The 69,729-nt window shown below is 34.1% G+C and overlaps 2 protein-coding genes across 3 annotated transcripts; both read left to right on the forward strand.

Annotated features, from left to right (window-relative positions):
• Positions 1–6: 6 nt before the first annotated feature.
• On the forward strand, positions 7–12,102 carry LOC123542778 (uncharacterized). Its single transcript, XM_053536066.1, has 6 exons — positions 7–116; positions 400–450; positions 5,764–6,240; positions 7,729–7,790; positions 8,836–8,963; positions 11,788–12,102. The coding sequence occupies exons 1-6, from the start codon at positions 8–10 to the stop codon at positions 11,909–11,911; spliced, it is 951 nt and encodes a 316-aa protein (XP_053392041.1). The 5' UTR covers position 7; the 3' UTR covers positions 11,912–12,102.
• Positions 12,103–12,154: 52 nt separating this feature from the next.
• Positions 12,155–26,366, forward strand: LOC123541834 (uncharacterized). 2 transcript variants are annotated; one of them, XR_008369686.1, is made up of 4 exons: positions 12,155–14,259; positions 23,505–23,571; positions 23,932–24,182; positions 25,234–26,366. XR_008369686.1 is itself a non-coding variant. In XM_053536067.1 (4 exons), exons 1-4 carry the CDS (start codon positions 18,871–18,873, stop codon positions 25,467–25,469), a joined length of 606 nt encoding a protein of 201 aa, XP_053392042.1. In that variant the 5' UTR covers positions 18,207–18,870; the 3' UTR covers positions 25,470–26,366. The 2 variants fall into 2 exon arrangements, 1 of the variants encoding a protein (XP_053392042.1); XM_053536067.1 differs by lacking the exon at positions 12,155–14,259 and adding an exon at positions 18,207–18,922.
• Positions 26,367–69,729: the final 43,363 nt, after the last annotated feature.

The raw sequence follows: 69,729 nt of genomic DNA on the forward strand, positions 1-69,729 counted from the left end.
GATCATAATGGTAGCAAATCAGAGGATTTTGAGTAACGTAACCAGGCAGTATGAACACCCAATGTTTGATCCGGCATCCACAGTCTATATTGATTCATCACCTAGTGATAAATCAGGTAAGAATGTTTGAAAAATTATTACTACAAAATAACAACTCCAAAAATAACAACTCCAGATGTAGAAACACACATGTAAAAGAGGTTCGATGCATGGAAAGCATCGAATTAATATCTACCTCGTAAGTGTGTCACGTCTTTGTATGTAAATTTGTAAGGTTTTCTCATTAGCCTCTTAAGTCAGCTGAGTAATTTCATGTAGGTGCATAAAACCTTTACTCTGACGAAAATTAATGTATTCTTTACCTTGTCGAGATTATTTAATGAACGCAATACTTTTCAGATCCCTGTGACACTGATGGAATACCTGCTGCACTTCACACAATTCTGCTAAGTATGTCAGTCATAACATAATAGATGCTATTCTAACACGATCCGCAGCAATTGCTATATATACATATACCGAAATCGCCTGTACATGAATCTATGATAAAATATAGTTGGCAGTTACATTTCACCCTCTACGATTGTGACCTAAGAGATTCTACTTCTATTCCAATACATACGAATTATTTCATGGCAAAACGGTGGAAAACGACATTTCAAAAACATAATTATGATAAAAAGTCTTACTGACTTATGTGTAGGACCATAAAACACGTTTTGATCTCTACGAGCGAATTCATTTAGCTCAATTATGATTCAGCGGCGACGTCATAAATGTATGACAAAGTATGACGTCATGATGATGTGACGTCATATAAAAGTTAAGCTTGTCATCTTATTTTTTTAACTTATTTTGATTGTCCTGTTCATAAATAATTTGCGAGCTGTTAGGTAACTAGTTTATGAATACTTCTCAAAATTCTAATAAAAATAGATCAAATATCTATACGTTCCATTGGCTATGCAACACATTCTAACCATGGGGGGTAAATTGTAACTGCATATGAATCGAATGACGCATTTCGCTGAAAATGTAGTACTGTAAAATGCGAATTATTTTCGTTGTTAGAATCGAAATAATAAATATGTTCCAATAATTTTATCAGTTAAGAAAATATGAGCAGTCGTTCGGATGAGATTAACTAAGCCACGAGTGCGCTGCGCCCTCGTGATTTGATTATTACGCATCCAGACTACTGCCCATATTTTATTAACTGATAAAATATAGGAACAGATTTATTATTTCTTAAATATATGTTGCCGAGATATGAAGTATATGGGGGATATATTGGAGTCACAAGTCCTTTCGCTGGTCAATTTGTCCGAAGGCGTATCTCCAAACTTGTTTAATGGATTTTACTAGATATAAATGTTCACAATTATAATAATATAATACAAAATTAGAGCCACATGTGGAAGTCGAATGTCAAATAACTTTATTCCGTTGCTTCACCATGTCATTTGGCTCACTGAATGGTTATTATAAAACTAGCGACAGTTATCATCTTGAAACTAAATTATTAGCGTGTCGATACAACATAAAGTGTGCAAATTCTGTGTCATTAAGTCCACCCGTCTTTATATGAAAGCGGCGTCTGGGCATGTGTTGATTTACTATCCGTTGTCCGCGTTATGTTCATTTAGAGGTATGTCAGTTTTAGTCTTAAAATGTTATACTTGATTAATATCAGCTATTGGTGAAAATACCATGTTTTTGTTTTGGATGACTAATTTAAAAAAAACAACAAACATTTACATTCATTTAAACACGAATTCCAATGCATGCATTTTGGGATGTTTACCAGCCATTTTATATTTTGTAAAGATTTTTGTCACAAATGGCAACATACACTGAGGAAAAATCTAAACCAGCCATATAATGTTGTTTTATTTCTTGAGACAAAACTCCTGATATATTTCAATACAATCAAAGACTCATTTCAGTTGTACATTTCAGTAAAAACTAAATGTTACAACCAGTAAATGATGCCACCCTCGATCTACAGAAAGCAATCGACAAGTAGATCATGGATTTCGTTTAATAAATGTTCGAGCTGATAGACTTTTCTGGTATATTTTCTACAGAAGACAATATTGTTTGTGGTTTGCCCCATGAGTCAATTCCAGGATCTGCTATTTGTTAGATTTAGGTATACGAAATGTAGGTAGTCGTGGAACAAAAGTTACTTCTATATGTTGGTACATAAATGTAATACTGTAGCTAAGGGTTGAATACTGAAAGTGAATGTTATTTTTTGAAATAGGCTTTCTTTGCACCATGGTTAGACTGAGTCTACCTTGTTAGATAAAGTTCAAGCCAAAACGTGATATCGGTTATAACAGGTATTGTATCGTTTCAAAAACTCTAGTAAAATATTTTGATGCATCCCTAGATCAATGTTAGTCCTTTGATGACACAGTATTAATTAAATCCAATTTTAGGCTATCTTCAATTCTTTTCTGTTTTTGTACATTCTTGAATAAAACCTAGATTTTTTTACTGGACCCGCCCATGTATTAACGTGAGAAAAATCGTGTGCAAACAAGGCAGTCCATGTGCTGTTAATAGGCGATTTTCATTTTAGAAACTGGACGTTTATGTTTTTCTGGACAGATTGACATCTGGTATCTGCGTCTTGTTTCTTTTGTAAAAACGACTTCTTGTAACGTAAAAGATGAAATCTAAACCATAGAATGTTTTGCTATATCAGTTACCAACGCCATATGCCTTGCCCCCAACAATGTCACGAGTACTCGCTTCTCCCTCGTTTACTTCCCTTTTAGAAGTCGGCTTCGATTCTGTTTTTATACGTAACCGTGAATAGTTTAGAATCGCGTGTAACTTGTGCGATTGTTTGCGTTTAGGAATGTTTATAATGATTTTGGTAAGTATTAGTCGGTATGTTTGAATCTAATATTTACATAAAAAGCTTGAAAGCTTATCACTACTAAGTGTGTTCGTACTCAAAATAACAGTAATAGAAAGTAATTATTCTTAAAATTGTGCTCATGTTTACCAAATTCTTAAGTAATATGAACAATTATTAGTAATGTCATGTTTGTAATAACAAGAAATAAAATATCGTTAAAAAAACCCCCTTCATTACGTGCTGTTTATAGTGTTGTTGATTTCTGGGCCCTGGTTTTGAATATTCAAAACATGTTTACCGTTTCCAAGAACAACAGAATATTATACTTCCATGGAATCGCAAGCAATCTTATCATTTGTCTATATTTTCTTTATGGTTTCAGACTATGCAAATAGCAATTACTTTACTTAAATTCCATTTTTTTTTTACTTTGTAATCGCTTATTTTCCTCGGAGTACCGAAACCTATTTTTAGAACGTGAAATTGAAAGTACTAGCATTTAATAGTGACCTGTCGCTTTTATTTTTAGATTTGGATTTTCCAGAATGTTCCGTTTATTAAATAAGGGTTTGAAATATATTTGAAGAACACTGATAAATCGGAATCTCCAAAGTCACGCGAGGAACTGAAGTGTGCCATTAGGAATAAGATATACATATACACTCCTAATTCTATTTATCGTTCGTTTGTAGAGAATTTGAGTGCCATTTTCCTTGCAAAACTGAGTATGGCTATTTTCTAAATGTAACAGAGTATGTAATATGCAAACGATAAAACAATGGTATCCTCGTGAAGTTCGTGCACTCTCGTGCAAGTACACACCATGTTGAATAATTCACAATCAAGAAGATATTTGAAAAACCTATGTTATATGCGAAATTGCAAGTAATGCAATTCAAATACATATTTAACATTAGCATCATTTTAAAGTGTATGTAAGCAATTATAAAATGAAAATTTGTTTGATCTTCGTTAAAATCCAACTCACAAAAGTTAGATTGTAGAGCCGTCACGCTTACCACTGCACCACGATGTCTTATTACCGAAGGAGGCAGTCATTTAAATATTCATTATAAAAATAAGTTATAGAAAGGTACGGTACCCCTTTTCTGAAGTGGTTTATTCCAGTAACCTTTCAAATCTATTAATAAAAGCCATAGGTCACTCCTAAATGCTAGTAATTGCTTTGCTATTTTTATAACTGCTAAGTGTTGTCAATGACAGTTTGTAGTTTACCATTGAAATCTTTGAAAGTATGCCGAATTTAACAATATTCAATGTTTCACTATTGAAACCAGAATTATTTGACCTCGTACAAGTAGAATTAATTTTTTCTATAACGAAATTTAATTTCACTGTGGAAAGCAGCTTTAATGTAAAATGTACCGAATCGTAAAGTCATCACATATGAAAACAATACATTTAGTCGCCATGTTAGGTCATTCATGCAAGAATAGTGACAATACACGTTTGTTATTTGTATTAACGTCTGCAGAAGGCCTTAGGATATGTTTGTGACCTCGACCTTCGATTAACACACTAAAACGTGTATTGTTTCTACATAAGACACGTCATACCGAGAAACTGTTGATAATGTATGTTTTTCAATCTTATTCTGTTTTTACATTTGCTGTCTGGTTTCATGGTGTGGCATAAAAACTGAAACAAGTGACAGGTCACTTTAAATAGGCTAATAAGGTTTGCTATTAAGTTACATCACTAGACTCACAGTGAAAGAAAAAACATTTCAATGGTGTTATTCGCTTCCAGTTGAAAATTGACAAGGTAACATGTTTTCGAATCAAATCTTTGGTGATTTTAAGTGGGAGTAGTTTCAATTGCATGGTATTGTTATATTGAAAACTGGCTGGGGTCAAAGATTTTGTGTGATTTTGGGTCAGTAAACTAGTTTGATCTCCCCAATAGTGTTTTTGTCACTGACCGTTCCAACCGTGTTCCTTCTTTATGTCTGTTTGCGTCTGTTTGTTACTTCTATGTTATTGATTTCGTTTGTGTTAATTTCTACATGCACGTGCATAAAAAAAAATTTCCACGTGGACTGCTATTCGGGCGGTTTTGCTCTTGAAATTGTGTCCTTGTTGTTTTATATCATACATGAAAGAGCATACCACCTAGTGCCATCTAAACAATTGAACCAGATAGTGTATCTGTCCGTGTTACCACAATTGTGAGTGATATATAAAGTAACATTTTAAGAACGGTTGTTTTTAATGTCCAAGATTAAAGGATTTAGAAACATTAAAATCGTGAAAGCTTATAAATCCAAAGTCAAAGCATATAACTTAAGTTCTAAAACTTTGCTATAGTTTAAAACAATTTCATCGTGCAGTTTAATATTCCATTGGTTGATATATAGTTAAATTTAGGAACTCCACTTTTGTTTTGTGGTTGTTTTTGTTTCAAGAACTTTTCCGCTTTACTTTTCAATTATTTGTAATAAGCTTTCTGAAGGGTCTTTTAGTTGGTCTGTAACGTTTGTCTGTGTACCCTTCGAAGGATAACTCCAAAAGATTTGAAGGTATTTCAATGAAATTTAAAATATAGGTAGATATAGATTTCAGGGTTTTTACAATAATTTGAAAATATTTGCTATCAAAACAATGACAAGCTATAATAAACGCTGAAGCAAAATGTACAGTTTTTTCAAGGATTGTTTTTCAATAATTATTATAATAGCCTTTCTTAAAATTCTGCATAGGCAAAGCAATTCACTGGAGAGACGATTTAACAGGATTTTTGTGTTTTTCTGTCAATTCGTTTTCATTGATTCAAAGGGCCCGCCGTTAACATCGAATGAAAAAAAATCATTTACATTTTCATCACGTGTGTAAGAGTTATGTAGATTTTTAAGATCTTCTGCTTCGTTTCAGAACATGCATTGCTGTGTCGGCAGCAATATAAGGTGAAACCCATACCGGAGCAAGTCAGACAAAAAGCAGAAACAATATTCACCACCAACTACACGCTTGCTATTGTCGGACCACCACAAAGCGGTAAAACAAGCATAGCATTCCATTTGTTGTCAACCTACGATCTCAGCGAAGGAGAGAAAAACTTTCTGTTGTTGACGGATCCAGGACAAGTGAGTTACGTTGACTTTGATAAAAAGCCGGTGCTGATAATTAAGATGGGATATCCTGGATTTGATAAATTAGAGGCATGCCATTGGTACAAGAAGTTTGACTTATTGTTTGCAGCTGTGAAAGACAACAAAACAGCTGTAATTTTCACCATGGATATCGAGACGTATAAAATCTGGTCTGACGATATGCCAATACACCCAATCCTAAACCATGACTTTGTTGTCCGTGTAGGAAAAAGCTCATTGGAGAAAATTGAAGGAGCAGGTATATTATGTTTGAAAAACTTGTCAAAAACGTCTATGACAGAATCTATGTAACATGAATTTAAGAAAATATCATTTGAATAATTACGAAACCAAACATATTTTTGCGAAATGGATCCACTCCGTCCTGTTCCCATTCTCTAAGTGTCATTGTCATTGTGTGGGTTGTGAAGGTCAGTAATAAGCATATTATCTTGGACCCACTATTTCGTATCACTAAAACTTGATAACTTGTTGTATGCAAGTATTATAAGACATATAAACCATGTCTCACCATAAACCTCATAAACCCCACTCTTGAGTATCAATTCGGCATTAATTATAATGATATTTCTGAAATAGAATGTATACATCTGCACCAAAGGCTTTGAAAAATGATCTATACAAAACAGCAAACTTGAAACTGTTAATGTGGTCTGTCAAAGGTTTTCACAAATTTTTGTGACGGGGTATAAGGAATTTAATGAACGTAATTAATATATCACAAAACTTCAACAAGACAACTTTCCAGTAGTATTTATAAGTTGTGGCCCAACTGTTTTGAGACACACCGCATGTTTAGTGTTCAGCCCTTTTACAGTTGGAAGCTACGCTTCCTCTTTGATTTTGTTTGACAGAACATGTGTGATGTGGAGGACTCTATGATAGGTAGTTCTTAAATCCGATCGGGGCTGAGCTATTTTGATTTCTGTTTTCTTGTCTCTTTTGTCGGGACCTTGAGGATGTTTTCCTTGTTACACTCTCTTCTGCAAAGGCACTGAGAACATGTCTTCTGCAAAGGCACTGAGAACATGTGTTTTAGGTTAAGAAGGATTGTATTTTATATAAATACACAAGAGTATTTTTATATTTTACATTACATGCTTTCTGTTGTCATTTCACCTGGCGGGGATAACTTTTATTTACATTGTCCTGTGACTTTGGAACATGGTAGGTGTAAGAGAGAGGTGAGGTGCACCAGTTAAACCAGCTTAGGCTCCCCACTGGTGGTTTTGCCACTGACTGTTCCAAGGCAATGCCCCGCTGTGTTCCTTTATTTGTTTGTTTTGTCCGAGTGCGTTTGTTGTGTGAGCGTTTGTGCGCATGTGTGTGTTGGTCGTGTGCGAATGCGCGTGCTAGGTTAACGTTTAACGAGGCTGTGTTTTTGGTACGTGTCTTCTCCTGTTTGATTTTTCCCCTTGTTTTTTTTACTGCATAACCCATTTAAAAATAATAGGCAACCACGAATTCAGAAAAAGACCATGCAGCTAGCTCCGTTCTTTGATTCAATATTGTCTATGGTCTTCCGAATCTCGAGAAATGACGCTTTTTTGTATTGAATTAAATTGTAATGAACTTTCAATAACAATTAATAGTGTTGCTGGCTTGTTTTTCTGATACTTTTAGTATCTTACGTAACAAGCAATTGTTACTCTTTGACGAAACAAAATATATTTTTATTGGATTATAAGAGAGGATGAAAATAGCTCATCGAGTAGATTTATTTCAGGCTATTCAACAAAGCAGTGCAGTGTCAGTAAACAGGACGGTTTGATCACGGTACTTAAAATGGTAAGTTTGCTTTTCAATTAGAGAAAATCAGCTGAATGTTATGACTACCCTCATGTCGTATTCTTCTTTACAGACAGTTGATGGTTCCGTTCTCTTACAGAGAAAAGATTTGCAATAATGTTAAAAGTAAGTGCGCTGAAAATATGATAGTCATTTACTGATGGACGTAGTTCAGCAATTCTAATGTTCTAAAGTTGTAAGGTACTTTTCGAGTGTATGTAGTACTTTTTTAAACAAATGAAATTTGAATTCATTCAAAACAATTATAAAGGAGGTGTTAAACTGTGTGAAAGTAAATAATTGTGTGGACATACAACTAAAACAATTATTTGTGACGACATGAACTTCAGATAAAAGATACTAATCCTCTGGATTTAATTTTGTTGATTGACTCAGCTCTGATTTCGTTTGTCTTGAGTCTTACGCTGTTTTTCTTTTTCAACAGTATACCATTTCATTTATTGGCAAATCGGCATTACAAATGCCTTTGACCATTTACAATATGTTTATTCAATATGGTCAAGACATACAAATACATAATTATATAATATACACAAATACACAAAAAATACCAATTATGTAACTGCAGGCAGTTAAACTAATCATTTTTCCTGGATTCTGTACATGTACTAACTTGTTCTCTGGAAGTAACTTACAACATGAAATAACGAAATGGCTTCAAACCATGTCTATCGTCAAATCGTCACAGAGAACATACGCCTCGCAAGAGGTTTGGATTAACGACCCCTCGATTTATAGATCTGCTCTCTCTCCTTATTGAGCTAAGCCGACAGGCTGACAGTTCTTACATCCACAGAATAAGTCTGAAGTCGATAAACATATTCACAGTGACATTTGAATGAGACGGTTTGTGCATTCAGTGTTATATTTTGTTTTTTCCATTCAAGACATTTGTATGATAATAAAATGGGTTTGCTTATAAGCTGATGCTGGCAGGCGTGAGGCATATTTCATTTTTTTTCTCCTGAACAAACAAGATTAAACTTACTAGTTTGCTTGGGCGTATATACGTCATTTATTTTAGGCCGGAAATTCAATGAATCACTCTGAAAATGCATGGAAGGAATATCCTTTGGGGAATTTTAATGAAGACGAAGGCAATTTTAATGAAGACAAAGGCGACTTATATTTCATGGCTACATCAACAGATAAGTATGTTGACATCTGACAGTTTTTTTGTGTGTGCATGTTTTAAAGTATGCCAGAATAATTGATGCAAAAATATAATAAGATGCCGGTATCAATGGCAGATGAAAGTCAGTCAGAATATATGTGCACAGCTCGTATTGTAGACATAACAATTATCATGTTCGTTTACCTATATATTTTTCTTTAAGGTATACTGTGTTGAATTTTATTTTTTTTGTTTCAAGACCACAGCACATAAACAGCCGAGAAGTGTTGGCCAAAATAGTGTTGTTGGTTGCCTCGCTGCTTTTTGATAATTTTGTTGAGACTCGTTTATCATTATCTAACCGCCTGACTTAACATTTCTGTATATTATTTGTTCGCAATATGACCTATAGTTTTGTCGGTTTGACGTACAAAATTACTTTGCTATTCCTGAATGCAAATAAATCTCAGACCTCTATCTCTAAGGTCAAATATTTCAGATCATTTTTTCTTGTGCGGTCAATAAGTATGCTATGCATGTGGTACATAGATATTCAAGTAACCTGACCTAAATTGGCATAAATTGTCGTTTTAACAAAACAATATTACATGCAAGAAAGTGATCATTAGCTCAAAGGTCAATATTTTTATCTAAGAACAAAATTTTAGTGTTTTTTCACAGTTTTGTAACTTTTTATTCATGGATGGATTGTTAAATAACATCGGATACCTATTCACAATTAAACAATGATTGTTTTTATAAGACCCAGACCCCTAACTCGAAGGTCAGGGTCACAGGGATTACTCTTCACTTCACTTCTAAGAATAAAATGTAAGAAAATACTGATTGCATTAGCTGATGTTGCAGTTGAGATATTCTGCGCAGTTTTATTTATTGACATACATTGGTATGTACTTCACTGGTGTGTAGTTTAAACCACGTTTCATTAGATTTCGTTAATTACATTCCAGCAACTTGATAAACTATTCCCTTTCATATTTTTCTTTATTCCACAAATACATGTATAACTATTTGAAGGAAAGCAACTATGAATCAAAGTTTTCCAGGCTTCCTCTGCATCGGTAATCAATACGTATGTTTGTTCGATGATAAAATGTAGATGTTAAAGGTATTAAGTATGCTGTCTCCCTTAACTTGTATATGACATTGTATTGATTAGCAGTTTGGAAAAAATGTGTTATATTCAACATCCATCTATTAGCAGTTGTAAAAGTTCTCATGAATAATAATATGAAAATATTCACGTATAGGCGTGTCACAAGTGTATTCAATTAGTCCGTTTTATGGGTGTTAAAGCTCTCTTAGCTCAACTAGTTAATATTTATATGCATTCTTCTCACGAATAACTGAATGGATCATCACCAAAATTAGTCTGTAGCATCCTTGTAAGATCTTTTCTTCATTCTATCTAAATGGTTAAGCCTGACACGTTTAAGGGACCGCCAGTGCAAAACGTAGGAAGACTTGTTAACGACTTCTTCTCATGCACAACTTATTGGATCATCACTAAACTTTTTGTAGCAACGTTGTAATGTTCTCTCTTGCATTTGTTGATTTAGACCCTCTTATGGGTCGTTAGAACTATGAATAGAAAACCATTTAAACAACTTCTCATAAATTGCATGATGGATCTTTATAAAACTTGGCATGTAGCATCCTTGTATAGCCCACTCCCACCAATGTTTATTCATATGGCTCTGCTTGAACCTTTTATAGGCCACAATAGCTAAAAACAGAAAAGCCCTAAAATATCTTCACTGTGAGAACTACTTGATAGATTATTACCAAACTTGGTCTGTGGATCTGTTAATAGATCTCTCAAAAGGTTGTTTGACTCTTTGTATCATTCATTTAATAAATAAATTCATCTAATGAACCATGTGATGAATCTTCACCAAACTTAGTATGTAGCATTCTTATATTGACCTCTCTCAAGCTGTTTGGAATGGTTCTGCTTAATCCCTTTTTTGGGCTTTCAGAAATAAAAAAATTACAATTGGTTATGCAGCGTAAAGTTTGCAACGACGATATGCCGGATGTACATCGTGCTTCCTACTGATATTATAACTGCGCGTCTATATATGATACCAAATACTTGTGCTTCGCTAAATTATTTGAATCTTCTCTTCGCACTAATTAGCCGGTATTAACTAACACTAATCAACCGGCAACAATATTAAGCCCAGTTGGGGAATTACCAATTCGGGTTGAAGTTCATATGTGCTTACGACACTACCAGAAAAACCCCACAAAGACATACATATGTGAAACTGTTAAATGACGAATACAGAACATTAAATCTAACCTATTAGGAAGATATCCAATTTAAAACTGGTTGAAAAGCACATAGACGAAATTACATGCATGATACCACATAAAATACAATACATAAATACAAGGAAGTAACTTTGAGGTGTGATTTTTATTTCATTTGTAGAAGATCATCATTTATTTAACTTACTTTAGCAATTTATTTTGTATGCATGTTGTATTGATAAGTATATGTCTTGCTGCAATAGTCGGTTTTCTAGAAGCAAAACCCTTACTGTCTGAGTTGTCAATATAAATAACTTATTTATAGTATCCTTGGATGGACTTTCATCTGTTTTTGTCTTATCAGCTAGCTATGCTTAGCCCCTTTAAGTGGCAATCAGAGTTCAAATGGCATATGATTTTTGTGCATCGTTTTCATGTTTAACTTACATGTTTTTGACAGCAGTTGCCATATTGTACTAACATAATGCTTGTTAAATTGTGTTGTGTTTCCATTTATCTTGCATCAGCTGTCCTTTTATGTGAATATATCCATTATTTAACAAATGATTGTTTTTATTTCCGAAGGAAATTGCGTAAACAGATACATAAGCAAGACCTCAAGCGAAAAGCTAGACATCCATTGAAAAGAGACGAAGATGAAGTTTTTGAAAAGGAAAAGAAGAATCGGGTTTATCAAAAGCAATTGTAAAAGTTGCTAAAACATTAACTTTATCCATGTTAACAATATATTAAAACCCAGTTAAACGAAACCAGCAACATATATGCGAAATGCTTAATTATCGGTCGCTCTCCTATTTAAATGTATCGTTCACATAACGCCTGCACATTACAACTTATATGTAGAAATACAGGGACTTCAAGTCGAAAAGATTTAATAGAGTCACTTATTAAGGGCGTGGAGGGGGGGGGGGGGGGGGGAATGTTTCAAAAACGTAATTGGAATGGTGATTTCACTTCAATCTTCTGAATAAAAGTTTCTCTATTATCACGAATAGTAAGAATTATTTGCATCAGGGAAGAAAAACTTTTTGTCTCAAAACGCTAATATTTTGTTCTGTTAATTTAATCAACGTAATCTTTGCGAACACAAAAGTAGCTATACAATAGTTGGAAAGGTAATATGTATTTGGCCTGGCCTATTCGCGCAATAAGTTGGCTTAAGGTAGTTCTGCACGTTTGATAAACCAGAAGTGATGGCGTAACGTCATTTTTCCGGAAAACCTAGAATAAAGCCTGGATTTTGCGTACAGAAATAGAAATCATTTTATGAATTAATGACAACTTGTGTGTAAATTTATTACAATGACACTGTTTCTATATTTCTAAAGTCAAAATAAGATATTGAAACATATGACACGTTAAATAATTCAAATATAGTCTTAAAATTAGCGTGGAATATTCAGTTCAATTTAATCATGGGCAAATAGCTCAAAAATAAGTACACGGACCTATACATTTTATTTCACCATATAATAGGCCGTATGTTTATTTATAACTGTGAGAAGTTTCACCAAAATCTACATTGTAGAAAAAAAATCTGTCTTCGAAAATGATTTGAAAGTAATGATTTTCCCTTAGACTCCCATTATGAAAAATCGCGTGAGGTCGGAATTTTTCAAATCAATCTAGAAAAATCAAGCACACGACCCTATCCTTTTTTTTGCTGAATTATCTAGGTATATTCTGAAGTTTTGAAAAATCGGAGTTTAATCAAATTCTACATTTTAAAAAAATGTTGATCCAAACGTGCAGAACTCAATAAGAAAAAGTTCAGTTGCAACACCAAAAACGTTCTTCCTCTAATCCTCTCTCTTTATCGTGACATCTAAATTTAGAACAGTCGCAATTTGTCAAACATTTATATCTCCTTTTATTCTATTGACTGACATTTACAAAAAACTTTTACCAAAGTTTTACACAGTTGATATGGTTACCGCAATAGATTTAGCCTAGGTTTATTATTAACAGCGACATTTACCATTCTGTTTCGTAATGTCAGAAGTTCAGTTTAAAGGGAATTCCTATAGTTTTTTATGTGCATCTTTCTGCGCAGCCGACACTATCTATGGACAATTGAAGTGAAGTCAACATTTGTTGAAACATATGACAGACAATCTTAAATATGAGGAATCATGAATAAAATAACATTTTTAATAAGTTTTATCAGTAATCAAATGTTGATACTGGTTTATGTTGTATTGACATGTATCATCATGCCTGACATGTGTCTTGCCATTTTTGTGGCTGTGTTTTGACAGCGCATATAGTACAAAGACAGTGTTGTCCATATAATATTAGACAATTGACTTTGTATTGATAAGACAATATCTCCTTTCAGATTATTAAGTATTCAATTATAGAAGAATTAAGAATTTTTAAAACTTTTTTTTAACTTCTAGCAGATATACATGTAATCAGTTTGGTCAGGTCGCGCCATTTTTCGTCCGAACAGGTATGGATTCACGCGGTCTTACATAAAATTTAGCCTGGTGACCCGTACTACCATTATTTATACACAAGAAAATTAAGAAAAAATTCTATGAAACAGTTTTTTCAAAATTTAAAAAAATATTCTTCACTATGGGTATTTTTCATTGAAAAAAGTTCACAAAAGTGAATATGAAACAAGATATTTTTTTTTCATTTGTACCAATTATTGTAATGACATCTTATTACAAATATAACTATGATATAAAATAAGTTTATAATAAAATTTGTAAAAAGAATAAACCTTATTGTGCTGTCTTGATGCATGTTTTGGTTGGTATTTATAATAAAGCAGAAAATTATGAAAATGTTGAAAAATCTCTGGAAGTTTAAGCAACATTGGGTGTTTTTATTTTTTCATTGTTTTCAGCACAAATTTTCCTATCATATATACGAATTTGAAAAAAATCTATGAAAGGGAAAAACCTATAGGAATTCTCTTTAAGCTATGTCGACAGTCTCAGTTCCGCCATTCGACTGATGTATGACGTCACCAAAATGGCGTCAGTTTTGAAATTGAATTGCCGTCATCTTCAAATGATTTATTGGGTATGTTTGTTTTTCTTGCTTAAAGTAAGTTCTATATAGTTTACATCGATCTCATAAACAGTTCTCTTGCATTATGTTATTTTGAACAATAGGAACACCATTGATATATATATGTAGACTTACTATACCGTAGAAGTGGGCAGATATATGTTTGATCTTGAGATTCAATCCGTAAAAGTGGGCAGATACTATAGAAATTGAACCGTATATCTGGGCAGACTAACGGTACTGGAATTCAAAAGGATCTGCCCACATTTACGGAGCCTTCGGCTCTCTCTCTCTCTCTAAATAGTTAAGTCTTATCGTCATTTGACTTAGAACAATCATCAGTAAAGCTAACATACAAAATTTTCATCGTTGATCTATAGATAATATTTAAGTAATAATTTATAGCAAAACAGTGCTTTATCACTATTTATACACGATGGGCGGTTATACGTCGGGCGTAATAATTTCGCGAGGGCGCAGCCCGAGTGAAATTATTTCGGACGACGTATAAACGCCCGAGTGTATAAATAGTGATAAAGCACTGTATTGCTATAAATTATTTCGATTCTAATATGTTCTTTATTGTAATATTTATATCAAATATGATGGAACTGTTTCTTCGCGCAAGCATGGCGCCAATAGTAGGTCTTTGTTTATACACGCCAGGGCCGGAAACGATAATACGTCTTGCGGCAGAGTTCAGTTCGGGCGAAAATTATCGCGAACTATTCAGCAAAGCGAATAACTAACTCAGTATGTGTGTAAATTTATCAACACATTTGCTAAATATCAAGTTTACGTCACGTCAACATCGTTGTGATGATTAAAGCATTGTTAGTCATCATTAGAATGCAAATTATATTTTCATATTTACATCGTTTATGGGTATTTTCTCTATTCTACAGTAGACTTACCGTACGTTTTAATGTCACAATATACTGTCAACACTTCTTTAGAGTTCTATAATTCTATGTCATAGACACCACTCGCGGCATCGCTACCGTTCTCTAAAATCTACTTACAATCAGTTGCTGAAATGGAAAAGATACGGCGATATTTTATTTCGACTGAAGTTTTGCAATCGATGTTATATGTAGATATCTTTTTTTTTTGAAAGTAACTAAAATTATCACAAATGTTCACCTAATAGCGTAAGTATTTAAACAATACTTGATATCAGCAGTTAATAATGCTATGATATAACTTGATAAAAACACTGGTGAGCATTTTCCCTTTCTAACTTTAAACAATATAATAATACTAAACGAAGTGTAAGGTTACAGTTTTCCGGTTGAGACCATTTGTGTTTTAAATATATCTTATAAATAAGAATGATAAGCAGTCAAAAGCAACGACGAATTCGCAGATCTTTGATACAGGATAAACAACTCACATATATCTCTGCAAAGATTTGTATCCCTGGTAAAGATACATTTTTCACTTGCTGCATATGGATGGCTACTGTAACTCCCAACCACTGAAATACGTAGGTGTAGCTATTTAAACGAAACGAAAGCATGAATATTCAACAGAGAATATTACGTCTTACAAACTCAACCTTTGCTGAACAGTAGCTCACAGCACGTAGACGAACACACGGACAGCACACAACAGAACATAGCACAGACTTAACCCAACACACGAGAATAAAAAACGAATAAATAAAGGAACGTAGAGGGAAAAAGTACGAAAAATTGGGTAATGGAGCAAGATATTCTTCAAAACGTTCTTAACACCATGCACCTCACATAACCGATTGCAAGACTAGATTCAAAGCTAAGTTATTTATGCATAAATTTCATGCAAAAAACAGAACATTATTGTGGGCAAACAATATTGTTTAGGATGCAAATAGTAAACTCTTAATAGAAATATCCACAGTGTGAAATTGTGCAACCGCCTTAACTGGCATTTTCATTCAGCAGAAAAATCGTTGAATTCGTTAAGTTTCTCTATATACACATAAGATTATTTATTTACCTAAGTTATATACATTTAATGAGGATATTCTACATTATGAGTTGACATCTTACGATAAAATGGTTTAATGAAATATGCGCTTAGTATATTTTTAAAATTGAAAGCAATAATTTTTTTTATTAGGGCTTCCTGCTTCGATATCTAGTGTGCTTAAATAATTTATCATAAATATCGATACATGCTAGTCGCTGATAACAGAAAAAATGGCGACTGGTTTGGTCGCAAACTGAGATGAGTAGGCAGACATGCTTTTTACATCGTTGAGCTTACACAGGTTCTTACTTTTGTAGTAATCAATGGGTTTACTGACTGGTCATCATATACATTCCCGCATACATTCATGGTGATTAACCTAAGTTGTTTCAGTCACCGCGTGCCAAACCAGATAATTATGTATTAAAGGATTCCTTCTTTAAACTAAATGACGAACAAGACTCCGCGTAAACTGTTCCAAATGAGAAAGTTCAAGATTATCAGATGTTTGAATAAATCATATTGCAAAGGCATCCTGTCAAAGAAATAAAAAAAATCTGTCACCGGATTCTCATTCATACAAGAAGAATGCAGTGTTTGCTTATTCTCATTAATAACCCACTTCTTAAACTGCTAATATCTGATTACTTTTGGTTATTATCCGGAAAGTCAATCTGACTATCGTGCAATTAGTATTTACTAATACGTTAGAAGGAAAATTACTTACAGAACATTCATAGAAAATACTCAGTAAATAACATTACACTGTTTTATTGTATTTTAAAACACTTAATTAATTTATTTGAATTTATTCTTACTAAACGAACATCAGTTCTCGGGATTGTTGTCAATTTATTTTTAATTTATGTGACTTGTATTCATTTTTCATGGTTTACAATGGTTTATTCTCGCTGAAATCATCGTTGAATTGTAATTGTCATAACTTTCCGCGATTCTCTTCAAATATAACATTTCTTCTACAATAACTGCATATCACATTATAGTTTTGGTATTTTACAGGTAACACAACATTGTGTAATAGCAAATATTTCAGCTAGTCCATGTGTATTTAGTTTATACAAATTTGTTTAAGCTCGATTTGATGAAAGCTTCAAACTTTTCGGAACCACTTTTGAGTCCGCTTCTTGGAAAATCCAGTACTGGTGTCATATGAGAAGTCATGGTAGTGACCCCAGTGTGGCTCGAACCCTCGACCCCTGGATTGAGCGGCTGTTTTATCCACTTGACCACCGCTTCCCTTTTGTATTTGCGGGTGTTGCTTCACAGGCAAGGTAATTACGATACTGAATGTTTAATTTGCCGAGCCTATTATGGCGTTCATTTCCCATGAACTCCGCAAAAAGTTCATTTCTTATATGTTCCATTTGTAAACAAAATTGTAATATAAATTGCACATAACGTTAAAATCATTTTGTTCACCAAACGGAACAACTTTGACGTCATCTTAGGAACGTTCTTCCTGACTGTACATGAACGTTGTCAAAACAGTGGCCCAATATCACTAAGCATCTTTAGTGAATTTCAGTTTGCTGTACATACAAGGAAACGTCATATTTTTTCAATGGAAAATATAGGGCGAATGTAAATATACGAACGTAAAAATATACACGCTTCTCCCTTTCATTTACATCAAAAGTAGTTCATGACTTAATTTAGAAATATATTTAAGACATAACTTTTAGCAGAACAGTGTTTTAACACTATTTATACACGATTGACGATTATATATCGGGCGAATAAATTTCACGTGGACGCAGCCCTTGTGAAGTTATTTCGAACGACGCATAACTGCTCGAGGGTATAGTGTTCAAACATCGTCTTGCTATTTTAATTTAATTCTAATATATCTGTAAAATTTACAGCTATTTAATTTTTCTATTTTGTTTAGTTTGCGCAAGCATGGCGCTAAATAATAGGTCGTGACGCTCCTCTATGTCGAATTATTCATCAAAGTCAATAGCCAACTCACTACGTGTGTAAATTAATCGAGAACTTTGTGCGATGTGATATGTCGTTTAAAACATGTCATTAAGTAAAATATTTGATGAAATTTAAAAACGCTATTTCCCGATGTATATATTGTGCAAAATGTCACGTCGACGTGACGTCAACATAACACCGTTGTGATGTTTTATGCATTGCTAGCCATATCATAATGATATTTCTTTAGAACGTGCAGTGAGATATTATATTTTATCTGTCACAAATCCTAAAAGATACCCCAGAGCACCCCCTTGGACAACGATGTAATTATAAATGCAAATAAACGGCGTAAAATTTCAACATTCTTATGTCTTTTCTTATCGATAGATTTAAAAAAACACATCAAATACATCAGAAGAACAGTGTATTGTTTAGAAAGGGTTTTTAAATGTTAAGCAGACTTTGTTTACTTTAGCCATGTGAAACAAATATCATACCATTTATCAAAGTTTAAATCATTGCACACTGATTATAACCATGAAAATACAAAGACTACTTTAAACAACAGACACGTAGATTTTTACAGTTACGGTAGCGGAATACTTGCACTTCCAAAAGGACCACTAGTTACAGCATTACGCCTGGTTATTCATACTTAAGCATTAATTCTTTTAACATAGATTTAAAGATATTGTCCAAAAGAAAGAGTGACACTGGATACTGAATATGGGGAGATTTTCGATTATAGTTTGTCTCATGTGTTTTGTTTTCGTTCATGGTAAGGTATTTTTTTTATATTTTAGGATATTTTAGATCAAATAAAGTTGATGTTTGCGTTAGTCGGTTTAAAACCGGTGTTCACGAATTTTGTAACTACACTGGATATCTGTTCAATGGATTTGCTAAAAAGACTAAATAAAAACTTAATACAACATAAATCGGCTAAATTCTTTCAAGTTATTATGATTGAATAAAGAATAATAATTTGATGATTTTAAGAAACATTTTCTACTAATTATTGTTATAATTATATGCCAAAAAAGCCGTTGGTTATTTCAGAACATTTCATGTTAGATAAACGTAACAAAGGAAGGGGGAGAAAATTGCAGATTTTTGATGGCATTGGAAAAGCTTGTCATATCCTGCAAATTATAGGATTCTCTAAATGATCCCATCCGAGACCGGCTAGTTTGCGGCCTGAAGTCTGAAGTTATCCAGAGGCAATTGTTATTTGAAGAGGTCAAAATGCAACACACTTGAAGATGGCTTACGAGGATGCAGCGAGTTTCAAGTCTTCAGGTGCGGCTACTAGCATTAATTTCATTCGCCACAAAGAGAAGCACAAGGTGCATGAAGGTTTTCAGATAAATGTGCACTAGAATAAAGGCAAAGGTGGTCAAGGTACAAATATACGATGTAAGGACTGTTTCCGGTATGGAAATGTGCACGAACCTGCCAAATACCGTTTTAAAGCACCCATGTGTTAATATTTATAAGCGTAAAGGGCATTTAGCCAAAACGTGTTTGGCAGGCACCGGATCGACGCAATATGTTGATTTCTCTAATAGCAAAGAGCTTAATAGTGTACATCAGTCTCCATCGTCGAAAAAAACTTCCGAGGAAAATTATATTGGAACCAGTTTCGGGGAAAACAATGGTACCAGTGGAGTTAGACACTGGCAGTCCGGTTAGCATTGTCTCAGAAAATGTCTGTAAAAAGGCTCCGGAAGATGAAATAGAGGCGTGAGAAATTGCCCAACACCGACAAATGTGAGTCAGCCGAAATCATATTTAGGACTTATAGGATATAATAGATCATTTCTACAAGATCCAGCAACGGTCCTTTATCATCTACATCAGCTTTTAAAGCAAGGCAAGAGATTGTCATGAACTAGTGACAAAGCATTCAATAAAAGGAAGGATCTGGTAATAAATTTTAAACAGCGCTTTATAAGTTCATTATGAAATTAAAATACCAGTGACACTTGTGTGCGATACTTCACAGTATGGAACATTTGTTTGTTTTTGGGTTTAACGCCGTTTTTCAACAGTATTTCAGTCATGTAACGGCGGGCAGTTAACCTAACCAGTATTCCTGGATTCTGTACCAGTACAAACCTGTTCTCCGCAAGTAACTGCCAACTTCCCCACATGAATCAGAGGTGGAGGACTAATGATTTCAGACACAATGTCGTTTATCAAATAGTCACGGAGAACATACGCCCCGCCCCAGGATCGAACTCGCGACCCCGAGATCCGTAGACCAACGGTATGGAACAAGAGCTGTCATATCACATATCCTGGAAGTTGGCAGTGAAAGTCCGATAGCTTTTTTTCTTCAAGAACGCTCAGTCAGAGTGAACAAAAATACTCGCAGATTGAAAAAGAAACACTGTCAATAATATTTGGAGTGAAAGAAATTCACACTTATTCGGCTGAAAGTTTACTTTCATCACTGACCATATACCGTTGACAACTATATTAGGTCCGAAAAAGGGGATACCGACGATGTCAGCAGCGAGCATGTAGCGTTAGGCTGTGACACTTTCAGCCTATGATTATGACATAGTGTACCGGAAATCTACTGATCACGCGAACTGTGATTTTCTATCGCGATTATCCATGAAGACTAGTAATATAGAATACGATGACTTTGTATCAATTATCACAGATATAACCAATGCTTAGTAAAGTATATGAGTATACACTTAATGGATGGCAAGGTTACGTGAATGATACAGATTTGAAACCATACCTATTAGACGAAATGAGATTTCTGTTGATAATGGAGTGATTTTATGGGAATTACGAATGGTCATACTCGAACTATATAGAGAGCAGTTGCTTACTGAACTAAATGAGCGGCACATGGGAATGTGTAAAATGAAAGCTCTATCTCGTAGTTACTTATGGTGGAATAATATTGACTCAGACATCGAAAGAACGGCCAAAGCATGTTAAACATGCATGTCAGTTCAAAATTCACCAGGCACAGCATCACTACATCAACGGAAATGGACAACAAGGCTATGGCAACGTATCCACATTACCAAATTCAAACAACAAGTATTTCTAGTTGTGACGGACAGTTTTCTAAATGATTACAAATAATTCCGATGATGTCAACAACTAGTAAGAAAACCATTGAAAAATTACGTGTATTGTTTTCTACATGGGGTCTCCTAGAAGAACTTGTGAGTGATAATGATCCTAGGTTTCATTTTGCCAAATTTCAAATGTTCATGAAAAATGATGAAAAAAGGCATACTTTAGTTTCAGCATATTATCCAAGTTCGAATGGAGCACTGTAAGAAACAATTATTTGAGGCAAGAAACAATGGAAAGAAAAATGCTTTGCATTAAAAGTTATCCAATTCTCTTTTTCGGTAGAGTTATACTCCTCATTCTAGAACAAAGGAATCTCCTGATGTGTTATTTTTGATGAAACAATTCAGAAGCAGACTTTCTTTGCTTAAACGGAATTAGGAGCTGGACATTGAAAGAAAACAGGACAAAATGGCATCAAGAATAAATCGCAGTATCATGAGACATTTTGTCGAAGGAGATACTTTGTTGGTTTAAAACAACTTAACCTGGATGGGAAAAGTGGAAATGGTTATCAGAAACGGCTAAAAAGCGAAAGGGACTGGTAACATATTTAGTTAAAGTTGGGCCTAACATCAAATACTGTCACACTGTTCATATGAGGAAAAAGGAAGCAAATTCCCCACAAAAGATGAGAACTTGAACTTTGGATCCCAATTATATATTACCAACATGACTTAATATCTCTGGAAGTAAAAATCGTGAGAATATTTAGATAGTGAACACTCTAATCTAATACCAGAAATTCCTTCGGGAATTGGACCATCAAGTAAATCTTAAGGTCAATCCTCAATTGTCAATGAAACTGAGATTACAAGGAGATATTCAACACGTGAACGAAAACCTCCTGATAGACTGAACTTCTAAGTGGTTTTAGTGGTTCATTTAAGATACTATTAGGTTATTTTCCGTACATTACAGAGCAATTATATATCTGTGTGTGTGTGTGTGTGTTCGGGTTTAACGTCTTTTTCAACAATTTTTCAGTCATATAAACGACGGTGTCTACTTGTAGCAGTGAGCACAATGCCCAACTTTATATAGTGCTGCCTCATTGGAATATCACGCCGTAGACACGTGGCATGATATCCCACACAGTCACACTATACTGACACCGGGCTTACCAGTCCTAGCACTATCCTCTTAATGCTGAGCGTCAAGCGAGGAAGCTACTAGTACCATGTTACGTCTTTGGTATGACGCGGCCAGGGATCGAACCCACGACCTCCCACAGTCGAAGCGGACGCTCTACCACTAGGCTACAGTGGCGGCATCAAATATAGCTCGTATTGTACAGTTCAATGTTAAATAACCTGTTTATTCTAAATATATATTATCTTAGTTCAAATTAAAAATGATTCAAAGAAAATTGTATACATGTATCTGCCTTCCTCATTTCAGAACGCATAATCTAACTCTGTAAATAGAGCGCCTACTTCATCCGATTTACATTCGGAACATTTATGCGCGTTTCGGGGTTTATCGTATGTTTAACATGGGACTTTTTGAACCGTCCAAATACAGAAGTGTTGTACATATGTGAGTTAATACATAATGTACGGTCACGTGTTGCAAATGAACATTCACGATTGGATAGATATAGAATAATGTTAATTACACCACAAGAATATTATGTTTATTTTATCTGCTTAGACCTTGTAATGAAATACCTGAAAAATTGTTAAGTGTTTAAATATTATGCTAAGGGTATGCAATTAATGTGTTTTCTTGTATCGCATTAGGGAAATATTTTCATTAATAGTATCTCTTCTTGTAAAACTCTGAGAAAATATGATGAACATAAACACTTCTTTATGAGAGAGAGAGAGAGAAATGTAGTATATTATAGTATACATTCATGATTCTCCTAAACAGTAACCTGATAAACCTAAGCAGTCTCACTGACAGCAGACGGCTAGATGATCGTTAGTAAACATTAAGAAAGTATATTCATTGCATTTTTATATATTAAAGTGACCATATAACACTGGTGGCTTATTTCATATGTTTCAAAGATATTACATTGTAATAAACCCATGCATATCTTTATGCATCTTAGAGCATACCACCTGACTTAATGGAAATTTTGAGTATTAAGCAGTAATAAAACAACATGCGATTTGTTTCCATACAAACACGATGGATCTTACGAAAAATGATGATGATGCTGTAGACCTTTACATTATGTATTTATGATTTATATTGCTTGTCAAATAATTAAATGGAGCTGACATTGTTTCTGTAATTGAATTTAGGCCAGACAACACAGAAAGTTTGCTGGGATTCAAGGTGGTACAATGACTCTGGTGTCCTAGGAAACAGGTATATGTCAAAATAATTAACTTAGTGAAAAAAAAATAAGATAATTCTGAACAGGTCAAAGATTTCTTGTCACTGCATTTGTTTCAGTTGTAATTTTTGACCTTTAGGTTACTAATTATATTTGCCAGTGTTCTTGAAAATTGTTCCATATTTGATTACACCACGCGAAAAACACATTCAAATTGAGTATGGTAATACTTTGTAAAGTTGGTAAATCACGTTGCTCTCACTGGGACTCGAATCAGTGGATAGCTTACCGCTACACCAATGTCACTTCATATAACAATTTGTATGTCGGTAACGGTTGACTGAATAATTTACACATGAAATATATCTTACAAACATTCATTTTATTTTCAGATCAAGTTATGAACACCAGTCGATAAATGTATTAAATGCAATTTGCTCCAGTGGATCTGTGATTGCTGCGCAGTGTAGGGACGATAAAGGAGAACCATTTCAGTTAATCAAGAACTCTTCTGCAAACCAGTACTACGCAGTATGTAACCACGTGAACGGACTTATATGCCATCCTTACAATAATTCACAAAACGCAACATGTCCCGACTACGCAATACAGTATGGCTGTAACTGCCCAACAACAACCGGAGGTAAGAACATTTGGATAATATCAATAAATTTTTAATAAGCCGGATTTTATTTATGCGAACGTATGCCGGATCCGGACTTACTTCTATATTTTACGGAAACGTGATGTTACAACATTAGTACCTGTCATTCTGTCGCCATTAGCATGAATCGATACCATCCCTTATTTGTCCTTCTAGGAGACCAGAATGCTGTTTGTTTTCCTCCTAGTGTGCATGTTAAATTTACATATTGCAATTTATTTTATACTGGAAAATGTCATAAGTGCGGTTTTCCTATCGAAGCCTATTGTGAAAGTTGACCGGAGGACCAGTCTAACATAAGATCAAGAACACAACCAAACTCCTTTTATAAGCTGAATTTCTTTCTGATATAATGGTGCTTTGAAAAACATATGGTGTAATAAAAGTGTACATTGCAGAACAATATTTGTCTCGAACGTGCATAACTACCTTAAGTTCATGGAGGACCACATGTTATCTGTCTAGCATGAGTAACTTGTGATATTTATACTGAACAAACGGTTAAGATGTGTTTTTGAGGTTGAACATACTTTGCCTCATATCTAAAAGGAGTAAATACTGTCAGTACGCAAGGAGCCGTGAATCGGTCGGCTTTCGTTGGTATCGGAAACACTGCGACTACACAAGGAGTTGTGGTTCTCTCCGCAGTGAAAACAGAACTTAATTCGATTGCTGAAAATTATTCATCACTCTAAAATCATACGAGAAAGGTTTCCAATTAGTCGAGAAAAGGTTTAATTTTTTAAAAAGATATTTACGTTGGACAGAAAATGGAAATATTGTCATAATAAGCCTAAAGCCTGAAAAAGGACGCAGCGAATTGGAAGTATGTCGCCGTAAAACCGGCTTCCAGTAAATTCTTCTATGATATTCGCTATAACAGGTTTAATGACACTAAATGTTAAGTTAGTTTTTACAGTGAAGAGGTTCTTTCGAATTGTTCACTTTCTTTTGAGTAGTGAATAGTTTCTTGATATAAATCTGATTTCTATGAGCTCGCCTTGAAGCTTTGCCTTATTTCATATTACAGGTAATTTTGGAGGTTCTGGTGTTGGAATCACAACTCTGAAAACCGGAGACGGACACGGTGTATCTGGTTACAAAAATGGCGGCGGCGGTAGTTCTGGTTTCCAGACTACCGGAAGTGGAGCAGGACCGAGTGTGTCTGGTCAGCAAAATAGTCATTGCAGAAACGATGGTCAGCATTACGGAGCCAGCCATTTAGTGCAGCTGATATGCACCATTACTTTAAAAGTTCTTTTTTAACTTTACGATTTGCGCTGTTAACATGGCGTCTGTTGGAGCGGTATTACTACATGCTAGAGGTGAAAATAACAGCCGAAATGTATAAAATAAAACATGTATGTCAGAAACAGAATTAAATTTATTTTGAATAATCCAATGGTAATAATAATATTCACTGCTGCTGACGGGCATCATAAATATGTCTCAAAGCAATAAACGGTAATGCGTGAAAACTTTGTTTTTATTGTTTCGTGCATAATGAAGACATTCTGCAATAATATATACTTGACTGAGATCCTATTTGGCAATGATTGGAAGGACATATTACACCCCGGAATTTAAAACGAAATCCTATCCGACATGCAAGAAATTTGAAATATATGGTATATGTTTAAAATAAACTTATAGGCTACTTGTACTCCTCGTCAAGATGGGCCAATAGTGTTGCTGTTCTTATAAATTGGATTGGTCAGGTTTATACTAGAAGGTTGGTCAGGGCTTTGGATATGCGATGTGTATTTTATTTTTTTCATTATTTTTTAGCATGTATCCTCTTCATGGAACCGTCCATGTTAACAAGCAAGTTTGTTTATTTTATGAGGACAATTGTAATAATATTGATAAGAAGTCAATTATGTGACTAGTGTGATAAAACTGCTAAAATATCAATAATGTGAAATTAATGTTTAACCGCTACTTTCGGCCATTACCAACAGACGAGCAATCAAATGTTCTAAAATATTTACGGTAAGACATCAAAGTCAGAAGATAATCAGTAAACATTTAAAATGATCAATTAATTGATGATGCTTCCTGTTTCAGCTAATTGTATTATGGTATACTGTCGTCTCGAGAAACTTGCTGTCACTGTAGGTGAAAGAACACCAATAATTTTCCCATATACAAACAATAAAATATTTTGTCTCATACTGATTTCTTTCAATAGGAACCTGAACATATCATCCTATTTTGATGATGCACTTTAGTTTCTTTATGCATGATGGATTCCATTCAAAACATGTGTTAGAGTTGCATTCAAGGTAGTTCTGCACGTTTGATAAACCGGAAGTGATGGCGTAACGTCATTTATCCGAAAAATGTAGTAAAAACACGGTGGGGAAACCACGTGACTAACTCGGATAACGTGCACGCAAAAGTGCTAAAAATAGACCCGCTTCAGGTATGTTTTTTCACTATAACTTTTTTGATTCGCAATTGTTTTAAACGAGATAACGTGCATAAACCCCGCAATAAAAAGCTCTTTCAGCGGATATATGTAACTTGATGAAACTCCCTCCCGTTTTTACGTAATCCTTGCCCAACATATTCGAAAGATGCAAAATATTTTGGTAACGAACACGTCTGTTCACAAGTTATGCACCTAGCACAGATTCTGCAGAAAAGTTTCGCTGGAATTTAGGTTTAAAAAAAAGCTTGTCATTGTCCAAAGTCCTGTACCAAATATTTAACATGACTATTCAGGAATATTAAAGATATCGTAAGACAAAGGGTGCGGTAACGTACACGTTGCGGTTTTTCAGGAGGTGACGTACACGTCATTTTTCCCCAGATGGTAACGTACACGTCAAAGACTATTCATCATGCATGTAGAACATCTTTGTCTTTAAATGACTGAACTGTAATCATTTTGATATTGTTAAAAAGGTGCAGATGCTGGGAATAGGCTGTTTTTCTTTCGGTAGGTTAGTATATACAGAAATGCTACAGTGAAAATGAGTAGCGTCGGTCCTCATCTTAGCTTGGAAATAATTACACGTTTACTGCTCTTGTATATCTATACATAAATAGGTAAAATGATAAAATTTTGAAATTATTTAGCTCTAAATCCATCATATGCGCAACCGACCCTGTATCTTTGAGTGAAAAAGTTGACAGTTGCTTACGGGGGATGGAAGACTAGTACTTTTTTCTCCAGTAACGATAGTTAGTTTAGTTGTCCGCACCATATGATTCTGACTTTTGAAAGAGGACGTAAATCAAAGACAAACAAAAAGAAGTATTAAATACGCATAAATAGGTATCATTGTTGCACCGAGAGTAACAGCAGTAAAACTATTATCTATTTATAGCACGGAGAATGAATATATGTGCCAGGAGTGCGGAATGTCTTTTCGGAGAAAAAGTAATTTAAAGACGCAAGAGAAGAGACAAAGTGGAGCGTGAACCTACCACTATTGTGGAAAATTTTTTTTTGGACGACCCATTGTCTAAAAATAACAACAGAAAAAACTTGTTACTTTTCTTTTTGACATGTTTATATTTTGTATATCATGTCAAATAAAGTCAGTATAATAGATCTTATAGTCGCAGTGTAAATTTATTGTCCAAAAATTATTGCTCTTCAATATGAATAACAAGATCGCACGTGTCGCCTGCTGGGGACGAATGCTAGAGTAGTACACATAAGAGAAGAAGAATGACCTCTATTAATGTGCAAAGTATCAAATCAGTCCTTCGTATAGTTTTTGGCTTGGGCTTCAGTCAGTCAAGTTTCTTGCTTTTCCTTTTCATGCATATAGGGAGGTGATTAAAAAATGGGGTCAGCTGAAGTAATGGTTCTTTGACACTGCACTTTGCTTCACTGACCGCTATCAATGTATCAAGTATCAAGACAATCCTTTATATGGTTTTGACATTGGCTCCAGACAAGTTTTTTCATACATAAAGGGAGGTTATTCAAAAATAAGGTCCGTTAGAGTTATGGTTCTTTGACACTGTACTTCCTTTCATTGGACCTCTATTTATGTGCAAAGTATCAAGTCAATCCTTTATATAATTTTGGCTTGGGCTTCAGACAAGCTTTCTGTATAACGATAAGGGGAGATTATTTAAAATGTGACCATCACACTGCACTTCCTCTGTCAATGTGTAAAGTATCAAGTCAGTTCTTCAAATAGTTTTTGACTTAGGCTCTGGACAAGTCTTTTTCATAAGGATAAGGGGAGATAATTGAAAAATGGGACCATCTAGAGTTATGGTTCTTTGATACTGCACATCCTCTCACTGTGTTCGATCATTGTGTGAAGTAACAAATTAGCACCTTTATTACTTCTTGAGTTATGCTCCGGACAAGAAGCGTGACGGACGCCAGCCGGTCGCCAGACGGACAGACAGACAGACGACGGAAAAGTGATCCCTATATGTCGCAACTACTTTGTAGTAGGCGACACAAAAACTGTCTAAGTCAACTGTACTTGTTTAAAAAAACTCACATTTTTTTGCGACATTTTCTAACAATGGCAAATGTAAAATCTCAATCCAATATAGCTTAGTTTAGTTTAATAGTTAATTATAATCTCGTTAATGCTTATACCTGTACAATAAATTATATAATAATGAAATCATTATCAAAATATATAAGGTATTTGATTTTGTGAATGAACAACCTAAACTTAACCGAGGCTGTTATTTTAAAGCTTTGGATGTAATTGACGCATTTATAGATCTATATTATCAGAATATGTCAGCATTTATAATTTAATCAACCATGGAATGGCTATAGTCCTTAGATATGCAAAATGTAGGTCAATACTGATATGTAGTTTCAGTAAGGAGGTCTAAATGAATAACTAGCTGACCAACAAACTGTCACTAACCTACAGAAAGAATAACATATTACTCCCGCACGACAACGTGTTTATATTATTGGTTGATTGTTATGGTCCCATGCATGATAGAACTCAAAAAGTTTGTCAATGATATAAATAAAGTGCAAGCTGTCATATTAAACAAAAAGATTTTCTGTATTGTAACGTTTTAATGAAGAAAAATCATGGTTATCAAACATGCTATCGTTCGAATTATCGTTCAGAATTTATACTAATTCCAGCATCTTTTTAACAATATAAAAATGTTTACAGTTCAACGGGTCATCAAGAAGATTTGAACATATGGATTTGATTAAACCCTGCTGACAGACAGAACTACATGGTTTATTCCCAGAAACATAATTAACCTTTGATATTTGGAGAAAAAAAGTTGACATTTAAAATGGCAACTGCTAACAATGTCTACTTGTCAAAATAACAAACACGTTTAGACCATAAAATTCCAACTGCTATTCATTTTCACTGTAGCATTTCTGTATATACTAACCTACCGAAAGAAAAACAGCCTATTCCGAGCATCTGCATCTTTTTTAACAATATCAGAATGTTTACAGTTCAGTCATTTAAAGACAAAGATGTTCTACATGCATGATAAATAGTCTTTGACGTGTACGTTACCCTCTGGGGGAAAATGACGTGTACGTCACCTCCTGAAAATCGGAACGTGTACGTTACCGCACCATTTGTCTTACGATATCTTCAATATTCCTCAATAGTCATGTTAAATATTTGGTACAGGACTTTGGGCAATGACAAGCTTTATTTTTAACCTATATTCCAGCGAAAATTCTCTGCAGAATCTGTGCTAGGTGCATAACTTGTGAACAGACGTGTTCGTTACCAATATATTTTGCATCTTTCGAATCGGTTGGGCAAGGATTACGTAAAAACGTGAGGGAGTTTCATCAAGTTACATATATCCGCTGAAAGAGCTTTTTATTGCGGGGTTTATGCACGTTATCTCGTTTAAAACAATTGCGGATCAAAAAAGTTATAGTGAAAAAACATACCTGAAGCGGGTCTATTTTTAGCACTTTTGCGTGCACGTTATCCGATTTAGTCACGTGGTTTCCCCACCGTGAAAAAGCCTGGATTCGTCGTACAGAAATTAAAATCATTTTATGAATAATTGAACTTTGTAAATAAATTTATAACAATAGCGCTGTAACCATATTTCTGAAGTCAACGTTTTGATATTAAAACATATCACACGTTAAAATAATAAAAGTAATGTCTTAAAATTTGCGTGAAATGTTCTGTTCATTTTAATCATGGTCAATTATCTCAAAAATAAGCACACGGACCTATACATTTTGTTTGTCCAAATTATAGGCTATGTGTTTATATACAACTGTAAGAGGTTTCATCAAAATCTACTTATTAGACAAGTTTCTATTCGCGAAAGTTTTAGGAAAGTTAAATGATTTTACCATAGACTTCCAATATGAAATTTGCGTGAGGTCCAAATTTTTCAAATCAGTCTAGCAAAAAATCAAGCACACGACCCTATCTTTTTTATTTGCTGAATTTTCCATGTATATTCTGAATCAGAGTTTTATCAAATTTTACATTATAGAAAAAAATTCGATCCAAACGTGCAGAACTACCTTAACTAAGCCAGTGTTAGTGGGTGAGGGGGAGGGAGGGAGCGGGGTGACGTTAGGGTTGTTGCACTTTGCATTACCTTTCATGAACAGACTCAATCAAACCAAGTCTGCTACTTTTATGCTTGGTAGCATTCTATGTTTAAAAAGGATCTTCTTACAGATTTCAGGGCTACATGTATATAGACCAACCAAGCAAATCATTTTGGACGTTTTAAGGATTTTATGGACTTTGTAAGGACTGTTTAAGGATTCCCCCTTAAACGTCAGTACTACTTCTCAACTGTTTCAAGGTGATTGATGCTAGGGCTTAACAGTAAAAATGCTGTATTTAAATTATTCAAGCCAACAAAACGCTTCCAACATGTCTTTTACTTTTTTCCATGTGATTTTTTTTCAGTCTCAGCCATGTTTTCGAAGTTGATTGTTCACACATTTTACGCTTGGCTCAACAATATATATACAAATATATACCTGTCAGCCACCTTATGAAATTGACATTCTAGACCGATCATTACGGTTTTACAAATACCTTCGGCAAAGAAAATTCATTCATTGATTTTATTTTGTTGTGTTTTACGTCTCATCAGCAGAATTATAGTTCATAGGTCGACATTCCATCTTTATGGTGGAGGAAGACCCAAGGTGACTCTCCGTGCATTATTTCATCACCAGCGGGTACCTGGGTAGAACTACCGACCTTCCGTAAGGTAGCTGGATAGCTTCCTCAAATAAAAACTTCAAATAGAAAATTGAACGTAGATATAAACAATACATACTAAACATAATCCCATGACCTTCCAGGTCTTTAAGGCGAAACATGCATTTAGAAACGATGTTTATACAGCAAATTTTCCTCCGTCGTAAACAGCATCCGGTATTTTGACTCCTCGGCGCGGTAGACAACATTAAAAAATCCCCTGCGGTACTCATCCGCTAATTGTAACGAATAAGATATTAAAGCGTCAGAAGAATCATTGATGAGTTTGTTGAAGAAATACGAGCATTTAAAACTATTCTTTTGCCAGATTATCAATATGTAACTGTCATGAATTAAATATAAATGTGTAAAACGAATCGTTGATACGCTTGATGAACAAATGGGGACCTCTAAAAATATTGACATATGGCTTAAGACACTCCTTTGGAGAACGTAATGTAATTTCGGTGGTTTGATTACGTTTTCTCGTTTTCCATTTAGTACTCTTAGACATATATCAACGCGCACATAGCCTTCCTTAAAACGTACAATGCCAAATTTGCACAAAGAGAATACAGTGTTCGCTGATTGTCATTAAAATTTAACTTCTTAAACTGCTAGTATCTCATTCCTTTTAGTTATAAACTCAGCGCTTTAAAAATATTTCCGACGGTAAACATGCTCGGATCCAGCCAATTTTCTCAGAGGGGATCCGACCAGCCCCCCTCACTAAGACCAGGTAGGTCTAGCTTATACGTACCAATCGTTCGAGCTATGACAAACATGTGTCTTTATATACTAAATAATTTGACGGTGTGCTTTTTTGTGTGTTTAGATGTTAGCCGTATAAAAGAACAGGAATTGTCTTTGTTGAACAGGCTTAAATAGAAAAATCGCGGTCCAGCTAGTGGGGTCCGTGGGCATGTCCCACCCTCCTGGAAAATTTTAAACCCCGGACCCCCACCCCTCTGGATCCGCGCATGGTAAGTATGAAATTATTTGCTTAGATTATATTTCTTTTCACAACAGTACCTTGGTCAGTGTTTCTGGTCCTTCAGGATCGATGAGTACATAAAAAATTACTAGAAAAGAAATTTGCTCAACCGTTTCTGCTATTATTTGCTAGGTGGCTTTTAGTGCTTCCAAACTATCTTCTTAAATGTTTTATTGGATAGTCTCTCCATCTGACTATCATACAGTAAGTATAGTTAGTATTTAATTATACGTTAGAAGGAAACTTGTTTAGAGAATATATAGTAAATACTCATCTACAAAGATAATGCACTAATGTAATATTGTACTTAAACAAATTTTATCATTTCAATGGAACTTATTCTAAATAATTATAGTTCTCCTGATCTATTTTAAACTTATGTTCTATGGTCAGTATTGATTCCTGTATTGACTTGTATTGATTTATTATGGTTTACATGCTTTTTCAAGTTGAAATCCTTGTTGTTTTGCAATTGTCATAAGTTTACGCGATTCTCTTCAGAACTGCCATTTCTTCTATAAAACAACTGAATATTACATTATAGCTTTAGTATTTTACAGCTAACACACTGTGTAATAGAAACTATTTGAGCTGGACCATGTGTATGTGTGGTTGTTGCTTCTCAAGCAAGGTAAACATAATACTAAATGTTATTACAGATTTTACATGTACAGTACAGCCTCTCCAGAGCAGCTCTCTCTTAAACAAACACCTCTCTATAACAACATCATTAAAAATTCCCTATGCTGAAATATACTATCAAATTACCTCTCTAAAAACAACCTCTACGTAACAGTCAATATTTGTATCTACCAAAGGGTGTTGCTCTACAGAGGTTGCACTGTATTTTCATGTATAGATCAATAGACGAAAGGAACAGAGCCATTTATTTATGTACCATGTGTTTTACTGTGAATTGTTAAATACATGTATGCACAACGTCTGTATTTAACATAATGTAATTTTTATATAAGAAGTGCTAAATGTTTAGGTATATATCAGAGCATTCGTCAACAATAACCTTATATATCGCATAACCCATTTCCAAGGTGATTGAACTCTTCTCTCAATTACAAGTTCAATAATATATAAACTTGAACGCACAAAATACATTTCGTCCACTATTGCAGACTACTTCATAAGGAGCAAAAATGATTTATATACCCAGTAACTTGAACGTACAAAAATACATTTCGTCCACGATTGCAGACTACTTCATAAGAAGCAAAATTAATTTATATACTCTAACGTACAAAAATGCATTTCGTCCTCTATTGCAGACAACTTCATAAGGAGCAAAAATGATTTATATACTCGAACGTACACAAAATTTTAAGTTTATATATCACAAATTCTAACAGATGTAACAGGGGACATCCTTGGGCAACAGTATCTAAATGTAAAAACAAGTGTAAATAAACGGCGGCAAATTTCACCAGTCTAATGTCTTTTCTTATCGATAAATTAATTTTACAAAAGATCAAATATAACAGAAGGACAGTGAACATTTTATATAGGGTTTTTAATGATACTATTAGGCAGAAATTGTTTACTTTAGCAATGTGAAATTAACATTATACCATTAAATAAAGTCTAAATCATTGAATACCGATTATAAACATGGAAATATTAAGACTGCTTGTTACGTTTTAAATTTAAGTGGAAGGGTGCACTTCCAAAAGCACCATTCGTTATAGTACTACTCTTGGCTATGCACATTTAAGCATAAAATTTTAATTTTTAAACATGATGTTATAGATATTAGGAAAGAGTAACATAGGATACTGAATATGGGAAGATTTCCGATTACAGTTTGTCTCATGTGTTTTATTTTCGTTCATGGTAACGTATTTATTATTTTTTTTATTTTTGGATATTTTAGATTAAATGAATTTGATTTTTTGTTGTAATCGGTTTGAAACCGGTTTTCGCAATTTGAATAACTACACTGGATATTTGTTTTGTGGAATTGCTTAATAGACTAAATAAAAGCATAATACAATATAAATCAGGCATTTTTTCAAAGAAAGTTTAAAAGTTATATTTATCGGAATAATGCATAATGATTTGAGCCGCGCCATGAGAAAACCAACATAGTGGCTTTGCGACCAGCATGGATCCAGACCAGCCTGCGCATATGCGCAGTCTGGTCAGGATCCATGCTGTTCGCTAACGGTTTTTTTAATTGCAGTAGACTTTAAAAGCGAACCGCTTGGATCCTGATCAGACTGCGCGGATGCGCACGCTGGTCTGGATCCTTGCTGGTCGCAAACCCACTATGTTGGTTTTTTTCATGGCACGGCTCATATGATGATTTTAAGAAATACTTTCTACTAAGTAAAAATAATAACATTAAAAGATTCATTCAAAGATAAAAAAAGAAAATTGTACAATATGCATTCTCGTAATAATGCACATATCTGATTTATGCATTTCACTATTATTTTGTATTCATAAAATCCAGCAACTACAATACTTTTGGAAAATTTGGTGTAATACACAAAATCATGGTGCAATTTTGACATTTGTAAAGCCTGATTTGAGCGTCGAATTCTTTATGGGAGTAAGCCATCCAGCTGGCTAACGCAAGGTTGGTGGTTTTACGCAAAAGTCAGTCCGAGATGAAATAATGCAATTAGGATTATCTTGGGTCCTCCTCTACCAAACTACACGAGTAATGCCCTCTCTGAAAATGTATTTAAAAACGATATCGGTATTATTATACGTGGTTAAGATGTACACATCTAATATCGGAAAAAGCTATAATGATAATAAAACTATCCGCCATCGAGAATTAGATAACTTAAGTTTAATTATATTGACATCAGTTTGCTCTAGTAAAATTCATGACATGTTTGTTAAATCTAATTTGTAATCTGCTATGACATTTGGATATTTTTTTTATGCAATTAGTCATGTTTTCATGACTCTAGATGAACTATTTTAAGATGTTTAACAATAATTTTAAGCACTTGATGTGTATTTTCAAAATTACATTATAATAACAAAAAAGTGTAGATTTGATGTTATACTATAAAAAGAGTGAAATATCTGCATGACACAAGGACAACAATTTCATGATGAAGACTATTATTCTTCAAAATAAGTTAAAACCGTATCTGGGTTAATCAAATTCTTATTTTACAAAAATGAAATTTCCATTATTTAAAAGACAGACATTTAGAGAAAGAACACGCTTGAACTTAAGGTTTCATAATAATGATTTTACATCAAAATTGCTTCAAACAAACGCATATATGACACATTTACACATTCTATATAAAAACAGAATGTTAAAAAACCGGCTAAATAATGTCATTATTGATCATGGCCAATCAAAATTGAAGATTTAAAAAAAAACCTAGGGATTCATTTTTGTAGTAATTTTGTTATTAAGAAAATGTGTTATTGACCTTAATATTTCTATATAGAAAATCTGACCACTATGTTTCTATCTATATTCCAATACTGTCTAACCATTTAGAGGGACGTAGACGTTCGCGTCAAGTCACAAACGTCGTTATTAGAAAAAATAATAAAACCGGACCAAAATAAAAGGGAAAGGACAATTTGTTAATGATTTAAAAGATAAAAATCTGAGAAGAAGAGCAATGGTATGGCGAAAAGCGTTCAATGCTGCTAAACATCGATTATCAGTTTGATGAATATTTAAAGGAATGCTACAATGAATATTTTTAAAAGTTTTCCTCAGAAGAGTTCTATGCATTTCTTTGAATTAATTAAATGCATCTTACAAAAGCGAAGGCTTAAAACGTTTAAAAGTTAGAGACAAGCGTTATTTATTCATTCCTAAGCAAATCCAACAAAGACATAAATGTCAGCAGCTTTCAGTAAACAAGTGATGTGTAACTCATTACAAAGAAGTACCGTTACTGTTAAGTAATTTATTTTGAAATCACTTTCAGGCAAAGCAACCGCTAAACCAAAGATTTGCTGGAACTCGACGTGGTTCAACACTTTTACCCCCACAGAAACAAACAGGTTAGTTACTTGTACAACAAAAACCATTGGAATCAGGAAACTGTATACTTACAGTATTTCAGCTCTTATGTACCGGTTTCTACAGTTTGTTATGTATTGGCAAAATATTTTATTTTCAATGAAAGACACATTTTTCAAACAAAATTTAGGGTCCAACTAAGAACAAAACAATAATAGTTTAAGCTCTTTGATTTCTACGGATATGTCCGACTGTAAACAGAGTTTACTTGCTGCCATAGTTTTAAATTTAAAATATATTTCCTTTGTACCTCTTCGTTCTTGGTTTAGTTTTACGGACTAGTTTTGAAATGTAAAAGATGGTATGTGGAATTGTAAACAATAATCTTCAGTTTAAATTCTTATCGTGTTCAACATTTTCCCAACTAGCATTTTTAAATAGTACTACATGTTTACTTAATCTTGACTACATAAACATTTCCAACTCTTACACGGGTTAAGTCGCTTCTTAGAATAGAAAAAGAAATGTTGATATCAAAAGGCGACAGCTTCTACATTTCTATGCACTATATGATTTTCAATGAACCCATGCTGTTTTCGAGGTTCGTGAATTTCTATTTCATAAATATTTCTTGTTTTATAAATATTTCAGGTCAGATTATGAACACCAAACGGCAAATGTTTTAGACACCTTTTGTGCCAGTGGTTCTCCAATTGAAACACATTGTAACGATCACTCGGGAGAACCATTTTCTGGTTACAAGAACGACACCGTTGGCAAATATATTGCTGCATTTGTTAAACATTTTTCATTATGCGTTTTTAAATACTACTACATGTTGACTTAATCTTGAATACATAAACATTTCTAAGCCTTACACGTGGCGAGTCGCTCCTGAAACTAGATAATCAATGTTGATTACAGAAGCCGACAGTCTCTATATTTCTATACTCCATATGCTTTTCAATGAACCAATGCTTTTTTTAGGTTCGCAAATTTCTATTTCATCAATATTTTATCATTTTATAAATATTTCTGGTCAGATTATGAACACCAAACGGCAAAAGTTTTAGAGAACTTTTGTGCCAGGGGGTCTCTAATTGCAGCACGCTGTAAAGATAACAAGGGAGAACCATTTGACGGCTTCAAGAACGACACCGTTGGAAAATTTATCGTTATTTATTTCAAAGACCATATTAAAATTGTAACTTACAATTTATATATGTTTGTTTGTTTGTTTGTTTTGGGTTTAACGCCGTTTTTCAACAGTATTTCAGTCATGTAATGACGGGCAGTTAACCTAACCAGTGTTCCTGGATTCTGTACCAGTACAAACCTGTTCTCCGCAAGTAACTGCCAACTTCGCCACATGAATCAGAGGTGGAGGACTAATGATTTCAGACAAAATATCGTTTATCAAACGGTCATGGAGAACATGCGCCCCGCCCGAACACACGACCCAGCGATCCGTAGAGCAACGCTCTACCTACTGAGCTAAGCGGGCGGGCTATATATGTTTAAGTGAGACTTTGATAAAGGTGTTTTCTTTGAAAACAACGTGATAAGTGTCAGATATATTTGAAATTGATGGTCGTCTGTGAATGCATTTTTCCTACAGGCTATGAAATTTGTATAACGTCTCTGATAAGAAAAACAATAAGTGAAACTAAGGAAGCAATTCGTTGAATTGGATTCTGATGCTAAATTTACCATAAGAAGTATAAAAAATAAAATGAAAACCTGGATATTATCAAGCAACGACAAGTTTATGTACACCCAGTCTTTAAAAACTGAGTTTATCATCCTGATGACAACATACGGATGATGTAGATACATCTTTAACCTTTACCCTGCCCAATTTCTAAAATGAACTTTTAATTTGGAAAGTTCCATTAACTATTAGAAGGGATACCTACCAAAACGTTACTGACTGAACGGCGAACAGTTCAGATCTTGGTAAGACTGCATGGATATGCAGGCTGATCTTGGTCTGCACCGGTCACAAAGGCAGAATCACGTGCCGCAAGCAGGCTAAGGGTAAAAGAAAAATTAAAATTGAAGAGGAAAGTTTCTACTATATTTTGATTTATTGTTAAGAAATTAATTAATAGTTACCGAGATTTAGCGCAAGGTGCTTGAAATCAAATAAGATTGTTTTTTTTTTTATTATTTTCTTTGGGAATAATCATCAATATGCGTACGATCTTATTACCGAATTACATTACGTTACCTATTTTCTTCTATAAAATAAGACGTTGCCTCTCTAAAATCTTGAATGCATTATTAAAATGACGACTGTTTTCTGGTATTTGAAACTTAAGGTATTAGGCCCATAATAGAGTACCTTTTGTAGAGTATTCAATTCCTACCATAAACCTACTTTGACTGCAATTTTCAGAGGAGCATAGGTTCAAGCCCCACTGGGACCAAAATGTTTTCCCTTATTTTCCTTTTTTTCTAGTAAGTTTTTACTTCTTTCAAGACTTGTTATTGATTTATTGTACAAAAGTGGAAAAAAATTTTGATAAGCGATTTCTTGCTGTTCAAAGTGAATTTACCTCTGAAACAGAAGGGGTAGAGTTAGACATCTTTAAAAATACTGAGTAACATGCGGTAAAAGTTCTCTATTTTGCCTTCATTCTTTAGAATACATATTGTGAAAGAAATGTTGGTAAATTTTACTTCTGCACCAAGGTTATTTTTGAAAGAAGTGAGAAAAATTCAAAACAGACCCGCAGGATTCGACCTTAATTTTTCAATGTTGGAGTTGGAATTCTGTCTCATTAAATCCGTTTACTCGAGGCACCCTAGAAAAAATGATAAAGGCCACCACTTGTAAATTTGTCTCTACTTGAGCTTGAGGAAATACCATAAATTACACAAAATTTATAAAAAAACGGCACGGTAAAAGTTTTTAAAAATTTGCTGCTAAGTGCGAAGCACGGTCAACTGTAAGAATATACCAAGCATATGCCATATTTTAAACATTACTATTAGGGGCCTAATACCTTAAATTGTTTTGTTAAGTTATCTCACCATATATGCCGTTTTATGAAAGATATTTACACGTCAATTATAGTATGATGACAAATTTGCAGTATACAGCAAAGTAATGATAAATAACAATTATGATAATAGTAAAACTCATGTTAAGAAAATGACTTCGAAAGAAGAAAGAAAACTGGTCAGATTATATAACGTATTATGCGCATTGGGTTTCCTAATATGATGGTATTTTTATATATGTACACATAGAACCTCAAATTCTGAAAGCTGAAGCACATTGAATGAAATAGAAAAAGTAGAAACTTCACAGGTCTCTCAACACGACAAAAACGAAAATGTTGCAGGCTCGGTTTGATTGAGCCTGTTCATGGACGGTAGTGGAAATGCATGTTACCGACCACGCCCTCTAGCCCCAGGTTGAGCAGAACTCAACATTTACACATGCTAAAAGTACAAAAAAAGCAATTAAGAGACATCCGCATATGTATTCAAACGGCGATGAACACGGAACCTTCAATGATAAGTCCAGGGATTGATTTCCAAGTCCCTCTAATAACCAGAAGTTGTTCAACAAGTGTAAAGTTTTTATGACAGTTTCAAGCTCATTATAAATCAAGAAGTGCACAAGCTTTAAGAATGTTTCTAAAAGTGATGCCCTGATAATCTTCTAGTCATTTGATAGTCATTATGGTTTGTACACTACCGTCCATGAACAGGCTAAATAAAATCGAGCATGCAACATTTCATTTTTGTCGTGGTTGGCGACTTGTAATTTTCCACTTTGTCTTCAACGTGTCTACTGAAATGTAGCTATTTTCGTTCATCATTTTATAATATGGGGAAAGCTGCCAAAATAGAAATTCAAATGAGTTTTTTTTTTTAATGTAATGTAGATCTTTATTTTCTCCGAATAAGAAGACGCAAGAGTCAATGTACAACTATCAATATTTAACCCTTATCATGCTGGACACGACTGATTCTGCCTTTGCGACCAGTGCAGATTATGATCGGCCTGCACACCCGTGCATGCACTGTTTGCCATTTAGTCAGTAACATTAAGACTAATAGCATTTATCTTGAAGTGATTTGGGGCATTTTGTTTATTTTTGACCACGACGTTCACAAACAGCACGTGTTCGCAAGCATCTCCTTGCGTGCATTTTGTTCCTGTTTGTTCATGCCTGAAATCAACAAAAAAAAAATCAAATGTTTTATTCAAGAATAGTAATCCATGCATATACGAGCTCATATTTACACACACATATTTTGTTAATAATTGAAAACATTAGTTTCCGACCAACATTGGTGACCATCAATCCTTTTACTGAAACACTTCCTCTTTACTTGAGATGATGATAATGACTCCGAGTAAATAGGGAATGTTAAATACTACTAAAATTCCTTTATATATGAAAGTTCTTGTAATTCGGCGTTTTATTTGAGACAGGCGTCTTTTACAAAACGTGTATTATTTAGCCACTAGCAAAATAGTAACACTTCATAATGTTTTCAATAGTCACAATTACACTAATATGATGAATTTCCCAGTGCTGAAATTTCACATAACAAGATTGGACGTAGTTTTCAGCATTTTTCTTTCATTTTTTATAAAAGACATTGAAATTTCATTTTTGAAGGAGGGGTGTGGACAACTTTTTTTAGGTTATTTTAGGTATCCATCTTACGCAACAGTAAAGCAGAAAATGTAATGATCGTTAATAAAGATGTTGTTCGTTTATCAAATATTTCCGTGTTTTGATGATAAACAACTGAACCTTAAATAATTCAAAAACCTTTCAGTCTGCCGTGACAGGTCCTTTTCACGCTATAACATTTTAAGGAATTCGTATAAAACTGAACACAAATGTTGTATGATATATCGCGCTCTAAGAGTCAGGTATAAAAGTCCCAAGGTCAGGTTTTCAGGCAACTACTCGTACTCTTATAAACAAGTGCAATCCGCTTGGGATTCTTCTGTTATTACGTTATTTCTAGTGATATATTATTATTATTATTTTTTTGTTTTTGATTTTGTATTCTATGTGTTGTTTTGTTCCGGGACCAGTTGGTTTAAACAAAATTTATTTTCAAATATGCGTTGCTTACGAACGTATATTAATGCCACAGGACTGAGGAGTAAACTAGCTATAACCTTTCTTGAATATTAACAAAATCATATTTTTTGCAAGCAGTAGCTCTTAGTAGTTAATAAACTATTTCCGAGACTTAGATATGACACTGACACTGTCTGAAATCACATTAAATTGGTGTGAGGTGTGGAGAGAGGCTGTTTCACACTTTATGGAAAACATAAGTGTATCTGCGCGTCATCTAGACTTTAAGGGCTCCAGTCGGGTTACTTCGTACAGGTTTGCTGTAGATACCAATTCCGTAGATCCTGTTATGATACGAGCTGCCTAAAACTGGGTATCTTCAAAATGTAATTCTTCATAGTTTGTGAACATTTGAATACTAGTATTAGAGTAATGGTCTTATAGGGGATGTGTAAATTAATTTCCAAAGTTTTCTGTCAGTAATGTGTTTATGAAATGTTGTTGCCATGTTAGAAATTGTCAATCCAAGACGTGTATGAGTATTGCAACTTTATTCATTTTCAAGAAGGATGGTTTGGTTTTGTTGACTTTAGAGATATAAGAAGTGATTTAGTTTTATAGCCACCAGCCATGCTTTAGCCCACAATGATTTTTTATTAAGGTCCGAACTAGGAGGGTTATCTACAATAATGTTAATACTTGTATCACCCGCAAAGATTCGAAACGCAAATATATCAGGAATTTAAGACGAAGAATTGAGCCTTGCGGGACACGCGCAGAAAAAATGTAGTATCAAAAATAAAGCTCCAGGAAACACAACTTTTGTTCTCTGTTTGACAGGTAAGCATTAAAACACAGAAAGAGGAGATCAGAAAGCCCTGTTTTATTACCTTTATACAAGAGATCTCGATGCCAGACTCTGTCGAAAGCTTTGGATATGCCGCTGGAAAATGCAAGGACCTCTTTTCCTCAGAGCTGAGTTTAGTGTTCAGCCTCCGTGGCCGAGTGGTTAAGGTCACTGACTTCAAATCACATGCCCCTTATCGACATGGGCTCAAGCCTCACTCGGGGCGTTGAATTCTTCATGTGAGGAAGCCATCAAGCTAGCTAACGGAAGGTCGATGGTTCTACCCAGGTGCCTGCTTACCTCCACCATCAAAGCTGGAAAGTTGCTAGATGATCTGCAATTGTTTTGGTGCGACGTTAAATCAAACACAATGAAATATGGTAAAGTTGGTCAGTCACTATGCTTGCCTTTCCAAGTGTGCGATTCCGGGACAGGTAGGGGACTCCAGTGGTGGAGGACCCCATGATAATTGTCCCTGTTCTGCTTTATTGTGCCCTCAGAGGTATTTCGTGTTGTGCTCCGGCTTCTGAAACCAAATGTCCATATTTTTGATTTACAATATGTTCTTGTGATCGATGTAAAGTGTGTGTGGAAGGGATTATTTACATTGTCGTTTTAAAAAATGAATATATTGGTTCAACACGTTCGGAATGAAAAGAAATAAAAGGTAAAATTTTATAAATTTCGATTTTTAAAACGTTAGGACATACTACAAAAATTCGGCAAACAAGTAAGACAGGATCATTGGCTTGCTTGCTAGATTGATTAAAAAATCTATAGGGAAATCAAAATTTAGCATATCGAACTTTCTGTACTAAACGCAACTGCTTTATTTGAAAAGTCGATAATCTTGTAGCTTTGGTTGTTATCTTCCTTAAATTAACGTCCATATCTGAAAATTAATTTGTTCAATATTAATTTGCGGGTTAATTGTTTCAATGCCAAAGCATATTGATTAATTGTTTTTATAATCAATAACTTTTAGATAAGTATCCTGCGTTGTGCATTGGTCAAGACCGCAAGATAATGTTTATTGCCACGGCGGCCTAGATTTGATTCTTGACTTGTTTTCTTGTTGTTTATTTATTTATTTTTTAATTGTTTCGCATTTTTAAGACAGTCAAGATTGAAGAAACAAAAACTCAAGTTCATATTTTTGTATTATATGCAATCATAAAGAAAAATAATTTTTAGCCAACATCTGGAGGTCAGTGCACTAAAAAATTAGATTTGACATGATTATTCCATTTATTCCTTTGCAGCAGGATTTCGTTATATTTCGCATTATATAATGAAATATGAGCAATTAAAAGATTTAACGAATTTTATTTGTTGCGAAGTATAAATCTAAAATTGAAGTAGCTAGCAAAAATGTATAATTTGTTTAATTTAAGAATAAAACATTATTATTACTTCTCTATGGATTTTTATTTAATTGTTGCAATTTAATATCTCTTTATTTCAACAAGACATGCTTATTGTGTACAGTCATAAAGGTGCGAAAGACCCTCTATCAGTTCCAGTACAGTTTATTACCTCTAGTGTTTGCTATAAAAGGTAATTAAAGTAACAGGCAAGGGATAGCAAGTTAAATATCAGAGCGTACGTACAAATTGTCTTTGATTTATTGAACCTGTTTGAAACATCTAATTATTTAAACAAATTTGATAAAATAATAAATCTAAAATAAAAAAAAAAAATAATTTGTTAATTTCCAAAATTAAACCTTGCTGACACATTAAGACATTTGTTCCGGTCTGAATTAAATATGCTAACTGATCCTTATTTGAAAGGTTGATAATTTACACATAACCGTATAATTCATCAGATGCATGAACGACCCGATTCGGAAAGCAATTATAGTTTATCTAAAATAAATAATTCAAATAAATGCTTATTACACACATCTTGATTTTTTCATCTCTCTAGTGGTGATTCTAATGTAATGTAAACATGTTAAAGATACGGTTCAAATATGTCCATATCCATGGGTCATATTTTGACGGTCTAAAGAAACAATATGAAGGTGACACTTACTTTTAAAACACACACTTTCATCTTTGTTCGTGTCACTTTTTTCAATAAAAATCCTGAATATATCTACTTTTTAACCCATCGTTCCTTCTTTCACCATGCATTTGAAGAGCCGAAATATGTGATGATATGACGTTTTCAACAAATTTTAATCAATTTAGGAGACGAAAAAAGAGCTAAAACAGATAAATAATGATAATCTATTAAAACATAAACTGACTTTGGGATAGACATTTATCTTCAGATCAAGTCGTTGAAAACGTCTGAAGTATCCGAGTCGTCTGCTTGGATATTACCCCCGCATTCGGGAGTCTTCGGAATTTCCCGAGCCGGTCCGTGTCTCAATTGTTAAAGAAATAGTGGTTGCATAAAAGGCACAAAGGGTAAGCGAAAACATGAAAATATTCCTTTTATTTCTTTTTTCACAGTCGAGTCGGGCTATAATTTTGCTTTGAGACATCACAGAAGCAAAAACGATTATTTTTTCTGCTTTCCGTATATTGCATAATAAATCAACGAAAATGGCCCTAAATTGTGTCCAAAATTAAACTTTTACTTTGATCTCAATTGAAAATAAGGGTGGTAGTATAAACGGTTCAAACGGTAAGTGAAATAATATCATTCAGAGGAAAGATTAAATCTACGAATGCCGCCGAAGCAAATTCGTTATCTTAAACCATTAAACCATTTAAAAGATAAAACGAATAAATCGAATTTATCCTTCTTTATTTAATGTGACAAAATACCGATAGTATTAATTTTTGGAAATTTTTTGAAAAAAAGTTCAATATGATGACATTTTCTCAAATGTTTTACAATGCATTTGCTCACAATAATGAAACTTCTCACACTTATGAATTAGTATATTAGGTATTTTTGGCATATCCGCCATTCTGAAGGATGGGTCCTGGCAGTCTCAAGTTAATCCATGACAATAAAACTGCTCATAAGTCGTTCAAAAGTTTCTTATACTTTCATTCCACTTATTCAGACCTTAGTCCTTGTGTTTTTTTTCTCATTCGAGGGTGAAAAGATGCTGGCTGGATGCAAATATTTATCAAATAAAAAACTTAGAGTTGTTATCTATATGTACGGTGGTATGTTTAGGACATATGTTATTTTTTTTTAAGATTAAATTATCTCGTGCGCACGACATCTTATCTTGAGCGATCAACATCTTATCTCGTGCGCACGACATCTTATCTCGAGCGATCAACATATTATCTCGTGCGCACAACATCTTATCTTGAGCGATCAACATCTTATCTCGAGCGATCAACATATTATCTTGAGCGATCAACATCTTATCTTGAGCGATCAACATATTATCTTGAGCGATCAACATCTTATCTCGTGCGCACGACATCTTATCTCGAGCGATCAACATATCATCTTGAGCGATCAACATATTATCTTGAGCGATCAGCATCTTATCTCGAGCGATCAACATCTTATTTCGTGCGCACGACATCTTATCTTGAGCGATCAACATCTTATCTCGAGCGATCAACATATTATCTTGAGCGATCAACATATTATCTTGAGCGATCAACATCTTATCTCGAGCGATCAACATCTTATTTCGTGCGCACGACATCTTATCTTGAGCGATCACTATCTTATCTCGAGCGATCAACATATTATCTTGATCGATCAACATATTATCTCGAGCGATCAACATCTTATCTTGAGCGATCAACATATTATCTCGAGCGATCAACATCTTATCTTGAGCGATCAACATATTATCTTGAGCGATCAACATATTATCTTGAGCGATCAACATCTTATCTCGAGCGATCAACATCTTATTTCGTGCGCACGACATCTTATCTTGAGCGATCAACATCTTATCTCGAGCGATCAACATATTATCTTGAGCGATCAACATCTTATCTCGAGCGATCAACATCTTTTCTCGAACGATCAGCATATTATCTTGAGCGATCAACATCTTATCTCGAGCGATCAACATATTATCTTGAGCGATCAACATCTTATCTCGAGCGATCAACATATTATCTTGAGCGATCAACATCTTATCTTGTGCGATCAATATCTTATCTCGAGCGCACGACATCTTATTTATATATATTAAGGCCCTTTGTGTGTGCATTTAGGTCATCAGTAAAACATACGGACAAGTTGTTAATTAGGGTCCCGCCTATTCTGCTGTTATTTAAACTTCCAACAAGTACATGTACAAGTTTATCACATCAACTGGGAAAGCAATGCATATAATTGGTCATCCTATCTTCAAAATCAAATGAACATAACCAATGATGCATACTGCATGTTAGAACAGCAACAAATTTCAGTTCGACGAATAAATTCGCGCAGAAAAGTTGCATGTATGAATTAAGGGAAAACAAGGAAAATCGTTTAATATATGGGCGAAGTATGGAAGCCCTGGAGGGACAATTGATTTCCGTACTTCCCACTTCTGACTTCTAACTTTTGCACTTCTCACTTCCAACTTCTTGACTTCCTACTTCCTACTTCTAACTTCCGCACTTCTGACTTCTAACTTCCACACTTCTGACTTCCAACTTCCTGACTTTCGACTTCTGATTTCAAACTTCCACACTTCTTACTTCCAACTTCTTGACTTCTTACTTCTTTCTTCTAACTTCCGCACTTCTGACTTCTAACTTCCGCACTTCTAACTTCCAGACTTTCGACTTCTGATTTCCAACTTCCACACTTCTTACTTCCGACTTTTTGACTTCTTACTTCCCTCTTCTAACTTCCGCACTTCTGACTTCTAACTTCCGCACTTCTGACTTCTAACTTCCTGCCTTTCGACTTCTGATTTCCAACTTCCACACTTCTTACTTGCGACTTCTTGACTTCTTACTTCCCTCTTCTACCTATCGCACTTCTGACTTCTAACTTCCACACTTCTGACTTCTAACTTCCTGACTTCCGACTTCCAACTTCCGCACTTCTGACTGCCAACTTTCCTTTTTTGGAAGTCGGAAGTAAGAAGTGTGGAAGTTGGAAGTCGGAAGTATGAAGTCAGGAAGCTGGAAGTCAGAAGTGCGGAAGTTAGAAGTCAAAAGTGCGAAAGTTAGAAGAAGGAAGTAAGAAGTCAAAAGTCAGAAGTAAGAAATGTGGAAGTTGGAAATCAGAAGTCGAAAGTCGGGAAGTTGGAAGTCAGAAGTGCGGAAGTTAGAAGTCAGAAGTGTTGAAGTTAGAAGTAGGAAGTAGGAAGTCAAGAAGTTGGAAGTGAGAAGTGCAAAAGTTAGAAGTCAGAAGTGGGAAGTACGGGAATCAATTGTCCCTCCAGGGCTTCCATAGCGAAGCCTACATACTATTTTTTTTGTCAAGAACTTAAATTTATTTCTTTGCATCATCACTGATCTTTTGCTGCCTTTTTTATCAGTTTCCGTATTTAAATGTCTAACCCTGCAAACATGTGAAACGGTTATAAGTATTATCTAAATAAAAACAAAAACGGTGGCAGCCGTATGTTTTTACTAATGATCTGAATTCACACAAAGGTCCTTAATAGATCTTGATAAGATGACCGAGAAAAAATGTTGTTCGCTCGAGATAATATGTTGATCGCTCAAGATAATATGTTGATCGCTCGAGAAAAGATGTTGATCGCTCAAGATAAGATGTCGTGCGCACGAAATAAGATGTTGATCGCTCAAAATAATATGTTGATCGCTCAAGATAAGATGTCGTGCGCACGAGATAAGATGTTGATCGCTCAAGATAAGATATTGATCGCTCGAGATAATATGTTGATCGCTCGAGATAATATGTTGATCGCTCGAGATAAGATGTTGATCGCTCAAGATAAGATGTCGTGCGCGCGAAATAAGATGTTGATTGCTCAAGATAAGATGTCGTGCGCACGAGATAAGATGTTGATCGCTCAAGATAAGATGTTGATCGATCAAGATAATATGTTGATCGCTCAAGATAATATGTTGATCACTCAAGATAAAATGTTGATCGCTCGAGATAAGATGTTGATCGCTCAAGATAAGATGTCGTGCGCACGAAATAAGATGTTGATCGCTCAAGATAATATGTTGATCGCTCGAGATAAGATGTTGATCGCTCAAGATAATATGTTGATCGCTCAAGATAATATGTTGATCGCTCGAGATAAGATGTTGATCGCTCAAGATAAGATGTCGTGCGCACGAGATAAGATGTTGATCGCTCAAGATAAGATATCGTGCGCACGAAATAAGATGTTGATCGCTGAAGATAAGATGTTGATCGCTCGAGATAAGATGTTGATCGCTCAAGATAAGATGTCGTGCGCACGAGATAAGATGTTGATCGCTCAAGATAATTTAATCCTAAAAAAATAATTGCATGTCCTAAACATACCACCGTATATATGTATTCAAATTCTTTTTTTTTTCAGGCATAAAATCATAAAATATTATAAACAGGGTCACACAGGCCCTTTCAGCGCGCTGCGCCGGCTGCGCTTGGCTAAATATCTAACGCGCTGTAAAATTTCATATTAAATAACTGTAATACATTTATACCTGTAAAGATAACCAGTCATCAATTACGGATTATTAGCTTTGTACGGAAATGCACGAGTCTTCAGCGAAGTATTTCGCGACTTTAGAGCGCACATTGTCCCACTGAAGAACGAGTCATATTTTCAATGCAAAGATAATAACCTTTTTATACATACGCATCTACACGTACAAATATAATGTATCTATCATAAATTAGTTCAATAGCCTGAATAAAAATACTGAACTAAATAGGAAAATAAGTGCAACAACAAACACTGAATTACGTCATGCACCCGATATGAAATTCAGGCGTCAGTGCATGGAAAAATATTGACGTTTCCGGTACCAGTGTAACTTAACGGGGAATAGAAACGAGTATGTAATAATAACCTATGTTGTTCATACCGAGATGCAAAATCGATAATGATATAGTCGCAGGACGTCGTCCCGGACAGTGTTACAAACAATTGGCTTATTTTACCGCCAACTGTCGAATTGTACATTCGTTTTCGTGCATTACACATTTTTGCAAACCTCATTTTGTTTTAAACAGAAATAATTAGGTTTTAAATACTTTTAAATTTTTAAACAGATTTTGATATTGCATGTAATCAAATCTGGCATGATTTAAAATGAAACCAGTCAGCAGAAATTGACAAAAACCGGACGTTAGCAGAATATGCCGAACCATTATTACAGTACTTAATAAAACTACCTTACTGTCTTCTTAACTTGCAAAATTGCAACTGCTATTGGTGAAAATCGGAAAAATCGTACCGAAACTGCAGGGTATTTCGAACGACAAAAATTCGGATAAATCAATGCGCAGTATCAGCGAGATAGATAACGTCAATAATTTGATTAAATCACTTTTACTTTAAATATTCTTTCATGAAGTGAGCTGCAAATTCAACTAACACACGAAACACAGAATTATTTGGAGGTTTAAAAAATAGATTATGTTTGACACTACATAAGGACCAAATAGATCAACATTAATATTTCCTCTCAAAACTGCTGTGCTTCTGTAAAAACTTAATTAATGCACGAAAAAAATCACAATGCATATTTTCTTTAAACCAAACTTAAAAAAAAAAAAATCAAGTAGAAAATATTAAATAATAATTCTTGTATTGATTTCTTCTTGACTTATATTTTTAAGCTACCTTGATAAATTTGCTACAATTTCAGGAACTGTTTCATAATATTCTCATAATTCATCATCTCAGTTTACTTAAAGGAGTAATATGTTTATCACGATAAACCGCTTAAAGGTGTACCCGGCTATAGTTCCACAGAGCCCGGCTATAACAGAACCCTGTATATATAAACATTATATATACAGAATACATGTTTATAATAATCAATATATTTAAAATGCTTTGATCAAACTTTTATAAAATATTAATATAGACATATTTTGATGATTACTACATAAAAGATTTTGTCAAGTATATTTTATAGTTTATGACATAGAAAAATGATGTGATCTTAACAGCTGGGATAAGCCATTAAAGTAAAACTAATCACTTATTTCAAATGGGGTCCCATTAAGTAGATATATCCTGTTTTCTCATATTTTCAGGGGCCTAAGGGGTTGTTTTTATTCCCAGTAACAGATTAATCATTTCATAAACAGCATTTGGGTGTTATTTTGTAGACAATTCACTTGTCTTTCCGATGGAGTCACGAAATGTTACAGAAATTATCCCATTTGATTATTTTGTTACAGTATTTGATACCACCCTCAACCATAGAAATTGACCAGGAGTTTCTCATATTCCCGTGGATTTAGATTTGACTCTTCATCACAAATAAGTTGTAGAATTTAAAACATTAAAATTACCATTGTGTAATAAAAAGATGTAATCTGTAGTAAATACATCAAGACATATGACAATTAATTGCATAGTAAATAATTTATGGCAAATTTGCAAACATTGTAAAATGCCGATAGTTTCATCAAACTGCGTTCAAAACACTTGAAATGTTCAGTGTGTCAGTTTTGTACCATTCCTGTCTAGAAAATAACAAACTTTAAATCATTTGACAACTTTAAGGAAAAAAAACAAAACAAAACAACAACCAGAATATGAGAAACCCTGAGAATACGAGAAACAGTTTATAATTATCTCCGTCGCAATTAAACTCCGTGAGCATTACTAATTCATAAGTAAAACATTCGTGTATAAGTGAAAAACATAATGCTATCTAAAAACTTATGCTCTGAGTATTATCACAGTTATGATTTCAATATCTAAAACTAAAACAAAACAAATAGCAGATATTCATTTTCAGGAATGCCTCAGATCTAAATAGTAGCAGCGATTTCTCTTAGACGTGGCACTGGATTTTTTCTTCACTTCCTCTTTAAGCTATGCTTATTTGTTCTCGCCAAGATCAATGTATTGAGGATATTCAAGTTTTTTGCATGAATATGTTTTTTGTTGAATGAAATGTTTTTTTTTTCATACCTCGAGATGAAAATAAAAGCCACATTCTAGCAAAAACTTGAATTTTCTGTTTATTTAAATAATATACACAAATGACTTAAAACATCGTCTGTTTATATATAGAACGAGCGACAAAAACAACAATGCATGTTCCGTACAGCAGAAATTTAGTCTTATTTTAGAAATAAACAAAAAGTATTAACTTTACAGCATCCGCAAAGACATTAAATATGAAAGTGTAATTGTACGAGTTGCGTAAAACACGCAGTTTCCGATGGTTTTCGTTCCAGGCGTTTCAAACGTTCTCCCGAGTAATGTCCCTTCGAATAGAGTTAAATGCGGTGTACTCGTACAAGTACCGATTAGAATGTACCATAGGCGGGCTGCGATCATTGTCAATTCTATATTTTGACTTAAAACAGTTTGCTTTACTATTCATATACACCTAACCCCTTCAAATGGTAGATATACCAAAGTAACTGCTCAAGAATACCAATTTGAAAATAGTTCTGGAAAACCAGTGAAAATATGGAAAATATGTTTCACTGCATCGAAAAATAAATACAGTGAAAATAGGAATTATATTTAAGCAATACTTGCCAGTATTTCATTAGTATGTATATAATGATATGAGGTTATTTAACAGTTTTGAGCACAATACTGAATTCTATTCGTCGAGTAAACAGCAGTAATAATCCATATTCTGACGAGGCGAATGCCGAGTTCAAATATTTATATGCAAAGATAATAACCTTTTTATTACATACGCATCTACGCGTATAAATATTATGTAAATATCATAAATATGTTCAATAGCCTGAATAGAATTGACAATACTGAACAAAATAGAAAACAAATAATGCAACAACACACACTAAATTACGTCAAGCACCCGATATGAAATTCAGGCGTCAGTGTATGGAAAAATATTGACGTTTCCGGTACCAGTGTAACTTAACGAGTATGTAATAAAGGTCATTACTGCTGTGTAGTCGTATTCTTAAAAATACACGAAAAAATGATATAAAATAATGTTGCAAAAACAGATTGAAACTGAAACATACGTTTGAAATTACGTTAGTCATAAAATGAAGTTGTTTTTTTTTATAAAAATGTACCTGGATATTATGAGATGATAATTTATTATATTGATCTTGTATCTTATCATTTACATGTTTTAACATTATGCAAGGAATTTACTAAATCATGCTCTCTGCAGTACACATACAGAAAATGCAACTCAGTATTTGTTATAAGATAGTAGATTTAAACAAACATAGCTGAAATATATTCATTTAGGTTTGGTTGGGTTTAACGTCGCACCGACACATCATTTAGGTTTGTTTAATCAACATTTGCCTAAACTGATTGACATAACGTAATTTTATTAAAACAAATACTTGATGAAGGTGTATTCATTCTAACATTTCTTTAGATGTTTTTTTCGAAAATGGCAGCCGTTTATATGGCAACCATTTTGAATAGTAACAGCAATTTTGATCTTTCCTCCTTGCTCTATGGATAGAAAACACCATATCCTCATTTTCTTTTATGATTAATGCTTATCCTACAAATACCACCCAACGATTGCATTAACAATAATCATATTCTTAGTTGAAATTACATGTAGCGTAACCGGCAGAATCAATAGGCTATATTGTTATTCAAATTTGTATTCATTATCATACGCTACAGCCCATTATTTCATTTAATATAAAGCAACCACCAAGAAAGAGTCCTTCCTATCCTATTTCATACATGTTTTTACATAAAAGACATATTAGAATCAAAATATTATGAAGCAGGTATACTATAAGAGCCATTCACGAGCATTGTTTTATGTATACCTAGGAGTAGGGTATAGCATGTATGGTGACCTCTTATTTCTGGTAGCCTAGGGTTCAAGTTTTAACCCCGTACTAAGCAAGCGCATAACCATTGTTGAAAAAGACGTTAAACCCGAACACATACACACGCATATGCATGCGCATACGCACACACACCGACTCAAACATAGCAAAGAAGTTTAAAATACACATAATGGCAACAGAAGATAATCTCTCGTAAGCTCGTCATCTTATTGAGGCGTTTGCTGACTTGATCACTCTTGATAAAATCAACAGACGCTTATCAAACATACACTGCCGATACGGCCGGTGTAATGAAGTATTTCGACCCCCATAGAATAACGACCCCCCGGTCATTATTCTATAGAAAATGTGACTCCTTTCCTGTAAAATATTGACTCCCCTTATAAAAAACTGACTCCCTTTGAAAACTCTATAGAATAACGACCCCCCGGTCATTATTCTATAGAAAAACTGACCCCTCCAAGTAAAATACTGACTCCCTAAAGATGACTCCCTTCGAATCTCATAGAATAACGACCCCGGTTATTTTTCTAGAGAAAAAGTGACTCCTTCCATGTAAAATACTCACTGCCGAAATTACTAAATTCGAACTCCCATACAATATCGATTCCCGGACATTATTCTATTTAAAAAAGTTACTCTTTCGTGTAAAACACCGGCTCCTAAAAAGACTTTCGACGATAATATCTATTTAAAAGTGATCCCCACCAAACCTAACGGACAATTTTACTAGATCTACAACTCTAATACCCTCCATTGCCAATAGTTAACATTTTGATTGTACTACTACTACTGGTGCCGCTACTTCTATTGCTATTACTATATGTACTTCTTCTTCTTCTTCTACTACTACTACTACTACTACTACTACTTCTACTACTACTACTACTACTACAACTGCTACTACTGATACTACTATACCTGCTTCCACTAATACGTCTTGTACATCTACCTCTTCTTCTCCTGCTGATGTTGTTGCTATCACTTATTCCTCTGCTGCTGCTGCTGCTGCTACTGCAACTGCCACTACCACTGCCACTACTACTACTACTACTACTACTACTACTACTACTACTACTTTCTATTGTTGCCGCTACCGTACTTTACTACCACTGCTAAGTATTGCAACTTCTATTAATACTAATTTCTATGCTAGCAGTTTCTTGTGCATTTTTCTTCTGAAGAATTACTTCATACCGAAGTTTGCAGGGATTATTGACACTGGTGTGTTTTGTGAACGTATTGTGAATTGTTATTTTCCTGAAAAATATGTATACACCAAGATACAGCGTCTAGAAATAGAATCCCTTTTCCCATTGCGGAATGCTCTGATTTCTGTGTCAAGTGATGGTATCTGGGGCTAATGGTCAAACAGAAGGACGGACGGACGGACGGACAAGGGCAAATCTATATGCCCCCCTCCCCCGAGTGGAGGCATAAAATGCAGCAATTAAGCCTTAGATATATGAGTTATCACTAAATTTGACCAAATGACCAGGGGTCGTTTTTTTATTGGAGTCAATATTCTTCGTGAGGTTCAGTTTACTTCACGTGGGGGAGTCATAGTACTATGATCTGGAGGTCATAATACTATGACCGGGGGTCACTTTTTCTATAGAATAATGACCGGGGGTCATTATTCTATGGGGGTCGAAATACTTCATTACACCGGCAAGTAATAAACCGAATATTTCATTTGTTAGATACTTCACAATTTTCAAATGACAGCTGTTGATTTCTCAGACTTCCAGTCATAAGTTCATTCCTTCCCCGTGTAGAAAATATTAATAATATAAAAATACCGCTATCATTATGACCAAACGATCTGATAGAAAGTTGTTTACGACTTTTCATACACCGGTAAAACTAGATCTCATTCAGTTCCAATGTGATGTTGGCGAAATTTGCCTTTCAAGCTGCCGATAGTATCGAACATAGTTATGCTTATAGTATGTCTTAATTAAAGACGGGTAAGTTTTTACACTGCCTACAAACGATGTCATAAATATACGCCATATGTTAGTAAAATACATCTTACAGATTCATACTGTAATGGCACGTTGCGTATAATTCATGTTTATATTTATCTTTTATATTTACATTATTGTAGCAATGTTATTGTAAACGACATACTAAATTTAAACAACATGACAAATTACGAAAATTAATCTTTTTTGTCTAAAAATTTGTTTATACAGTCTAAGACTAATTGAATTCTAGGGTGGTAAGATGTAATATAATGATACATATTCCAAGAGAAAAAGCTCGGTCTGCATAACAAAACGAATGTTCCCAGAATTTTGCAGTCTTCTGATGGCGTGAATGTTGTGTCAGGGACCATCTCATCGCAAAATAATATATATATCGTTCTTTCTTTTTGTTCCGCTGAAAAAGATGCAAATGGATGAAAGTTAAATTGCAACATCTGCAGAACATAATCATTCAGATTTTACTACATTCCGTGCACACATAAAACGTAAACGTATTTTATATGATTGAGTAAGCATAAACTTATTGTTGAATGAAAGCACAAATCCGAAATGCATGTAGTGAATCTGATCTCAATGAAATCTAAATACCAGATCGCATCGCTTTGGTTCATGATGTTGATACATAAAGAAGTATGAAAAGAAGTCAAACAGGTATACCTAACTTGTTGTTTTGACCTGTAATTTAGTCGAAGATTTAGCCGGCAAAGTGTACTTAGTTTAAATGCATGTTATGGGTTGATAAGCAAACAAAGACGCACAGACGCACACTACTCGGATGGTAGCTATGACAGATAAGTTGTCTTAAACGTTTATGAATTTGAAATTTCTTCAATGAGTCAGCTAATTGACCAATCAATAACCTGACCATGAAACACCGATTACCGTATCCATTGTAAAAATGAGATTCAATAAAACAGAACAGCGAAATAGGACATTCTATAAAAATGTGTAGGCACACGTAGGTCTGGCTAGTAAATTAATGAAAAATACACAATATTATTTAACTAATCATGTCAATAAAACAAAGGAAAAACTGTTATCGAATAATTAAAAGATTTTATTTTTTTCAGTTACAACACTACTTGTGTATCCTTTCAAAACATAGTATGATATTTGTCATTGACTAACAGGTGTAAGGCATATATAATACTGACCCTAGAGTTACAAACATGCAGCCTGCGTGTTGCATCATGTGGTTATTCGTATGGTTGTTATTAGCTCCTATTTGATTAATCAATTCATTTAAATTAAATCCCTAATTACGACCTTGATTTTGTATGCACCTTTTCGTGCGCGATCATTGTCATGCATATTTTAAATTGATTTTTACGAAATTTGATAAGGAGGATTGCCTTTATAAAATCTAAGTCGAGTCAGAATATTGGTCAGCTGAGGTCAAAAACTAGGTCACTTGGTCAAATCAAAGAAAAAACTTGTGAATGTAATAGAGGCTGTATTTTTCAATTGATCTTCATAAATTTTGGCCAGAACAATTGCCTTGATAAAATCTACTTCGAGTGTGAACATGGGTTATCTAGGGTCAAAAAGTAGGTCACTAGGTCATATCTAAGAATATGCTTGTTTAATCGCAAGAGACCACTTGTTTAGTCCAATCTTAATGAAAATTGGTCAGAATATTTGTTTCCAGGAAATCACTAGGTCAAACATGTTTAACACTGTTATTGTGTGTTTCTTGTTTCTATGTGAGCGGCCTAGGGCCATCTTGGCCCTCTTGTTTTAAAGAATTATTCTAAAGACTCTATTTTATTTATCTTTAATCATGAGGAGGAAATATACCGGTATATCTTAAGAACAAGATGCATGTTTTGTTATTCTATTTTTCTGTCAATATAATTGTTATCAAACAATCTCGTATCATTATATTTGATACTTTACAATACAAAATGTATCTGAAGTCATAAAACATGTACGATATTGTCAAGAAAAGAGAAATAATATTATAGTTGCAATATCAAATAAACTTAAGTGCGTCGGCTGTGAGCAGAATTTCAAAAGTATGTACATATTAGAAAGGTCACTTGTACAGACTCTGCCTTCAAATTTTTATATTTTAATATTTGTAAACATTATTATTATTTGGAATAATTGCGCCAGACACTCTTTTTCTCTTAATAATGACCCCATTTTCAGCAATGTACGATTAAACATCTGTATAACTAACATAAATCTTAAAAGTAAATTAAAAAAAAAATAATTTATAGATGCATAAAAGTTATTTGCATTTCATACAAACACACTGTTTCAACAAAAGTTCTCCCTGTAACATACAGATCAATGTTGAGGAGAAAGAGACATAATTATATATACAATTTGAATGACTTCTAGTCATCTCCTGTAAAAAACATAGGTTCTACACACCGACTAGTATTAGGTGAAAAAAGGCGTTTGGGACGTTAGTTTGCTTTTGCGAGTTAATGAAAAAGGGAATTCAATCTGAACAATAATTTAACTGTATTTACTATAAGAACTTACGTGTTAGCTTTTCTAAAGCTCCTCTCTGCTCTTCTTGTGCCCTCAAAAGATCACGAGCATGACGGGTAACAATGATAGGAATTTTGGGATCTTCATTTGCCGTTGGCAAACTTAGAAAGTTAAATTTCATTTTCAAAATGAAATTGGTATCCTTCGTTGTGTGATGATGGATGTAAACATTTTTCTGAAAATGATTCATTTAAGATACATAAGCTTAAGTTAAAAAGTTCTGTTCATCTACACCGTTGTCTCTCCAAATCATAACCGGAATGGTAACAACATTCGATGAAAATAATTATATAGTTTGGAATCGATGGGAAGAATACAATATAAAAATATCGAGCCGTAACCTAGACCAAAGTGGTCGACCAATTACTGCATACACACACACACCGAAAAGATAAACAAGATCAAGACTATTAAAAACGAGTTTTGAAATACAATTATCTGCATCAAACACTATACACGTGTCCAAAATTAAAACGAAACAAGAAAATAGGTCAGAAGGTCACGATAAAGACTCTTCAAAATAAGTATTGAAATTTGTATCAAATGTTATACAGGTGTTCCGAATCTCTTTACTGTAGCTTCAAAATCAAGAAAGTAGGTCAGTCGGTCAGGGTTAAGAATATTCTTCTTCTTCTTCGTACGAGACTACACTGACGTTAAGAATATTAAATAAGAGGATTCAACTTTGTATCAAAAGATATAAATGTGGTCCATATTTCTAAGATTTACCTTTAGAAACAAGACATTAATTAAGTAGATCATGATTTAGGCTATTCAAGAGGAGTAATTAAATCTGTATCAAAATTATACATGTTGATCGAATATCTATGCTGTAATTTCAAAAATGAAAGAGTAGGTCAGTAGGTCATAATTAAGACAACTCAAGATGAGTATTGAAATATGTATCAAACATATAATTGAGGTTCCAATATCTTTGCCATTGTTTCAAAAAACAGATACGTATAAGTAACGCAAGGATCCACATGGGTATGGACTACATTGAACCCAGGGTCATAAATACCAAATATCTTAGATCTGGCCTTATGTTTCTTGACAATAAGATTAAGTATTTTTCATTATGAGTCACTACGAAACAAGGAACACATACGGACATGGCGAAATTTAACTTGTGGTCATTTTTTGACATTGATTAAATAACAAATAAGTCAAAGGAACTCAAGAGACTATCCGGACGTTTTTTTTTAATTTTTTTTCTTTTTGGTTCGGTTTAACATCGCACCGACACATTTTAGGTCATATGGCGACTTTCCATCTTTGATGGTGGAGAAAGAACCACCGACCTTCCGTAAGCCAGCTGGATGGCTTCCTTACATTGATTGAGGCTCGAACCCACATCGATGAGGGGCAAGTGATTTGAAGTCAGCGGCCTTAACCACTCGGCCACAGAGGCCTCCTATCCGAATGTGGCAAACATTGACCGCAGGGTTATAATTTGAACATTCATCGTAACGAACCTCTAGCGCATGCCACACACTAAATATCTAAGGTCTAGGCTTCATGTTTTTCCTTATACCAGTCTATATAAAACACATGCCCCCACTCCCTCGGACGCGGCCAGTTTTTACCCCAGAGGATAATTTGAACAAACTTGGTTATGAACTACTTTTCGATGCTGAATACCAAATATCAAAACCTTAGGGCATGTTGTTTTGTACAAAAGATTTTAAAAGTTTTTCCCATATTAGTATATATATAAATATGATCCCGAGGGCGGGCCATATTTGACCCTAGTGATATAATTTGAACAATTTTGGTTGAAGCCCACTAGATGATGCTACATACCAAATATCAAAGCCCTAGGCCCTGTGTATTCGACAAGAATGATTTCACAGTTTTCCTTATATAAGTCTATATAAACCATGTGACCCCCAGGGTGGAGCCATATTTGACCATAGGAGCATACTTCAAGAAATCTTGGTTGACGACCGCTACATAATGCAACTAATCAATTATCAAAGCCCTAAGTCTTGTAGTTTTAGACAAGGTTTTCAAAGTTTTTCCCTATATAAATCTATATAAATCATGTGACTCTCAAGGGCAGGGCCATATTTGACCCCAGGGTGAGAGCTAACAAGTAAAGTTTAGTTGCAGTTTGACATTTCAATGTAATTACGAAGTATATCTCGTCGTAGTCATTTTATTTTATTCTGCAGACGTTTTATATTATAAACGTTCTAGTTCACGATCTACATAGTTACGTACAAAGCTCTGTGTCGTATGATCGGTTGCCTTCTTTGATTATTTATGTACTGGTATTCTGACGTTCTGTCTAATTCACTTCTGACAGATATCATTCAAATAAGTAATGCACCATTCAAATTTACGTCCATACACTCCACAACTGTCACAAAGCATCCGGTATTTTCAAACTCGTATATAAAACATCTTTGTTTGTTTGTTTGTTTTGGCTTTAACGCCGTTTTTCAACAGTATTTCAGTCATGTAACGGCGGGCAGTTAACCTAACCAGTGTTCCTGGATTATGTACAAGTACAAACATGTTCTCCGCAAATAACTGCCAACTTCCCCACATGAATCAGAGGTTGTGGACTAATGATTTCAGACACAATGTCGTTTATCAAATAGTCACGGAGAACATACGCCCGCCCGAGGATCGAACTCACGACCCCGCGATCCGTAGACCAACACTCTTACCTACTGAGCTAAGCGGGCGGGGAAAACATCTATCCATTGCAAAACAGTTGGTATGTCACTAACCTTGATATTTTACGTGTTAGATACTTTGCAAGTTAGATGGACCACAAAAGCATTGTACAGTCAAACCTGTCTATAAAGACCACCCCACCCTTGGGAGAGCCATAATTATTCGGAGATGGTCTTTAATCAGAGGTTAGAGTACACTGTAAATGTTAAGATTGGAAACAAAACATGTGGTCTTTAGAGCCAGGTGATCTCTGTTTAGAGGTGGTCTTTAACACAGCTTTGCCTATATTAGTTTACATAGCCTGACATCACCTACACGCGTGCGCATATTAAATTATTTCTATATACTTCTTAAATTTCAGTCATTTATTTCAATGCTACATTATTTCTGCTACATGCCAAAGACATTTTATATCTTCGCACCCAAAGTTTTGCACCCGAAACCATATCACAGTTGATTAGTGTAAGCTTTGGTTCATATATACGGCTCTACGCCGATGTTATTTGGATTTTACCTGGTTGAACGAATACTTTTGGAAATGCACGTGTCTAGGATGGAGCACAAACTTGATTGTGACATCTGTCAAATTTGGCAACTATAGTTTCAACATTGACATAAAGAAATTTCCTCGTGAACATAGTGCTTGGAAGACTCTTTATGACAGCATTTCTTTGCAGAGAGTTAGTGATAGTTTAATGTTTTATTAATTTGTGCTTTATGTTGGTGGTCTCGGAGAAAAGAAATAAATCAGTGCCCTACATGATACACATAGCGACACATACATTCATGAGACAGTTAGACCCTAATCATCTTCTTGTACCAAAGAGTTTCAAAACCAATCTGTAACAGAGAGAATCCAAATTCATTTGTCATAAATCCCACCATACTAATGGACAATACAGAAAATAACCTCCTCCTAACCCACTATCTCTAAGTTTTATATCTGATAGTCTGTATAATTCCGGCAAACCACATGTTCCAGAGTTACCATGATTTTCTGGGGATAAGAAGTTACTTAACCAATATGAGGTATTGAACAAGATGTGAATAGTTTGGTAATAGAATTTGTCTAACCAACGCATGCAATGATAAGGCAATGCAGATATCATTAAAAGGTTCCGCACGAGATGCAATTTTACATTCAGGTGCGTTTGCGAACTATTCATGAGATTTAGAATGCATTGGATAGTATTTTTAGAAATTTTAGATCTACAGAGAAGTTGGAAGGGCAAATTTAAAGTGCGTGTCATAAGAAAGGATAATCAGCTATAGAGTAAATTTTAAGATTGGAACGGTAAGTAAAGTCCTGGGTATAACAGATAAACGGAGACGAGATGTTGAAAAATCGCTAATGATTAGATCTGGGAGATGCCGAAAAAAGAAATATATCTAGATTCAAATATCAGAAAGCTGTTGATTTTGATAAAATGAGACTAGACTTAAAACGACTTAACCACACATTGTGATGTCAGATTGTTAAAGATTAAATTTTTTTATATTCGTCTTCATGTCGTATGTCCGATATTAACACAATGTATTATCCATTGAAATTTGCTAAAATATCGTTGTTAAAATGACAAAAGCTCAAATGTACCCGTTAGTTTGGAAACAAAAAAACTTATTAACAATAAAGTTTCGAGTAAATATATGTAAATGAGGCAGCATTTTACTTTTATTTATATCAAAACACAAAGCACAATATGTTGGTTAGTCACTTTAAAATCTATGGAAGAGGACCAAAAATTCTCACCTAATGCCGATAGATCAAAGCTGAAATAAGATAGCCATATCCAGTCAACCAAGATAGGGGCACAATGCTTTTTACCAAGTGTTGAATGTTGCAACAACTGACTGACAAAATTGGTAACATGCAGCTAGAATTAGGCAGTAAGTTTTGAGACAGAGTTGAAAAAGTATAAGGAAGGTAATGGTGGTATGCAGTGATCATGGAGGAAAAATCAAAATACAAGAGAGACAGAGATTAAGATTAAGAAAAGAGAAAGATGAAGAATAAAAAGAAGTAACCTCACAAGGAGGGTTCAATCATCAACAAAGCTCCATCGGAGGGTATATAAAGGTCAAGAACTTCCGAGTAGCCAAACATTAGGACCCGTTGTTGGACATGAAGCAGATGTACTCATATGACAGGACTGGTAGATGCTGTTTCTATATTAAACACTTGTTAAAGAGCAGTTTTCTTACAAAGAGCTTAGATAGATTAAATATATGGAAAGATTCGATCAACTGGTACTGTATTGCTGCAATGCAATTTAATGTATCTTCCTGCGATACTCGAACCTTGCGCCTGAAAAACCGCTCAACGGGGGCAAAAGAGATTCGATTATTGGCATGTTATAAACTTTTCGTTGTCAAGCTTCATCATGAATGGCTGTATATACAATTTTGTGGTATACTAAAGGAAGGGCTAATTGGGCGGTTTGTGAACCATTCATGGAAGGAATTACGCCATTTTTATTCCAGAAACGTCTTTGTGAATCAAGACATCCTTTATGAGCTGGTATATTTCGATTGCTTCAGATCTTTTAGCACAACATCTATGTTGTGTTAATGTACTGTTTAATTTTGCAGCGTGACTCTCGCTTCTATAGCGTTTGGATTTTAATATAACATGTTAGATATTGTGCCTAGTTTAATTTTGTCTTGTGGTAGTTTCTGACATGTGCTGGCTTTAGTTCTGTCCATTGTCCTTTTTTCGTTTAGTGAGTTGGGTTTTACGGCGAATCGACACAAAATGGTCATATATCGCTGAGTTTTTTTTGTTTAGGGTAACATTATATTTTTAACTGGAAACCAAGCACCGCTGTTGATGTCATTGTACGCTGTGTATGATTGAAGCTGTCACACTTTTGAAGACACCTGCGTGTGCTTCTAAATTATATTCTGGCACTTATGACATGTGTAAATGTTTCACAGAATACAGTTGCATAAAAAGCGGCGTATGGTGGTCCAAAGTTTAGATAATTGGGTTGCTCTAATGTTCTGTTTTGCAAAGACGGAAATTTTTTATTCAACTAACTCCCATGAACAGGCTCAATCAAACCGAGCCTGCAAAATTTTCTTTTATATCGTGTTGAGAGACCTGAGGTTTTCTACTTTTCTATTTCATTATCAAAGCCGCGTATTTTGTGCCCTGTTGTGGCCATAAAGGTATCCCCGTACTTTCATTCAGAGCAGTTATATTTCTTCAGTTAGACATTTATGTTGTGTTACTGTACGAGACTGGTCCAAGGAAATCGTGAACATTTTTTATTATTTCGAAAATAAGCGACACATCAAATAATTATTTTAAATGAGGTTGTTCTTTTCCTTTAATGTATCCTCGACAGGACAATAGAGTTTAAACAGAGAACAAATTGCTTCTTCGGTCTTTTGATACCAATGTACTCAGAACGAGGTTGATGTCGGCTTGGTTCCGTAATCTCTTCTGCTTATATCTGCAATGTCCGATAACATTGAAAGCAATAGACAGTTTTCTGTTATTCTATTTAGCACGAAACTTATACAACTTGCTAGTAGAACAACATCTCGCCTCTTAGATTGTAAAATTGACTTCACTTCTGAAGCAATAAATAACTAAATTCATATTTTACGGATTTGATAACTCATCCGCTTCTGAAACATCTGAACGAAACAACATGGCGCCCATATTAAATTCAACTTTGAGACAATGCTTGACCTTTCGACTTCATTTACGTTAAACTGTGGCGTAATTTTGAAAGTAACGGTCGCACGAGCTTTCAGAAATGGCGGCGTCAGATAAGTTTGTGGCGCAGAATGTATTAATAGAGTATTTTGTAGAATGAAAAATTCTGGAAGTCAGGCAACTTTTAACAAGACACTTCTCTTTATGTGGCATAAACGTGTTAAAGCAAGTTGGATGAGTGATTCAAAGAGGGGGCAACATAATACTTGAATTCTTTCAATGAGTTTTAAGACAATTTACAATCACATCCGATGTTGTATTTAATATCAAATTTAATAAAGTAAGAAAATTTTAAACTAAATACAAACTTTTTTTTTATAAATTTTATATGAGAAAGTGTTACTTATGTCATTATTACATTTTGTAAGAAGCTTAGAAAACTATCATTACATTCTGGAACAACACATTCTGGGACTTTACTGCCCAATTACGTTATGTATGTTCATACCATACAAAAACTGCATATCTGGTTTTCTTACGAATATATAAAACATTATCGTGCTTGCATTTATCTTATCTTGAACATTCTACACCGAGTTCTGGCGTACAATATCGTTTTACAAGGCATCACACTTACAAAAGTTTTAATTTCCAACGTGTACTAGTCTGTAGACTTCAAAAAGTCATATCGGTAAAACAGTCATACTTAAAACGTCATGTACTACGTATATAACATAAACAACAAAATTATATTGCAATAGGCATTTGAAAAATAGCATACATAAGTCTTCAATATCAATACTTTATTATGTACTTATCCAAGTCCTTAAACAACCCATAAATTATTCGATGTTTACAAAAATTGCATTTTTATACACTCTTCCGATTTTTACGTAAGGTTAAACTTGCCCCATATTTTCAATACATTTTTACAATAAAAGAAAGAAGAAGAAATACATGTTATACTAAAAACCGAAAAGATTTATATGGCAACCAACTGTGGGTTACCTTTCGATTATTCGAAGATAAAAAACACATATATAGATGAAAATGCGTCCTCTGGTATGCCAAAACGTATCTCTGTTAAGATAAAGAATCTCAAAAAAAAAATCACCAAAGCCTTGTATAGATGCAGTGCAGCATATTGCTTTTAGCGATCGATATTATGATAGTTTAATATCCTAAAACCGTAATCTTTAAACATCTAATGAAGTAATTCATTCAAAATAATTTAAGTGCATTGAAATAAATGTAAATGTTTTTGTATACACACAAAAGCCACCCGAGGAAAGGAAGGCTTGACCACTGCATAGATATTTTATACGAATCAATTATAAAGTGAGTGCGCACGGTATAACTACTTCGTGCACATGCAATGATATAAACACATTTATGCCACCTATGTGCCACCGTACAAACTTGCCAATGAAAAGTAAATAAATAGCACAGATAATCTACGTTTTGGTTGATAGTCACAGGTCAAACCTACTTTTAATCCTCAAAAAGAGAATTATCTGAGTGTTACTATTTTCACTGTGATTATGTACGGCGGATATTGTTATTGGATCCGTGTTTGACCACAAGATATACGATATGAATTGTCTTACCTTAGATACAGCGCACATAACGATGTTTACCAGGAAATGCTGTGAAACCTTAAAAAGAAGCAATATATATAGTCTTCAAAATTACCACTGCAGTACATATCAATACTTCTTTACGGCACAAATTCATTTGCTTTTGCATGATTTCTTATTTATGATGTATTTGTTTTATATGCTTAATATAACAGAACATCATAATTTTGATATACTAGCTTTCACATAGTAACATAGTAGAAGTATTATACGCAATCTTAGTATATGAAACCTTTCTGAAATTATTTCAAAGATTCTTGAATATTACCTGTACCGGATGTAAATGCATATAGATGAGTTTGTGAAATCTTTGTGTATCGAGAAAGTGAATTAAAGAGGTTTTTTGGGAGCCTTAAATTAACAACAAAAGCAACAACAATTAAAACGTATTTTAGAGCGCCGTTAAAATATATCACGAACTGAGAAGTATGGTACTTAAGAGTATTTAATAACTATTAAACAAAATATTCTACTATGTTCTAAAGAAAAACAGGAAAAAAAAAAACAAAAACAAAAATGACAGAAAAAAAACGAAACGATGCAGTGAAACAAGATTACTGGAATAGTAGTGTATAGCACGTTACAAACATATTTCTTATTCAAATAAGCGTTTACAATATATTTTCATATGATGCAGCTCATGTATTGACCAATTTATTGATACTAGTGTATTTAGCAATTTGTTCAGTTTCATTTATATTTTGTTTTAGCATTGGTTAATTTAATGCAATTAAGCTAAAATACCTGATTTGGAAAAAATACCTTATGAGCAACACAATTCTATTTTAAAAGCATTGGGAGACTTTAAGATCAGATGAAAAAGTAACAATTAAATTATTGATACAATAAAAGAAGGGTATTGAAATGGTTACGTAACATGTGAAAAGTATGATACATACTGGTTTCTTCATCAGATAGAAGTTTAAACTTTATTTTTAAAAATTGCAGCTCACATAGTAGTAATTTTACTGGTTACAATTAACTATATCAGTTTTAATGGTATCTTGTTTCCTGAAACGTTGGTTGTGGCTGTAGTTCATTTTATGCAAATTAGGTTAACATAACTATTTTGGAGTATAAAATACCACCAGATTTACAAAGTACTATTTTAGAAAACACTGAGAGACATTAAGACTATATCAATACTGTCTGGTACATTTAAATTGATTTAAAACTTAGAAATGTTATTTTCTAACAAAAGTTTGTCATTTGGTAACATTCTCATTAATACTATGAATTTGCAAATAAGCTAATTAACACGGAATTCTGCATTCCAAAATTAAACGGTTTCAATAACAGTGATCAAAAGAGTTCTTTTCATGTGAACTTTTTATTTTGAAAGAGTTTGCTACCTGTGTAAAAAGTCTAGCGGGTTGCATTGTAGACATTTTTGTCCCCTCCCTCCCCACTCTTTAAACAATTGAATTTACAATGTACAAGGTTACAGTCCATGAAATTATGGTACTTGTACCAGTTATTGTTTCTATGCAAGCACGTACAGGCGAATTGAATGAATAAATTGGTCGTTTTAAGCTATTTCATATTGTATATTGAATACAGCAATGCTAGTTAAGGTAAACTTTATGTTCGTAAATTGCGTATTCGTTTCAGTTCTAGGCATTTACATTGTAGCTTGTCTTTAGAAAAGGTCCTGCATATTGCCGCTGTCAAAGCATTTTACCCATGTATGTGCAAGCCGTCGACATTATATCCCTTGTATAAGTACTGCTTTGTGATGGCCATCACATATGTCTGAAAGGATCACAAACAAAAGCTGCCTACCAAATATATAAGCTCAAGATAATAAGATTTGATTTTAAAAATGCCTCTTAAAAGTAATGCAAAACAAAGGGCACGTGCCAGGTTTAACCCAATTAGTATAAATTGAAATCCAAAAAAGTCAAAAAATTCTGGTCAAACTAAAAAAAAATCAAAGATACATATTCATTAAGAAACGTCAATTGGGTTACTTTTGATCAAGCGTTAAAAATAAAGGAGGGGATTGTCCGAATAACCCAAATCCATGGATTTTTTCGGAAACAGTGCGTCGTTAAATTTTGTCTCACTTTGATCCCAACTTGACCCCTTACCATTGACATAAACTGACCACTGCTGACCTAGTACCATTGGTACTGTGACAAATTAAAAAACCACAGGTTTAACACATTACTGTGAAACCTTTGGTTTAATAAAATGAAGAAAACATATATTCTACTTTTAGAATATTTTAAAAACCTTAACAAAAATTTTACACCCGGACTGAAAAACAATCTACAAAATAGTTTTAGCCTCCAGTTTTAAGTCAATATTAACTTTACTAGCTAGCCTTTCAATCAATATCGTGTTACAGCGAGCGTAAACAATATCGGTTTTCTATTAGAGTATTTCGCTATATTACATCAGCCAGTTACGGCTAACTAATAAGAAGTGGAATTTAAACGAATAAATCAAGAATGGACTACAACTTTTGATATTTTATTTTGTTTTACATTGTTAACTTTCAGTATTTTGTAACAATGTATGTTTAAACCTGCGGTAAAACCATACATGTACTGACTCTATAACCTATAAATTTATCCCGTTGTAAACACCACTTGTTAACTGCTTAGCAGTCGAGCTACCAAGTATCGTTTTGCTGAACAGGTGTTTATTGATTTCTCATTAGAGAGAATTAAGGCTCCTGATTTTAGTTACTATATAACTTTGACTGTCTAGAGTTTTGTCCCTTTGACCAAATGAAAACGATAAATCAGAACAGCTTTAGTAAAATATGAAATAGGAAATTATAGTGTTTTCATTTTGTTAGTAGTTCTTAAAATAATCTATAACTGTTTGTTCAATTCCTTTGGGAAGTAGTATAGAATACAACGTTTATGACACATTTTGACTGTAGTATAGAATATAGCGATTTTAGCACAGTTTGACATTATTTGACTATAAGTAGTTTTTAGCCTTTTTTATTAAAATTATTTATAATTGTTTGTCAATTTTGTTTTATATTGTTAATTTTCATTTTTTTATACAATAATTTATTAATGTTTATACCATCTTGTAACATTTTAACGAACTAGAATGTGTCTGTAGGACACAGAGTGTGCCCCCCACTGGTACATTTGTCACAAATAGGTGGCAATAATTCAAATGTTTGCAGTCTTAATGGGGTATAGCCTCAACAAACATTTTATGAAAAGGATTCATTATTCTAGGCGCTATTCTTTTTGAGCTATGAGCATCACAAACAAAAAATCCACTATTTTGGCTATTTCAATGGCAATAACTCTGAAATAAAGAGCTAAGATTCTCAAGAAGAATGCCAAGTGTGCAAGGTCACATCACGATAAAGACTCCAGCAAGGTTTCCTGAATTTACACCAAATACTTTTTGAGCTAGGTATATAATTAGGTGAAAAAGTGCATTTTTTACTATTTCAGGGGCCATAATTTTAGAAATAAAGGGTGGAGCCAGCCAAAAAATTAGAGGTGTGCAAGTTTATATCATGATAATGACTTATGCGAGTTTTCAACCATTTATATTAAATACTTTTTGAGCTAGGTGTGTCACAAGGTGAAAATGTATATTTTTGACTATTTCAGGGGCCATAACTCTAAAAATAGGGGGCGGACCCAAATAAAAAATAGAAGGTGCACAAGTTCATATCATGATTAAGACTCATGCAAGGTTTCATGAATCTATATCAAATACTTTTTGAGCTAGGCATGTCACAAGGTGAAAATGTGCATTTTTGACTACTTCAGGGGCCATAACTCTGAAAATTGGGGGCAAACCCAAATGAAAAATAGGAGGTGCGCAAGTTCATATCATGATTAAGACTCCTGCAAGGTTTCATGAATCTATATAAAATACTTTTTGAGCTAGGCGTGTCACAAGGTGAAAATGTGTATTTTTGACTATTTCAGGGGCCATAACTCTGAAAATAGGGAGTGGAGCCAGATAAAAAATAGGAGGTGCGCAAGTTCATATCATGATTAAGACTCATGCAAGGTTTCATGAATCTAAATCAAATACTTCTTGAGCTAGGCATGTCACAAGGTGAAAATGTGCATTTTTGACTATTTCAGGGGCAATAACTCTAAAAATAGAGGGCGGAGCCAGATGAAAAATAGGAGGTGCGCAAATTCATATCATGATTAAG

Source organism: Mercenaria mercenaria, unplaced genomic scaffold, assembly GCF_021730395.1.
Source record: "Mercenaria mercenaria strain notata unplaced genomic scaffold, MADL_Memer_1 contig_720, whole genome shotgun sequence".
NCBI classification, from domain to species: domain Eukaryota; kingdom Metazoa; phylum Mollusca; class Bivalvia; order Venerida; family Veneridae; genus Mercenaria; species Mercenaria mercenaria.

What these genes read in the sequence shown, in the direction of transcription:
- LOC123542778 (XM_053536066.1), top strand. Translation starts at nt 8, where the DNA reads ATGGTAGCAAATCAGAGGATTTTGAGTAACGTAACCAGGCAGTATGAA. An exon ending in ATCACCTAGTGATAAATCAG is followed by an intron (nt 117 to 399) that starts GTAAGAATGTTT and finishes AATACTTTTCAG; the next exon opens with ATCCCTGTGACACTGATGGA. An exon ending in GGAGAAAATTGAAGGAGCAG is followed by an intron (nt 6,241 to 7,728) that starts GTATATTATGTT and finishes GATTTATTTCAG; the next exon opens with GCTATTCAACAAAGCAGTGC.
- LOC123541834 (XM_053536067.1), top strand. Translation starts at nt 18,871, where the DNA reads ATGGGGAGATTTTCGATTATAGTTTGTCTCATGTGTTTTGTTTTCGTT. An exon ending in TCTGGTGTCCTAGGAAACAG is followed by an intron (nt 23,572 to 23,931) that starts GTATATGTCAAA and finishes TTTTATTTTCAG; the next exon opens with ATCAAGTTATGAACACCAGT. An exon ending in CTGCCCAACAACAACCGGAG is followed by an intron (nt 24,183 to 25,233) that starts GTAAGAACATTT and finishes TTCATATTACAG; the next exon opens with GTAATTTTGGAGGTTCTGGT.